The sequence below is a fragment of the Lycium ferocissimum genome, chromosome 10 (assembly GCF_029784015.1).
Source record: "Lycium ferocissimum isolate CSIRO_LF1 chromosome 10, AGI_CSIRO_Lferr_CH_V1, whole genome shotgun sequence".
Classification (NCBI taxonomy): Eukaryota; Viridiplantae; Streptophyta; class Magnoliopsida; order Solanales; family Solanaceae; genus Lycium; species Lycium ferocissimum.
The window spans coordinates 67,670,145-67,742,233 of record NC_081351.1 but is presented as its reverse complement, the minus strand read 5'-3'; the positions used below and the strand labels follow the sequence as shown (position 1 = coordinate 67,742,233).

The window sequence follows — 72,089 nt, the reverse complement described above, 5'->3', positions numbered from 1 at the left end:
GAAATTTCTAGAGAAGTGGTGAAGCATGGTCTCTCCTTGACCATCACATATATATATATATATGCAATAATGGGCACATGGCCGGCCATGTGCCCTTTTTATCTTTTTTTTTTCCTTTCTTTTTCTCCAAGTTTCTAGAATTTCCTTAAGTCATAAAGATGACCAATTTGATTTCTTACTTGCCTAGTCATCTTGTCCACATGTACACTTAATCCTTGAAATATAATAGTTTCCGAATTCCAAGTTTGCCCTTAATATTCCATGCCAATAATATTTATAAGCGACTTGCGCTTTAAATCAAAACCGGGAAATGGCCTTGTCCTTAGTTTTTCTTCCACAACCTATTACACGAACTCGGGCTCTTGTATCCTTTCAACAATACTCCGGTGTCTACAGTTAACTAGCTAACTCCTAGTGAATCTCAATGTACCGAAACTTGGGGGTGTAACAATCCCTCCCCCCTTAGGAACATTCGTCCTCGAATGTTAGTCTCTTAGGGACTTAAGAACATATTAGAGCTTTTCTTATACCTATACTACTACCATCTTGTCATAATCACCCAAAATTCGATCAAAGAATCATTCTGGAGAAACATTACATACCTGAGGGTACTGAGGCTCGGTTTGTACATCTTCTGGAGGCTGAAACAGATGTGGGTACCTAGACATCATTTCTTTCTCGGCTTCCCAAGTCATTTCTTCTCTGTTATTATTCCTCCACAAAACTTTGACTGAAGCTACGTCCTTGGTCCTTAGCTTTCGAATTTGTCTATCCAAGATGGCAACCGGTACTTCTTCATAGGACAATTTCTCCGTGACTTGTACATCATCCACAGGGACAATCCGGGAGGGATCTCCAACACACCCGCGTAGCATGGATACGTGGAATACTGGGTGGACTGATTCTAATTCTGGGGGTAAATCCAACTCATATGCTACTCGGCCCACTTTGCGCACAATCTTGTAAGGCCCAATATAACGAGGACTGAGCTTGCCTTTCTTACCAAATCTCATCACCCCTTTCATTGGTGATACTTTCAAGAACACCCAATCATTGACCTTGAATTCTAAGTTTCGCCGACGGTTGTCCGCATATGATTTTTGACGGCTCCGAGTCGTTAGTAGCCGTTCTTGAATAAGCTTGACCTTTTCTACCGCCTGGGGCCGTTGAATCGATCCGGGCCTACTAATGCCCGTGCCTCTCCTACCTCGAACCATCCAATGGGCGATCTACACTTCCTCCCGTACAAAGCTTCATATGGGGCCATTTGAATACCGGAGCGATAGCTATTGTTGTACGCAAATTCAATATTGTCATATGTCTTATCCTCGGGACCCCGTGGAGTCGCACTATCTCTTTGATGTATAACTTTGCATAGTTACTAAGTGGGCCGTATGAACACTAGCTCTATTTTTTTTTTCTTAACAACTTTTCGATAATAAGCATCATACATGTACGACGAGTAGTGATCAAGCATGATGCGCTAACATATTACACGGCACGACAAGGACAACTAGGCTATAAAACATCTATGTCTTACCGTACATATCTAGCGTTTTTTTTTCTTACGAGCCTCTAAACAAGATACGTGTATTACAAGTAGCTACGACTTTACCGTGTCTACATATATATACACAAAAGTAGTACCCAAAACAGAAGCTCCGAACAACCGGAGCGCCTCTCAATGTATACCGGAAAAGCTCCTAGAGTCGAACCCGTCAACCCGTCTACCCGCGTGGCACGAGACGCAGCCCCCGAAGAAAAGGGGTCGGTACGAGCAAAGTTGTACCGAGTATGTAAGCCATGAAAATAACATACAATGAAACATGTAACATGTGAGCAATAACAACATGTGGGACCAAGGATCATATAACGAGATAAAAGGGTAATCTGTACCTGTAAGTGCCTTTCAGGCGGATGTCATGCTTGCTTATTATATATTTTTTTTTCAAAACATTTCTTGTCATATACATGTGAAAATAGAACAAGTCATAGCGCCGAAGTACGTCGGCTCACCCACATGTGTCCCGCGTCCGGGCATCCCGCGTCCGGGATGGAATTACGCCAGCTGACCAGTGGCAATGCGTCTATAGCGCAACATGTGTCCCTTCCCCAAAATCTCCCCATTTTCATATACATATCATATACATGTCATGTACATATCATATAAAAAGCATGCATAAGAACCCAAGGAAAGTCATGTGTCTATCGGGGTGACGTAAGGTCGGTAGCCCCCGACTACCTTATGGAATAACCACAGTCGCTTCGTCCCACCTTGAAGGAACAATCATTATAAGGCGAGACCATCAATGAACAGCAACACCACGAGAAAACATAAAATAAAATTATAAAGCTTCTATGAAAGAAGTAATGGAAACCGATAAGCACGTACATCGAGACTCGAGTAACGAACATAAAAACATGGTCATTATGTCCCATTGGATCATCCACGGAGATTTCAAGGCATTTCGATTTCATTTACAAAGGTTTCGGACGTTTGAACATTACTTTACCTTAAAGCACAAGTTATGGATTCAATTCTATTGAATGAAAAAGGAATAAATTTAGGTGTCATTTCCGAGGGGTAGGACTTTTCCCGAGGGTCGGATTTCGACTTATAATAACTAGGACATGCCAAAGGAAGGAGAGGTGGACTTCACATACCTTTTCCGCTTTGCACCCGTCTCCAAACTCAAGCTCCAAGTTCGCCAAAATCTACAATTTGGTCACAATTACCAATTGTTAATCTCAACCAATACTTGTTTATAAACAAAATTTGGGCAGCATCTCCCCTATACGTATAACGTCCCCGAGATTCATACTCGGCCAAAACAACAACAACCATACCAACAACAATATAAACAACATCAACAATCGACTAAAAACGCATTCTAGCGCAAATAGTCTTATTTTCCAAATAATGCAACAACTCCAAGTCCAACTTTACACTTACAAACCAATATCAATATGTTCATATTCACATACTAATTTAAGATCATTCAAACATAAACCAAGAGCATTCCAAGCTATATATCCAATTTTCAACAATTCCATCAATTTCCATATTCAATCCAAAATTCTCAACACAATTGAATTCACATGATATTCCAACAATACCATCAACATACTACTTACTCATAACCTTCTAATTTTTTATGAAACAACAACAACATTTCTCCTTCTTTCAAATTCAATCACAACAACCAATTTTTTTTCATTCCTCCAAACCATTAAATCTTTATTCTAACATCATAGAAACTACCATAACAACAATTGCCATTCTAAATAAAAATCAATTCATCATACCCTACCACTACCTACCATTCGGCCACCCCCCCCCCCCCCCATATGCATGCTTTTCATGAATTTCCATATTTTCCATACACTACAACAACCAACACAACACAACATAACACATACAACACTACACACACACTCACGGCCACACACTCACACACTTCCATCACATGAATTTCATCCATTTTCATACTCCACAACATGCATAAACACTCATAACATACAAAAGAGGAATTAAACCTTACCTTTTTCCTCACTTCTTCACTTGACTCAAATTAACAACTTGTATGAATATGAGTCCTTCTTGCTCCACAAACCACTTTACCTTACTAAGAACCCTTAAAGGGATTGTTTGGCTAGAAGAAACAAGTTGGAAACTCTCTCTCTCTTTTTTTTTTTTTTTTTTTTTTTTCTCTTCAAGGCCGAATGGCCATGTTCTTCTTTTTCTCTCTTTCTCTCTTTCTTGTCTCTTGAAAAGTCTAGGGAAATAAGATGAATAAGTCATCTTTCCACCTATATATATATATATATAGTCTCCTTCCAATAATAATCAACCATATTGCCCCTAGCTTGGCTTGATTTAATTTGGCCAAATATTGCAAGTGGGGTCCACGGCCAAGTGGCCCTTTTTCTTGAAAATTCTAGCAAATTTCTCATATTTCATGAAAATCATTTCCCTTCATTCCAAATTTGCCCCTAGCCTTTCTCCATATTTCCATGAGTCGTTTTGCAAATTTACCTTTTTACCCCTGGCCTTTCTTAATATTCCAACTTTACAATTTTCCATACGCAACTTGTGTCACTTGCCTTGACTTACCCGAGGGTACAAAATACGGAATGTAACATCCTCCCCCCCTTTAGAACATTCGTCCTCGAATGTTGAATTGACCTTATAGGGGTTACCACATTTCGGGGAGGTTTCCTTTATGGTTGTCGTACACAATCACTTAACACGTCCGTTCAGATACTTGGTTGACTTATACTTTCTTGTTATCCCATACTTCATAGGACGCCATCTCGTTATCTTTTTCGGTCATCTTCCTTGGTTGTTCTCTATATTTGCGTCGTACTGCACCCGTCGTCAACTTGTTTCTACGCCCTTTTTGTAGTTGCTCGATGTGCCAACATATCCCAAATTCTTGTTACCCTCTCATTCGCAACATTTCCAACCACTATTTAAACTTACCCTGATTCTAGGGCTGTGCTATACTTGTTCCCTTTTCACCAGCCCAGTCCAACTCAGTCTACGCAACCTCTATTACGTCTCCAGTCATCCCATATACTCTAATATCATCTAGGCTACCCTAACTTCACATTTGTCCTCTATCTCTATACTTATGAAATTTTTGGGATACTTCCCAGGGGGTCACCCATCATGGAATTGCTCCCACTCTAGCACGCTTAACCCTGAAACGTTAACGTATTCCGGTATCTTAATGCTAATATATTTGCATCCACTCCCCCGCACGGGCTTTGTCACGTAATCCAGGGCAGATTAGGGTACTAGTCACTTTCGACACGCCTTCGAAACGTACTTTTCTCTTAATTACTATTTTAGCCCCCTCGGCCCTTAATACTCACTTCTTGTCTATGCGTATAACTATCCTTCGTCCAGGATTTCTAAATTTTCATCAGCAATACAAGGAATGACACATAACGGTATAGAGTTTAGATCGATCACATATGTACTTTATAAAAGAATACCGATAGGGTACCTGTAGCTGCGTCCTGGGAGGGCTCGGGATCCCCGCTCGTCTCGTCAGTGCAAATATGCGGTTCTGAGGACCGCCTGTACTAGGTGCTCCTCCTCTGCCTCGACCACGACCGGCTGGGGCCTGGGACGTCTGTCCAGGAGGGCGCACGGTCGACGACGAACCGATGGCGGATCCGGCGGGCTGAGTCTGGTCTCTCCCAGACCTCCGTGGACAGTCACGCATCAAGTGGTCAGTCTGACCACAGACAAAACAAGCACCTGTGTCAAGGTAGCACTGTCCAGAGTGTGGCTTGCCACACCGAGTACATCGCAATGGGGGTGGCCCTGTCCTATTTGACTCAGCTCTATACTGGGATCCTGAAGCTCGGGCACTTTGATCCGGTTCTGGATACCTGGAATGCTGCGATGCCTGTCCCCCTCTATACTCACTTCTGGCCCCAAAAGATCTGGCCCTTTTTCTGGAGCCCTTATCCAAATCACGCTCGCCCTCCGTTCGTCGGTATCGCTCCTCCGTGTTTTGGGCGTGGGCCCGAATGCGAGCGATAGTCATCCCGTCCCGGAGCGAGGCCGCGCAGTCTTTAGCTAAACGTGGCCCTAGCCCTCTCACGTACGGTGCACACGATCCCCCATATCCGCTACCATGGCTGGGGCGTACCTGGCTAACGAGTCAAAACGGAGACTGTATTCCCGAGCACTCATATTTCCCTGTCTGAGATTCAAGAACATGTCGGCCCGGGCCCGTCGAACCTCTGGTGGTAGGTAATGTCGCGTAAATGCCTCGGTGAACTCTCGCCGGACGGGGAGGCGCATTTGCCCCCTCGAGGATATCCAATTATTATACCAGTGGACTGCTATATCCCGCAACCTATACGAGGCCAACTCCACTGACTCAGTCTCCGAAGCATGTATTATCTTCAGCGTCCTCAGCATTTCATCTAAAAAGCTTTGCGGGTCCTCCTCTGGTTTCGATCCATAGAATTCTGGAGGATTTAGGGCCATAAAATCACGGGCTCTGGCGCTCGCCGCCCTGTCCCCTTGGCCTGTATCCTGCCGCTGAGCTTGTGCGGCGACTAACTGGGTCAGCAACTGAATAGCTTCCGTTACCTGCTGGCCCGCGGCGGCTGGTACTGGTGCTGGAGCTCTATCCTGCTCCGCTGACACAGGAGAAGCAGGAGAAGCCTCGTTGTGAGACTCGCCTTCTTCTACTTGCGCTGGTGGCTCCCGTTCAACTCTTTTCCCAGCCACCCTCTTGCCCTTCCGGGCCACTGTAGCTTTTCTCGTCACCGGCATTACTGAAACCATAACGCAGGATTAAGAAAGAATATAGAAATCCGGTAACATAGCTCTATCGCACGATCTGGAATACAAAGAAGGTCATATTTCCTAAATGCCCTGCAGCCTCCCGTTTATAAGTGTGGCGCGCTACACACCCATAAGCAGGACTCTACTGGACACGGCTCGTAGACAAACCCTAGGACCGACCGCTCTGATACCACTTCTGTCACGACCCAACTAGGGGCCGCGACGAGTACCCGATACTTGTACCGGGCACCCCCCTTGTCATATGTCTTATTCCTGTTACTAAGTGGGCCGTATGAACACTAGCGTTTTTTTTTTTCTTAACAACCTCGATAATAGCATACATGTAAACGAGTAGTGATCAACTGTACTAACATATTACACGGCGACAAGGACAACTAGGCTATAAAACATCTAACTGTACATATCTGTCTACGAGCCTCTAACAAGATACATGTAATTACAAGTAACTGACTTTGCTGTGTCCAAATATATATACACAAAAGTAGTACCCAAAATAGAAGCTCCGGAACAATTGGAGCGCCTCTCGATGTACAGCTGGAAAAGCTCCTAGGAGTCGAACCCGTCAACCTGTCTACCTGCGTGGCATGAGACGCAGCCCCCCGAAGAAGAGGGGTCAGTACGAGCAGTGTACCGAGTATGTAAGCCATGAAAATAATACAATGAAGCATGTAACATATGAGCAATAACAACATGTGGGACCAAGGATCATATAACGAGATAAAAGGGTAATCTGTACCTGTAAGTGCCTTTCGGGCGGATGTCATGCTTGCTTATTATATATTTTTTTCAAAACATTTCTTGTCATATACATGTGAAAATAGAACAAGTCATAGCGCCGAAGTACGTCGGCTCACCCACATGTGTCCCGCGTCCGGGCATCCCGCGTCCGGATGGAATTACGCCACCGACCTGGTGGCAATGCGTCTATAGCGCAACATGTGTCCCTTCCCCAAAATCTCCCCATTTTCATATACATATCATATACATGTCATGTACATATCATATAAGCAGCATGCATAAGAACCCAAGGAAAGTCATGTGTCTATCGGGGTGACGTAAGGTCGGTAGCCCCGACTACCTTATGGAATAACCACAGTCGCTTCGTCCCACCTTGAAGGAACAATCATTATAAGGCGAGACCATCGATGAATAGCGACACCACGAGAAAACATAAAATAAAATTATAAAGCTTCTATGAAAGAAGTAATGGAAACCGATAAGCACGTACATCGAGACTCGAGTAACGAACATAAAAACATGGTCATCATGTCCCATTGGATCATCCACGGAGATATCAAGGCATTTCGATTTCATTTACAAAGGTTTCGGACGTTTGAACATTACTTTACCTTAAAGCACAAGTTATGGATTCAATTCTATTGAATGAAAAAGGAATAAATTTAGGTGTCATTTCCGAGGGGTAGGACTTTTCCCGAGGGTCGGATTTCGACCTATAATAACTAGGACATGCCAAGAGAAGGAAAGGTGGACTTCACATACCTTTTCCGCTTTGCACCCGTCTCCAAACTCAAGCTCCAAGTTCGCCAAAATCTACAATTTGGTCACAATTACCAATTGTTAATCTCAACCAATACTTGTTTATAAACAAAATTTGGGCAGCATCTCCCCTATACGTATAACGTCCCCGAGATTCATACTCGGCCAAAACAACAACAACCATACCAACAACAATATAAACAACATCAACAATCGACTAAAAACGCATTCTAGCGCAAATAGTCTTATTTTCCAAATAATGCAACAACTCCAAATCCAACTTTACACTTACAAACCAATATCAATATGTTCATATTCACATACTAATTTAAGATCATTCAAACATAAACCAAGAGCATTCCAAGCTATATATCCAATTTTCAACGATTCCATCAATTTCCATATTCAATCCAAATTCTCAACACAATTGAATTCACATGATATTCCAACAATACCATCAACCTACTACTTACTCATAACCTTCTAATTTTTTTGAAACAACAATAACATTTCTCCTTCTTTCAAATTCAATCACAACAACCCAATTTTTCATTCCTCCAAACCATTAAATCCTCATTCTTACATCATAGAAACTACCATAACAACAATTGCCATTCTAAATAAAAATCAATTCATCATACCCTACCACTACCTACCATTCGGCCACCCCCCCCATATGCATGCTTTTCATGAATTTCCATATTTTCCATACACTACAACAACCAACACAACACAACACAACATAACACATACAACACTACACACACACTCACACACTTCCATCACATGAATTTCATCCATTTTCATACTCCACAACATGCATAAACACTCATAACATACAAAAGAGGAATTAAACCTTACCTTTTTCCTCACTTCTTCACTTGACTCAAATTAACAACTTGTATGAATATGAGTCCTTCTTGCTCCACAAACCACTTTACCTTACTAAGAACCCTTAAAGGGATTGTTTGGCTAGAAGAAACAAGTTGGAAACTCTCTCTCTCTCTTTTTTTTTTTTTTTTCTCTCTTTCTTGATTTCTTGAAAAGTTTTTTTTTTTCTATATATATATATATAGGTCTCGAATGGCCATGTTCTTCTTTCTCTCTCTTTCTTGATTTCTTGTCTCTTGAAAACTCTAGGAGAAATAGATGAATTAGTCATCTTTCCACCTATATATATATATATATATACTTGTGTCCTTCCAATAATAATCAACCATATTGCCCCTAGCTTGGCTTAATTTAATTTGGCCAAATATTGCAAATGGGGTCCACGGCCAAGTGGCCCCTTTTCTTGAAAATTCTAGCAAATTTCTCTATTCATGAAAAACATTTTCCTTAGTTCCAAATTTGCCCCTAGCCTTTCTCCGTATTTCCATGAGTCATTTTGCAAATTTACCTTTTTACCCCCTGGCCTTTCTTAATATTCCAATGAAACTTAACCGCCTTCCGGGTCGCTCCGTTTGAAGATATATTGGTGCCGCGATGGAAGAAAATCCTTCTACAAACCTTCGTAGTAACCGGCCAAACCCAAGAAACTACGACCGTAGTGATTCGGGGAGTGTCGCCTTGGCCAATTCTTCATGTACCTTCAATCTTCGTGTATCTACCCGAATACCATCGCACGGAAATGATGTGGCCCTTCAAAAGCCACCGAATTTAGCCGAATTTAATTCACATTTTGAAAATTTGGCATATAACTCACGAGCTCGAAGGATTCCAAGAACAGTACGCAAGTGGTCTGCATGTTCCGCTTCTGATCGGGAATACACCAAAATGTCATCAATGAATACGATCACGAACAAATCCAAGAAAGGCCTGAATACATTATTCATCGATTCATGAATATCGTCGGGCGTTGGTCGTGCCAAACGACATTACCCGAAACTCATAATGGCCATATCTCGTTCGAAAGCCGTCTGGGGATGTCCTCCTCTTAACCCTCACTTGATGGTACCCCGATCTTCGCATCTATCTTCGAGAACCATTTGGCACCCTGTAGTTGGTCAAACAAATCGTCGATCCTTGGAAGGGGGTACTTATTCTTTACGGTCACCTTGTTCAATTGCCTGTAATCGATACACATTCTTAAGGAGCCATCTTTCTTTCTTACGAATAACACAGGTGTGCTCCCCATGGCGACGAGCTTGGTCTAATAAAGCCTTTTTTCGAGCAAATCCTTCAACCGCGCTTTTAACTCCTTTAGTTCGCAGGGGCCATTCGATATGGGGGATTGATATGGGCTTAGTATCGTGTAGCACATCAACAAAGGAACTCAATCTCCCGCTCCGGCGTAACCCCGGAAGCTCGTCCGGGAACACCGGGGGAATTCATTCACCACAGGACGGATTGAAGGGTTGGTGGTTCGCTTCTATGTCTCGAACCCGAACCAAATGATAAATGTAACCCTTGGCAATCATCTTTCTTGCTTTGAAGTAGGAGATAAATCGAACCCTCAGAGATGCCGTATTGCCCTTCCATTCTAGTACTGGTTCCCCTGGGAACTGGAATCGGACCGCCTTTGTCCTACAATCGACGTTAGCGTAACAAGAGGCTAGCCAATCCATTCCCATAATGACATCAAAATCTAGCATCTCTAATTCATGTAAATCAGCAGTAGTACGACGATCACACAATCCCTATATACCCGCCCAACTAGTACTGGGTCTCCTACAGGTGTAGCCACCTCAAAAGGTATAACTGGTTCCGGTTTCATCCCAACACGGTTAGCAACATAGGGAGTGATATACGACAGAGTAGAACCTGGATCAATCAACGCATATACATCATAGGAGAATACTGACAGTATACCTGTGACCACGTCTGGGGAAGATTCACGATCTTGTCGTCCCGCCAGTGCGTATATATACGCCCCCGGGGACCGCCCGAACCGGGTGTTCCACCCTCTCGCTCGGCCACGGCTGTCGGAGCTCGGGATGCTTGTCCAGAGGGCGCACGGACGATGATGAACCAACCGCCGATCCGGCGGCCCGAGCTCGTCTCTTTCATACCTCACGGACAATCCCGCATCAAACGGCCAACTTGGCCACAAGTAAAACAGCACTTGACCGCACGACACCGTCCCGGTGTGTGGTGCCGCCACACCGAGTACACCGTGGTAGGGGTGGCCTCGTCCCACTAGAATCGCCCTCTATCTTGGGGCCCCGAAGCCCTTGAACCCTCGGCTCCGGTCCCGAATAGGGAGGGCGGTCGGATCTTTACCCGCAAATCGAGGAGGCGCGCCGGCTCCGATTGATCCGAGTACCCGGGATACCGCCGTGTGTCCGCCCTCCTCTATATTCACCGCTAGCTCCGGAAGATCCGGCCCTTTTTCTCGCGCCCTCTCGTCGTGTAACGTTCACCCTCCGCGGTCGCCGCCTCTCTTCCATGTTTTGGGCACGGGCCTTGAATACGAGCGATATCCATCCCATCCCTGAGTGAAGCCGTCGACAATCTTTAACTATATGTGGCCCCAACCCACTCACAAATCGAGACACACGGTCTCCCATGTCGGCTACCATAGCCGAGGCATATCCGGCCAAAGAATTAAATCGGAGGCTGTACTCCCGAGCGCTCATATTACCTTGCTTAAGATTCAAGAACTGATCAGCTCGGGCCCGTCGTACCTCCGGTGGTAAATAATGTCGCAGGAATGCTTCGGTAAACTCTTGCCAAACTGGAGGAGGTGCATTTGCTCCCCTCGAAGACATCCAAGCGTTATACCACTGGACGGCTACATCCCGCAACCTGTACGAAGCCAACTCTACTGACTCCGTATCCGACGCATGTATTATCTGCAGCGTCCTCAGCATCTCGTCTATGAAGCCCTGCGGGTCCTCATTGGGTTTCGAACCATAAAACACTGGAGGATTCAAGCTGATGAAATCGCGGGCTCTCGCACTTACTGCCCTGTCGCCTTGGCCCGGACCTTGCCGCTGAGCTTGCGCGGCAACCAACTGGGTCAGCAACTGAATAGCATCTGCCACCTGCTGGCCCTGGACTGCTGGCGGTGGAACTGGTGGTACTGGGGCTGGAGCTGGAACTCTTTCCTGCCCCCGCCGACACCGTGGAGCATGAGAGGTCCGAGGAGGGCTTCGCATGAGACGCGCCCTCTTCGCCTCCACCGGTGGCTCAACTCTTCTCCCGCCACCGTCTTGGTCTTGCCCTTTTGGGCCGCCGTAGCTTTCCTCTTCACAGGCATTGCTGAAATCATAGCAAACGATTAGGCGAAGACCAAGGAATCCTGGTAACAAAGCTCTATCGCACGATCTAAAGTGCAAAGGAGGTCAGTTATTCCTAAATGCCCTGCAGCCTCCTGTTTATAAGTGTGGCGCGCTTCACACCCATAAACAAGACTCTACCGGACACGGCTCGTAGACAACCCCTAGGACGAACTGCTCTGATACCACTTTTGTCACGACCCCACCCGAGGCCGTGACGGGTGCCCGGTAGTACCCTACCGGCACCTCTTATCCTGTATTCTATTCGTGCTACTGAGTGGGCCATATGAACGATACAATCATATCTTACTCCACATAATCATTAATAACATACTCGTAAACGAGTGTCAGTAGGCTTTACCAAAAGATTATACAACCATAAGGCGAGCAGGACTACAAAACATTTGACTGTACACGTCTGTTCTACGAGCCTCTAAATAAGATACATATGTTCACAAGTCGGGGCCGGATTCCACCGTGCCCAAATCTATACACACAAAAGTAGTACCAAGAGATCGAAGCTCCGAACAACCGGAGCGCTTCCAATATGCCGCCGGGGCCTCTAGGGATCAGATGCGTCTACCTGTCTACCTGCGGGCATGAACGCAGCGTCCACAAGAAGGGACGTCAGTACGAGCAATGTACTGAGTATGTAAGGCATGAGTAACAGCATAGGGAAGGATACATAGCATGAACTGTAACAAACGAAAACATAGGACACATCATATCATGGGATAAGGAGCAACCTGTGCATCTGAGTGCCTTTTAGGCGGGTATCATGCATGCTTAGTGCTGCGGAACGTGCAGCCCGATCCATATATATAATATAATATTGTATTGCTGCGGAACGTGCAGCCCGATCCATATATAATATATAGTGTATAGTTGCGGAACGTGCGGCCCGATCCATATATAATATAATAGGCCGAGGAACGTACGGCCCGATCCATATCCACATATCCCGCGTCCGGCATCCCGCGTCCGGACGGTATCATGTCATATCATACCAACTGATCAGGTGGTTACGCGTATATAACGCTCTCGCCCTTTTCCATATTCCCATATACATTTACATATACATATATCGTATTCACAAGTCATATTCATATATCATAGTCATGTATCATATTCATATATCATAGTGTATATTCATATATCATAGTATCATCAAAAGTTGTCGGAAGTAAAGGGGAGTCGCGGGACCCAGGAACGGGCGTCGACCCGAGCCGTGCCCGCCTATGGAAAACATAGTCATCATACATCATGGAATCATTTTTGATCATATCGAGGCGATCCGGTTCTGTCTGTGAAAGTTACGGACTTTCGTAGTTTCGGGGTTGTTTAAAAATAAACTCCTTTGAAAACAAGGTCTTTATACAATTTTTTTAAAACTTGGTTATGCAAATGACATAAGGACTAGGATTTGACCACCTTAACAAGTACAAATATCAAGAAGCCAATGAGAATCATAAACATGCTTGGATCCCGGAATCGAGTTGCCTCGAAGTTCGTGCCATACTTATTCTCAACTAAGACATGCCAAAGAAAGAAAGGGTAAGCCTTAACATACCTGTTCGACCTCCTACTGGCTACGCCTATCCACCCGAGCTCACAAATCTACATTCGAGAGAATTCACACTAATGTTAGTCTCCGTATTACACACTTACTTCAAGTTTCATATTAAACTATTCTATATTCGTCGAAAATCGGGCAAAGCATCTCCCCGTTTAGTGTGTGCCTAGCCCGAATTCTCAATTCATCAACCAACAACAACAACAAGAATACCAATATCAATAATATCATTTCCATATCAAAATATTTCATAAACAGCCCACACGCTGTTTTCCAATTTCCATAACTAGTCAATTCATTATTCAACAATTCAATCGTTTTGCCGAATTCGCAAACTACACCAACAATCCGCATGCTAACGATTATCATTATTATGAACACAAAGGCCTATATTAACATCGTATTACTTTCCAAAACAGCCCACAACAATTGCAACATCAACATAAGTCATCAAACATCCATTTTCATCATAGAATCTACAACAAGCAACAACCAAAATTCTACATAAGATTAGCTCATCATGTTTCTTCCGAGATCAGCCCCTACACGGCCACACACAACACCCCACGGTTCAACATCAACATTTGAGGTTTCATGATTTCCACCCACTTCAACATACTACAACAATTAACATGCTAATTGGAATTAATTCACTACCTTAACAACACACACATATACACGGCCAACATACATACACACGGTTTCACTTCAACATCTCTATGTTCATGGGCTTTATTCATTTTCATACTTCACAACGTACACAAACCATACATAACATATAAAAAGGGAGATTGAACCTTACCTTCTCCGCTTGATTCTTCAACCTAACTAGAATTTGTTCTTGAACCAATTCTTGTTCCAACTATTCCAACGACCACTCTATGTTGTTCTCCACCCCCTAATGAGTTGAATTGCTAGAGGAATTATTTCTTTTGATCCCTTCCTCCTCTTTCTCTCTCGGTTTTTCTCTTTTTTTTTTCTCAAGCTTGGCCGAATGGCCTTGTTGCTTTCTCTTGTTTTCTTGAAATTTCTAGAGAAGTGATGAAGCATGGTCTCTCCTTGACCATCACATATATATATATATATATATATGGGCACATGGCCGGCCATGTGCCCTTTTTATCTTTTTTTTTTCCTTTCTTTTTCTCCAAGTTTCTAGAATTTCCTTAAGTCATAAAGATGACCAATTTCATTTCTTGCTTGCCTAGTCATCTTGTCCACATGTACACTTAATCCTTGAAATATAATAGTTTTCGAATTCCAAGTTTGCCCTTCATATTCCATGCCATTAATATTTATAAGCGACTTGCGCTTTAAATCAAAACCGGAAAATGGCCTTGTCCTTAGTTTTTCTTCCACAACCTATTACACGAACTCGGGCTCTTGTATCCCTTCAACAATACTCCGGTGTCTACAGTTAACTAGCTAACTCCTAGTGAATCTCAATGTACCGAAACTTGGGGGTGTAATAGCTTTTCATGAAATAAAGAGAAGAGATGCATGGTGAATATGACAATGATGATGATGAGTCTAAGTCTAGAGATTCCAAAGCTTATGATAGGATATTTTTATGGAGCTAATGTTCCTTATGTGATTCCTTGATATTATTTATTGTTGCTAGACTCACCTTATAATGCTAGCTCCTTCAAGGTGAGACATGATGATCATGACTACTCCATAAAGGAATCGGGGGTTCTTGACCTTACGTCACCCCGATAGAGTTGTAGCTTTTAATTGATTTCTAATGCATGCTTTATGATAAGTATAAAATGACGAGGTTACACCGTGCCTAGATGGCCGAACATGACGCCGCTAAGGCGAGCGGCTTATGATTACACCGTGCCCATTTGGCCGAATATGACACCACTAAGGCGGGCTGCTTATGATTACACCGTGCCTAGAGGGTCTGACATAACACCACTAGTGGGCGGTGGGCGGCGTGCGATGATTACCCGGACGCGGGTTAACGATGATGGTATATTTGATATGTATAACATGTGTCTTCCTTTAAAAGTTAAGCAGGCATAGTATTCGCCCTAGGAGGCAATTGACGTACAGGTCATATCTTCGCCTCATGTTTCGTTATTTCTTTATTATGCTAGTATTATTCATGCCTTACATACTCAATACATTTTCGTACTGACATCCTTCTTCTTTGGACGCTGTGTTCATGCCCATGTGAACGTGGGGAGACGGACCGGATTCCTGGGAGCCCTGTTCAGCATATATATACAGGAGCACTCCATTACTTCGGGGTTGCAGATTTTTGGTATATCCTTTTGTGTACATGTATTGGGTATGGCGGGGCCCTGTCCCGCCCTTATGTCTCAATATTCTCATAGAGGCTCGTAGATACTTATGTGTCGGAAGTAGTTGTCTCATGATTTCTACAGTGTATATTTGTATATCATTTTTGATAGCCTTATAGGCTTATGTGCACAAAGGTAGATGTATTTTGGAAATGATAACGATTATATTATGACAAGTTCCGTGCTGAGAGAAATGTATATTCAGGAAGAGTCTGATGACAAGTATGATGGGTGATGCTCGGTAGGGTAACTCTGGGTACCCGTCATGGCCCTTAGTTGGGTTGTGACATTTCCCAACTCTAGACCCTTCCACAACATACATGAATGTTCCTACAAGTCTATATGACAATTTTGTGTCATTTTTATCTCATTTTTAACATAACCCCAAGTCCTAGAAAGCCCTAGAAAACTCTCCAAACATATTCCAACATATTTCCAAGCCTAAACCAAGGATAAAAGTGAAGATTAAAGTGGTTAAGGTTTCCAAGTGAGGTCTACACTTGTCTCCTCTTTTTGAAGATGTTTGGGTGAGCATTTTTAAGATGAAGTAACCATGGAATTGAAGTGTTTTTGAATTTTGAGGTAAGATTCCATCTTAATTTCATGTTTATGAGTTTGTTTGGTAATTATGTTAAGATTTGAGGGGAAGAAATTGGAGGAAAAGTTCAACTATGCATATGATGATATTTTGAGTTGTGAATTAACTTGAGTTATAATTATTAGCATGTTTTGAGCATAATCTTGTTATGAGGGATAATAATGATATTAAGGAAGTGTTGTATACAAGTGTAGTTGTATGAAGTTGTTGTTATGGATTGATTATGAAAAGAAGTTTTGGGATTGAATTGAGTATAGTTTAAATGTAATCTTTTGATTATGGAATTGTTGATGTTTTATTGTGCTTTGGGAGTTGTTTTGAAGATTGGAGGAGGTAGAAGATATAAGGGGAAATGCTGTCTGATTTCCTTTAGCTTACCAATTAATCTAATTTGACCTTGTAAGCATTTCAATGACTTACCCTTAGTGCGAATCATCTTAAATGTAGATTGACAAGATTGGAAGGATAAGCATTGAGTAGTTAAGGAGACCCAAAAGGTATGTTAAGGCTGTCCCTTTCTTTCTAAGGCATGATTCTTTCTTACAAACCTATACGTATTTTCCATAACATGCTTATTCCCAAAAAGCTAGAAATTCATGATTCTCAAAGTTCTTATGATGACAAAGATAGATGTTTCTATGATGATAATGATGATGATCCCATTCTAGAGATTCCAAAGCTTATGGATTTGATGCTATTATGAGATTATTGAGTTTATTTCATGATTTTCTTGATTTTAGTCATTGTTGTTGATCTCACCTTATGTTACTTGTTCCTTCAAGATGAGATATAGCGATAATGATTATTTCATAATATAAATTGGAGGTTACCGACCTTACGTCCTCCGATAAAGTAGTAGCTTTTATTTGGGCTCTAATGCATAAATTATGTTTTATATATATATATATATATATATATATATATATATATATATATATATATATATATATATATATATATATATATATATATATATATATATATATATATATATATATATATATATATATATATATATATATATATATATATATATATATATATATATATATATATACATATATATATATATATATATATATATATATATATATATGTATATATATATATATATATATAGGTAAATATATATATATATACATATATATATACCCGTATATATATATATATATCGATTGTATATATATATGATATCGTCCGGTATATATATATATACGCGTATATATATATATATATATATATATATATATATATATATATATATATATATATATATATGGTCATATATATAATGGATCGGCCGTATATATATATATATATTGGGCATATATATATATATATATACATGTATATATATATATATATATGATATGTATATATAGATCGGGCATATATATGCATATATATATATATATCCGCGTATATATATATATTATGTATATATATATATATATATATATAAAATATATATTTTATATAAATATATAAGCATATATATATATATAAGCATGCATGATATATATATACATATATATATATATATATAGAGGCATATATATATATATAATCGGATGTACATGTATATCCATATATATATATATATATATATATATATATATATATATATATATATATATATATATATATATATCATGTATATATATATATATATATATATATATATATATATATATATATATATATTCATATATATATATATATATATATATATCTCATATATATATATATATATATATATCGTATATATATATATATATATATCGTATATACATTGCTGTATACTCTGCGCGTATGCGTCCTTTCTTGTGGATCGCCCCGACGCTAGGATGCGCTCATGCCGCCAGTGGCGGCAACATGGAGATGGATCAGATCCATAGGTGCTTTATCAACGGATTCTCAGGAGCACTCCACTTACTTCGAAGCTGCAATCTATTGGTATTGGTCTTTATGATCACTTGTATTCTATGTAGAGGCTCGTAGACATGTGTGTACAGTTAGATATTTCATAACCCTACCGGTTCATACTGTTGTATAATATTTTAGTAACCTTGTCGGCTGGTGATGATGGGCATAATTGTTGAGGATTATATAGAAATGTGCCGTTATGTTGTAATACATGTCCTTATAGATTATGATATCCATGAGCTATCTTTATGGTCCACCCAGAAATGATTATGAGATGTATGCTTAGAGGTGCTCGATATGTTAGCTGCAGGTGCCCATCATGGCCCTCTGGTTAGGTCGTGACGGTTTATGTATTTACTCACTTATTACCTTTATATGATAGAGACTTATTAGCATTTATATTATTCTTCCGCGTTGATAGATTGTATGTTAGGTAAGGGAAGGGTTCGCCACCGGGGGGAGTGTGTGGGTGCCGTACGACTAGTGATTTAGGCCGTTACGGTCTTCATAATTCTTCTACAAATCCTTGTTGCCGCAGGATTTTTTTTTGGAACATGTTCACGAACTTGTTTCATTCTTCCGTTTGTCCATATATGATATCTCGTATCCGTATGAGCCGGAACATGTTCATATACCTATTCCACCAATCTCTTTCATTCGCATCCGCCTTTGAAATGCTTCAGAGATATTGGAGCATGTCGTTCGACCGTTTCATATATCTATATAGTTACGTATGCAATCGGTCATTCATCCACTGCACCTGATGACTTGTGATCATTCCTTCTCGGCATCTGATGACTCCTTGATATAAAACATGTCTGCATACTTGTTCTATTTCTTCATTGAAATGTTTCTGTTACACCTCAGAAAATTTCATGTCATCATGTGGTAGATAGACTAATGCAGGGTAAGAAGTATATGATGTTTCTACAAGTAAGAAGTAGTACTTAGTGGTTCTAATTAAGATTCCAAAGAATAAGTAGTACTTAGTGGTTCTAATTAAGATTCCAAAGACATTTGAGGCAAGAGAAGAAAGTTCGTTGAAGAATATTAATTATAAGTCGTTTTGAAAAGGGTTTGCAAAGTACCGAGCTAATTTTGATTTAGTAATGTCTTGAGGAAAGGTTATAACACTTCTTAGATTGTTAATGAAGTGTTAAACAAGTGCTAAGAAGGTTCCATGGATTGGAGATCAAACAAGACGACAGATTAACTTCAGAAAAATGGTGTTACACGACCACTTATACGGTCCGTATAACTTTATACGATCCGTATAAGGGTCCGTATAATTGCTTAAAAGGATTTCCTCGATGGTGAAATACGGCCACTTATACGGACCGTATAAGGGTCCATATAAGTCCCGTCGGGCTGAATATTTTCCAAGTATAAATACATGTTCCCACTTCTAATTTTTCATTCTTCCAACTTCTCCACTTCTCTCAAGACCTCTAGAAGGTTTCACATATTTCACTAACATAAATCCAAGGCAAATCAAAGATCAACATCATTAATCCAAGGAAATCAAGTGCAAAGAAGCTCTCTGGGTTGCTAGAAGTCAAGAATCTCTTTGAAGTTGAAGCTAAGAGTTTTCTCCAAGTGAAGCATTTCTATCCAAAACCCATTCCTACACAATCAAAGGTGAGTTTATGATCATTTCATATTATTTAGAATATTGAAGGGTTAAAGACTTGGATTATGGAAGAAAGTAAAATATGGAGCTCAATGTGGAAATAATGGTGTTCTTGAATAATAGTTTGACATGAACCATAATTCTTGAGATGTTATGAGTATAATCTTGTTATAAATAATATTAAGAATGTTGGAGAAGAATTATATGTGGATGAATACGACGTCAGGTGATAACCATGGTTATGGATGGCTTTGAGAGGAAATTGTAAGAATTGACCAATGACTAACCTAACAGAGTTTATTGATTATGATATTGTAGGTGTGTTGTTGATATTTAGGAGTTGTTATATTATATGGAGAAGGTTTTAGAAACAAAGGAAGTGCTGCCCAATTTCTATTAGCCTTTAGACGCTTTAGCTTAAGCTTAAGTATGTTATCGATTATCTAATCTTAGCACGAATTTCCTTGAATGTAGAATTACGAACTTGGAAGGAAGCGTTTAGTCGGCAAGTTAGAAAGGCGAGAAGGTATGTAAGGCTAGTCCCTTCTTTTTCTAAGGCATGATCCCAATATGACTTCCTTATCTTTCCATGACTCTCTTATGTTCCGGAAATTACGAGTCTATGATTATTAAGAGCTTTTCATGAAATAAAGATAAGAGATGCGTTGTGAATATGACAATAATGATGATAAGTCTAAGTCTAGAAATTTCAAAGCTTATGATGTGATGTTCTTATGAGCTAATGATTCCTTGACGTTATTCATTGTTGCTATACTCACCTTATAATGCTAGTCCCTTCAAGGTGAGGAATGATGATCATGACTACTCCATAATAGAATCGGGGGTTCTCGATCTTACATCACCTTGATAGAGTTATAGCTTGTCTTTGAGTTTTTATGCATGCTTGATGATAAGTATATGATAATGAGATTACACCGTGCCTATATGGCCGGGCAGACACCGCTAAGGCTGGCGGCATATACACCATGCGGATGGCATGCGCAGACACCACTAATGGCCGGCATGAGATGGTTACCCCGGACGCGGGGAGGCCTTGACGCGGTCTAATGATGATAAAACCGATTCCTATATGGTCGGGGCTTATATATGCATACTTGATATGATGTTGTTATGATGTAAGTTAGCATGCATTGTCTTAAGTGGCATTCAGTTACAAGTTGTTTCCTTATCTCTTTGATATGTTATTATTGTTCATGCCTTACATACTCAGTACATTGTTCGTACTGACGTCCTTTCTTTTTGGACCCTGTGTTCGTACCCTTGGTAGACAGAGGAGGGTGGCCTAGATCCCTAGGAGCTACTCGGCTGATTACGAGCACCCACTATTCCGGAGGTTCCATTTTGATACATTATTTTGTGTATATATATTTAGGCACGACGGGGTCTGTCCGAGTCCTTATGTCTCGGTACTCTAGTAGAGGCTCGTAAATACGGATGCGTGGGTATTAGTTGTCTCGTACATGATACATCGGTGTATATTCTTGTATATCATTTTTGTACGGTGGGCTTATGTATATTTATGTAATGCCTTGGAGAGTATATGTGTTCAGGTTGGGTATGATGATTAGCATTATGAGTGGTGCTTGGTAGTCAGCTCCAGGTACCCATCATGGCCCCCTAGTCGGGTCGTGACAGTTTCTTTCACTGAGTCATCTTATCTTTCTTTCTTGTTACTTTGTTCGTTTGTTCTATTCATTTTCATTCATGCTATAATCGAACAACTCTATGGCTGTCATCTTATTCTCTCTCCTTTTAGGATCGTGCTTGTCCGTTTGTCGTCATCCGATGGAACATGTTTGTAAACCCGATTCATGTGTATTTCTTGTCTCTTTGCAATAGATCAGGTTGTTGGACTAGTTCAATGTGCATTGCATTCTTGCTCATTCTGACATTACTTTTTGTTTAGAACTTCTGCTTTATTAAACCAGATGTCTAGATTTGGTCAGCCATTGTTGTGTATTCTAACATGTATCTAGACCTGGTTTGTCTTCATGGTATCAATCACTGTTTTATATTTTGTTTATCATGAACCTTTGTCAATCATCAAAACTCACATACGCATTATTCTAGCTAATGCCAACAAATTCTCCTTTTGATGATGACAAATTCTGCGTGCTTTCTATGCGCATTGTACCTTATATCAGCTTTTTGTTTCTTTAAACGGGTTCCAAACATAAGCTTAGACTTGAATCTTAAATTTAATTATGTTAGCATATAAGTCCATAAAAGTGGTTAGCACGATTCAATCTTCTCCCTTTTTGGCATCATTAAAAGTTAATTGTCACATACTTTAGATAGGGCATGATGGTGCAGACCCACTCCTTACTCTAGGGCCGGCGAACCCGGCGACTTTCGTAATACTCATAATCATACTGGGCCCGCAAAACGTGTCAAAATGCAGAAGGAAAATTTTCAAGGAACATCATACTTTTCGTCTTTTTCAAATCAAATAAAATCTGCAGTCGAAACGAATCTGTAACATAATGCGTACTGATATATCGACTTACATAGCCGATTACAAAACGAATCTGCAGCATATGCATAATAATAGATCGTCTTACATAGCCGCTCATAAAACTGACATATCACACACACGACACTGTCTGCAAAGTCTCTACCAACATCTCAGATACCATACAAAAGCACTCAGACTCGGCAGCACTCGAGAAATGGAGCTCGCCAATCCACCGGAACGTCTTCGTTAACATCATCTACTCATACGCACGGGTACCGCGGCATGAAACGCAGCCCCCGAAGAAAAGGGTCGGTACGGAATATGTACCGAGTATGCAAAGCAAAAGAAATACGAAACGAGATCATAACCGAAGTAAGTAGTACCGAAAAATAGTGCAATACGCGAACCCACAAGACTTACTTTTAAAACCTAATTGTGGCATATCCATATCATATCCAAATCATCAGGGGACTTAGAAACATGAGTAAATAATCATCATACCATCATGTTATCGCATATCATATCAGACTTCGTGTCACATCGTATTTCGGAATACATATCATACTTCAGAATACACCTCATACTTCGAATACACATAGGACGAATATACACATATAACATATAACGTGTCCGTACTCATAGGGACTCGGAATCATCATATGTCACCATGTATACATATCCGTGTCCCGGCCCTCGGTGAACGATTATTTAGAATCATCATATCACCATCATATATACATATAGCGTGTCCCGGCCCTCTAGTGAGGGACTCGGTGTTTAGAATCATCATATCACCATCATTTATGTACATATAGCGTGTCCCGGCCCTCTAGTGAGGGACTCGGTGTATAGCGTGTCCCGGCCCTCTAGTGAGGGACTCGGTGTATAGAATCATGTCATCATCACATTATCACATATCACATACCACATATACACATATACCGCGGTCAAATATCCAGCGGTCAATATCACCCATACCGCGGTCAATATATACCGCGTACGCGGCCGGGAACAATATACACACATACCACATATACACATACCGCGGCGAGGAACCCAACGGTAATATCACATACACACATACCACATATACACATACCGCGGCCAGGAACCCAGCGGTAATATCACATACACACATACCGCGGCCAGAAACCCCGCCGGTAATATCACATATACACATACCGCGGCCAGGAACCCGGCGGCAAATGTAACTACCTAACGCACGAACAGAATCGTGAGTAACCAAATACGATTTAAAACATTTTCAAAGACTTAATAGGTTAATCAAAACGAATTATCGTTTGTAAGCCAAAACGATAGTCAAATCGGATTTTCTTCCGAATACCACTCGGGAACATATCAAACCGAACTTCAAAAATCATAGTCACATATCGGAATCATAAGTATACGAATCAACATTTCAGACTCAACAAACAAATATATAATCATACTCAGGGGTCGAAAAGGTAGTCATATTGAGTTTTTTTCAAAAGGTCGTTAGTGCTACACAAAGGAAAGTCGCGGGACCCACGGGCGAGCGTCACCCAATCCGGGCCCGCCTACGAAAATCATAGTCATCATACATCATGGAAGCATTTTTGAGCATATCAAGGCCATCCGGTTCTGTTTGTGAAAGTTACGGACGTTCGTAGTTTTCGGAATCGTTTAGGAACAAAACTCTCTTTTTCTTTTTTTTTTTTTTTAAAAAAAAACCAACTTTTATGCAACTTTTGAAATTTAGTCATACAAAAGACATAAGATCCTTTCGGAACAAACCGTGTACATAGCATTTCAAATCCAATCATATCAAGGACATACGGATCAACTTAGACCATATTAAGGATGCCTACATCACAAAGCGAATATGAATCATAAACATGTTCGGATTTTTCGAATAGAATTACCCCAAGGTTCATAGCATATCATACCTTACTCATATCTAAGACATGCCAAAAGAGGGAAAGGTAAGCTTTACATACCTTGATTGCTTCCTAAGCTAATCCAGACTCAAGTCTCGGCTTCTCAAAATCTACAACACGTCATTAGACACCAAACATTAGTCATAAGCACGTAGAAATTCAATTCCAAGCCATCACTTTGTCTACAGAAATTTGGGCAGCATTTCCCCTATAAATTCAACACCCCGAGAATTCAACTCGGCCAATATCATCAACAACAATACCAACAACCATTCCAACAACATCAATAAGTAATCCAAAACACATTCTAACATTAGCAACCTTCATCCACATAATTCGACGACATTTCATTTACTTTCCATTTGACTACATACATTCAAATCAATATCGACGCTCACATATTCAAATACTAATCCGAGATCATTCAAACAAAATTCAAGAATGCTTCAAACAATCCACCAAAATATTCAAACAATCCAAACAATACACCATGGAACCCGAAACCTTCCCAACTCAACACGAACAACAATAACATATTTCTTTCTTCCAAAACTCATAAACTACTCCAACAATCCACACTTTAACAACATCATCTTCATAAATACAAGAAATTACAATAAGATCACATTAAGCTTCAAATCAGCCCACACGGTTTTCAACTTCAACTTGGATTATTAACCTTCATTTTTCATCATCGAATTCATAACGACGACAACCAAAATACTAGATAACATTAATTCATTTCTTGCCTACCAAACACCCCCCCTAATCACGGCCCAACACCAACACATATAATCTCATTAGTTTCATTCAATTTCTACACATTATAACAACACACAAACATGCTAAATTCAATTAATTAACCACTCCTTCTACACAACACATATCACACGGCCACACACATACACACACGGCCTCACTTTAGCATCCATATTTCCATGAATTCCATTCATTTCTACATGCCACAACATACGCAAACCACCCATAACATATGAAAAGTAAGATCAAACCTTACCTTTTTCCACTTATCTTCTTACTTGGCTAGGAATGAGAACTTCAAGAACAAACACTTTGCTTGCTTCAACAACAACTCCATGTTGTAGAGGACCTTCCATTTAGTGGAAAACTAGAGAAAATAATTTTTTTCATGATCAACTCCATAGCCAATTTCGGCCGTTTTTCTTCTTTTTTTTTCTTTCTCTTGATGTTTCTTGAATTTTCTAGGTGATGAATGTGATGAAGATGATTAATAAGTCATCTTATCCCACTTATATAACTCATCCACATGGCCCTATGGCCCACACCACACACATGGCCACATATAGCCATTTTCATGAAATAATAAGTTTCCAAATTTTCACTTTTGGCCCCAAATTTTCATGAAATGTCTAGCTTTCCATAATTCATCTTTTGGTCCCAAATTTTACTTATTCCTAATTTACCCTTAACATTCCATACCAATAAAAAGATGAATATGCAACTTATGTATTTTTAACAAAATCGGAAAAATTGCAACCTTATCCTTAACTTGTCACAACCGACTTGGAATATTCCAACGTACAAAGTACGGGGTATAACATTAATCCTTAGAGTATTGTTAGTAATATTTATTCAATATTCAACTCATGGCCACTAGGGCTATCACATATACACAGATAAGAACATTTACTTGTTTAAGTCAAGAAAACAGTCATGTCATACAAATTAGGCACAAATTATTAAGATATGTAATAGTTTTTTTTTTTTATTGATGTCAGCAAGTACAATTCTAGTCCCATGGTTAAAACTATATACAACAGATCAGTGGAACTGGACTTATAATATTTGTACAAGGATAGGTTTTAGGGAGAGACTAATCACTACAAAGTGAATGTGACCAATATGGAGGTCCTAATCCTATGGAGTTTCTACAGAAGCCTATTTTGGAGGTGCGGGGGGCTACTGATGCTATAAGGGAAGTATATATCTTTCTTTGTTTCTTCCCTTAATCACCATCTGAATCAAGTCCTTTTTCATGTTGATTGGCCCAATTAGTTATATAAATTATAAAGTGATATGCAAGGTCCACCTTGTCTCCCTAAGAAGACCCACCATCTTTTCCCACCGATTTTGCAAATGAGGACCAAGATCCTGATCGCTAATTTTTTCTTGATGGTGAAGGGTTCTTTCTCTGATTCAACCTTCCATACTTCTCCATGAACCCTTATCTCTCTATAGCTCCCGTTTCGTAATATGTCAGATGAATCCTTTTTAAGTGAGGTTAGGGTATCAACCAACTTATTTTCTTGAAAAGTTGTTGTACCATTGGTTTCCTTCATTCTATCCCCTATTTTATGATTTTTCACATATTCCCCCTATTTATGAGCTCCCCCTAATTTTCTTCCCCCCTTCACCTTTTAGTCGATAAAATCATTTGGTTATTAGGGAATGGTGTGTTTGTGAGGGTGAGGTGAAGTGTATTCTCTGATTTTTAGGGATTAAGGGAGTATGAGGAGGTGGGAGACTGATCAGAGTTTGTGATGAATCAGGCATTTTTTTCCATATGACCCGATGTGTGAGAGAGAGGTGAGATGAAATTAGTAAGATGAGGATGAGTCTATATCGGTTTATGTAGTGGGTAGCCGAATAGTCCTTTTGGGAAGAGCATGATTTGATTGTGGGTGTTTTTCAAGGCTATCATCATGACTCACTTTTTCTCCTCTCAATGCACTCTTTAAGATGGCTAGACATGACTAGGGTGGGTAAGACAAGTTGTCTAACATGTTCCAGGATCTGAGTATATAATTGAATATAGGGAAAAAGAAAACAATTTATAATCTTTGATTTGAGGCCTGCTTCTGTGACAGTCATCATGTTTAGACTTTACAAGATCATGAACCTACCTTGTATAGGATGTACAACTTAATGTACAAGACTGAGTGAAATATTTTAATTACTTCATGTACCACACCATCTGAGACAAGTTTCCTAGCCAATTTTGAGGAGTATATGTGCAGTTTTACTCATTCCCAATGCCAGCACAATTTTTTCCAGAAATCTGTCTTCCGATTTTGCTTGCTTTAAGATCTTGAATTTTAGTTCTTAATCTCCAGAGTATACACCACCTGTTCCTATTGACCATCTTCTTTTATTGCTAGGAACTGGTTCCCAAACCTATTTCATGGCTGCATGAGTATCCACAATCTTGAGAATCGTTTTTTGTGCTTTTGTGGATGACTACTTTCTTCCCTTTTTTAACCCTTCTCTTTTTCTATCACTTGTTCATTGGCTTAACCCTCCTTCGGTGAACCGGGTTCATCCAGATGTTCCCCATGTCTGATTGCCTTATCTTTTGATAGCTTTTTTTTTTGCAGTATTTTCTTCCTTCAATCTTGAGAGTGAGCAGAATTAACAGTATTTTCTCTCTTCATATCTTGAGCAAACACTATTCATGTATCATTTTAGCTTGCTCTTCTGCTCCTCTTACCTGCAACACAATCAGGGGTTAGTTTTGGGCACCCATGCAAGCTTGAATTCCTTTCCTTCAATCATGGGATGGTTCAATTTCTTCTTTGTCCAATCAGGCAAGGCCCATGTAACTGTAACATTATGCAAATCCGGGTTAAGTGTGAAAGCGTCTTGGTGAATCTGGACTCCACTGTTTTTGTTAATGAAAAATGCGGCCAAAGAATACGGCCCGTATTTTGAAATATGGTCCATATTTATGGGCATATTTCACCCGCCTCCCTATGGGGTCCACTGTTTTATTAACGTAAAGTACGGCCAAAGAATACGGCCTGTATTGAAATACGGTCCATATTTCTGGGCGTATTTTACCCGCCTCCAACAGTTTTTATATAAAGTGGGGTTCAATTAATTTTATCACTTATTCACATTCTCATAAACCCTAAGGACGAAAATCTTTCCTCCAAGTCTTCAAACATTAAGGAGAGAACATCTTTAACATTATTAATCAATCCTAGCATTAAACCCGTGATTCTTAACATGATTCTTGAATGAAAAACCTAGGGTTGCAAGGTAATCTCTCTCAAGTAACTCAAGCTAGGGTTTTGGGGTGTTCTTCGTTATCAAAGTGAATTGTTGAATTACGTAAGGCTTAATTAAGGTATGTCTCTTTTGAAAACCTTATTTTAGATGTGTGTCTCCTTTTCAAAAGTTCTTTATTGATTAAAAAGGTGAAATTTTCATACTTTAAAACCCTAATTCATCCTTTGATTGTGGTTGGTGTGCGTGAGGGGACAAGCCCACATTAAACCTTGATTATATTTTACTCTATGCATGTATACGTGATTCTAATCGTTTTCCTCTATAAGAGATGATAATCAATAATGACTAAGGGATTGGTAATGGTGTTTTATGATGAACTTAAATGCTAATTGATGATGTGACTACCTTGAGATGAATTGTGAATCGGCTTCTATGCTATGAACTTTGTTGTTGTGCTTGGCCTAGCTACTCGGGAGGAAGGGTAGTCACTATGGATCCTAGTGTGGTAATTCCTAGCCATTCGGGTGGAAGAGAGGCCACTGCGGGTTTGCTACCCAGGTGCGGTTTATGCCTAGTTATTCGGGAGGAAGGATAGACACCGAGAGTCTAATATTCTGGTGTGGTGCGCAGTTATGTTTAGGGAATCTTAAAGGTCATCCCTTCGATGTGATTCATTCTTGGGCCTGTGTTAGGATGTGTGATATCTTTACTTCGTTATGACAATATTACTGATGATAATTTGGCAAATTGAAAGAACATAACTGAAAATTGTAAACTTGATAAAAAAGGGTTCTCATTCGTTTTGACAAGCATATTGAACCAAGTTGGGTAACTGTTTAACAATGATTTCACATGGTTTCTAGAACTGATTTCTTTACTTATTATTATATCTGATTTTTATATGTCATATTGTCCCCGAGGCGAGTAGTATGTGGGAGAGGACGGCCAACTATATTAGGGAAGCAGCTAGAGATGTACTGGGGGTCTTGAGAGGTCATCGTGGTAGGCACCGAGGGGACTGGTGGTGTAATGGAGAAGTCCAAGGGAAGGTGGAAGCAAAGAAAGTGGCGTATGCCAAGTTGGTAGATAGCAAAGACGAGGAGGAAAAGCGGACGAATAGGGAAAGGTATAAGATTGCGAGAAAGGAAGCGAAGTTGGCAGTTTCGGCGGCAAAAACGACAGCTTTTGAACGCCTATATGCAGAACTAAAGGACAAAGGTGGGGATAAGAAGTTGTTTAGGCTAGCCAAGGTAAGGGAGAGGAAGGCACGGGATCTGGATCAAGTAAAGTGCGTCAAGAACGAAGATGGCAAAGTATTGGTGGAGGATGCTCTCATTAGACGGAGATGGCAGTCATACTTCCATAAACTCTTGAACGAAGAAGGTGACAAAGACATAGTGTTGGGAGATTTGGAATACTCTGAAGGGCAGAGCGATTTTGGGTATTGTAGGAGTATAAAAGTAGATAAGGTTAAGGGAGCTGTCCGTAGGATGTGTAGAGGAAGAGCGATCGGGCCTGACGAGATTCCTGTGGAGTTTTGGAAGAGTGCAGGCAGGGCAGGTTTGGAGTGGCTGACTGGGTTGTTTAATGTCATTTTTAAGACGACGAAGATGCCCGAGGAATGGAAGTGGAGTACGACGGTTCCTTTGTATAAGAACAAGGGCGACATTCAAAATTGCAACAACTATCGAGGTATCAAGCTGCTAAGTCACACTATGAAAGTGTGGGAAAGGGTGGTGGAGATGAGGGTGAGGAAAGACGTGTCCATTTCAGAGAACCAGTTCGGATTCATACTGGGGCGCTCGACTACAGAAGTCATTCATCTTGTGAGGAGACTGGTGGAGCAGTATAGGGAGAGGAAGAGACTTACACATGATTTTCATGGACCTAGAAAAGGCTTACGATAAAGTGTCAAGAGAGGTTTTATGGAGATGTTTGGAGGTTAGAGGTGTACCTGTGGTGTACGTTAGGGCGATCAAGGACATGTATGAGGGAGCCAAGATCAGGGTTAGAACAATGGGAGGAGGCTTGGAACACTTTCCAGTGGAGATGCGGTTGCATCAGGGATCAGCTCTTAGCCCTTTTTTATTTGTATTGGTGATGGATGGTTCGATACAGCAAATTCATGGTGAGGTGCCACGGTGCATGCTATTCGCGGATGACATAGTCCTGATTGACGAGACCCACAACGGAGTGAATGCTAAACTAGAGATTTGGAGACAAACTCTGGAGTCTAAAGGGTTCAAGTTGAGTAGGACCAAGATAAAGTACATGGAGTGCAAGTTTAGTGACGAGACACATGAGGCTGGCGTGGAAGTGAGGTGAGGTATCCGAGGTGCTATCCAAAAGAAAGGAAGCTTTAAGTATCTTGGGTCTATTGTACAAGGAGATGGGGATATTGACGATGATGTCACGCATCGTATTGGTGCGAGGTGGATGAAATGGAGGCTCGCTTCAGGAGTGCTGTGTGATAAGAAGGTGTCACCAAAGCTTAAAGGCAAGTTCTACAAGGTGGTAGTAAGACCGACTTTGTTGTACGGGGCGGAGTGCTGGGCAGTCAAGAACTCGCACGTCCAGAAGATGAAAGTTGCAGAAATAAGAATGTTGCGATGGATGTGTGGGCACACCAGGCGAGATAGGATTAGGAATGAAGATATCCAAGATAAGGTGGGAATGGCATCAGTGGAGGACAAGATGCGGGAAGCGCGACTGAGATGGTTTGGGCATGTGAGGAGGAAAGACACAGATGCCCCAGTGCGGAGGTGTGAAAGGTTGGTGGACAATTTCGGAAGAGGTGAGGTAGGCGAAGAAGTATTGAGGGGAGAGGTGCTTAGATAGGACATGGCGCAGTCCCAGCTTACAGAGGACATGACCTTAGATAGGAGGCTATGGAGGACTCATATTAGGGTAGAAGGCTAGTATCCCGTCGTACTAGTAGTCGTAGTTTTGATCTTCATTTTCTTGTCCTTTGATTCGTGCAACTATATGTTAGTCCGTGTACCACGATTATCGTATTTATCTGTGGTAGCTACTGTTTTTGTTTTCTCATACTGCTTTATCATGGATTTTTCGCTTTCGTTAGTTTCATTTTCGTATTGCTTTGAACTGTGTTTCATTTTCGTATTGCTTTGAACTGTTCTTGCTTATCTAACCTTTTCTCATCATGTTTTCTCTTGAGCCGAGGGTCTTCCGGAAACAGCCTCTCTATCTTCCGAGATGGAGGTAAGGTCTGCGCACATTTTACCCTCCCCAGACCCTAAACTGTGGGATTTCACTGGGTTTGTTGTTGTTGTTGTTGTCCCCGAGGCACTCACTGAGTACGAAGTAATCAGGCATACCATTGTTGTTTTTGATGATTTGTTAGGTAACGAAGAAGAGCTGCTTCGTGGAGACTAAAGCGCTAGGAGAACTTGTTGTTGATTTGGTGAGCCCACATGCTCATTCGTAGGTCATCCTCTATTTATGCGTTCCATTTATTTATATTAGTTTTTCGGATGCGTCCCGATGATTAGATGGTCCTTCTTTACTCTTAGAAGCTCCATAGTTTACATTCATTCTGTGGGTAGTTGAAGAGTTGTTGCGTAACTCTTTGGGCACTTGTTATGTTTTGATTAAGTTATATAACATTAAAGACTTCCGCTGATTTTAATTTTGATATCTTGATTAGAATGCATTTATCTATAAACTGCTGGTAATTGAGTAGTGAACCTTGCGGGTTCTAGTGTTGGATATTGAATGTTTAGGTTCTTCCGATGTTGTTCATGAAGTCAATTGCCGGTCACGTCTAGGGTGGGTTTTGGGGCATGACAGTAACACTATTGCTAACATGTATTACACTCTTCTTAATGGTCTGATTTTTCTTCGGAATCTTTAGGTTGTACAACTTATGGCTCATGTTCACTGGGCATTTAGTTCTGTAATGCCCCATCTTTCCACACAAAGTTCATAATACCTCTTCTGACATTTTATGTTCAGTCGTCCTGTCAAAACTCAATCCAGTAGTATTCTTGTGTTTGACTCGTGAGATTTGCCAGTAGTTGAGAGGCCTGAGTCCATCGATTTGCTCTTTCAAGTTCATACTCTGTTTTAAATAGTTTTGAGCTAATTTCTTTGGATGTTTATTGTTACAGTTACCTTTTTACTCTTTTTCTCTCTGACTCGACCCCTGGTTGCTCTTAATTCAATTCAGGCTTTCTTGATCTAAACGCCAGCTTCAGAACTTCAGATTTAAGCCCCAAGATAGATGAACCAAGTTGAGCAACCTGTTCAACAACCTATTCTCCTTCTCAGCTTTGTCTTTACTAACCTCACTTTTCAATAATTGATCCTTTAAACTTGTAAGTTCAACCAGTGACTCATCTCTCCTTGTGCTTATCTTGATGTGTTCCTCTATGTCTAACTCTAAAAGGTCATCATCCATGAGTGCAATGAGGTCAACCTTATCTTCGGAGTCATCATCAGAGCCCTAGGCTGCTACCATATCCTTTGTTGTCTCCTTTCTTTTGCTTGCGTCTTTTTCTCCTTTTCTGCCCTTCTCTTATTCTACTCTGTTTCCCATTGTGGGCAGTCTTTGATCACATGATCAGTTTTATCACACTTGAAACATCCACATGTCTGTCCCTATCGATGCTCCTGCTTCATTCATAATTTATGTCCTTCTGATTTTTCCTTCTAAGGAATTTTTTGAAATTTCTTGTAATCAGGGATATGTCCTCTACTTCTGTGTCAGTGGTTTTAAGAGCAAAATACCTTCTTGAGCTTGCTTCTTCAGTTCTTGTATTCTTCATGTCCATCTTGTATGTCTTTAGGTTTCCCACTAGTACTTCTAGAGACATCTCTTTTATGTCTTTTGCTTCCTGATAGCTATAACCTTCATCTTGAATTCTATTGGAAGGGTTCGTAAGATCTTGTCTACTGAATCCTCAGTGGAGATGACTTTTCCAAGTGAGGTTAGTTCATTCATAATAGAGGTGTATCGAGTGAACATCTCTGCGATTCTCCCTCCTGGCTTCATCTTGAAGTTTTCGTAGGCGTAGAGCATAGCTTTCCTAAACTTCCTTACTTGGTTGGTTCATTCATGAGTAGTCTTCAATACGTCCCAGATCTGCTTCGTTGTTGTACATCCACAGATTCTGTTATATTCATCAGGACCAAGACCACAGATTAAAGCTGTTACACCACGTAGTTTTGGACGTTGAGGTCCGTTAAGTGTTAACTATTTTAATTGCGGACACTGGAGTTACCTTCTAGGATATATCAGATTATATACGCCTATCTTATAGTTATGAGGGTTTAAGTTCATATAATAAGCTAGGGAAGGATTGGAGGGCAAGTGGATTAAGAAATTGAGTTTGACGGAACTTTGGAGAAAAGATGGGGGACAATTTTGATCCAAACTGGAGAAAGAATATCTTTTAGCATATGAGGAGTTTTGAGGTAAAGTAAAAGCCTAAAATGAAGTTCATGCAGTCTAGTTTTCAACACAACAAACAATGCATCTATCGGACATCGAAATCAAACATTATGAGCATTTTAAGATAGGATGTTAGAGCAGGGAATTAACCCTGCGCGAACGCGCCATAAGGTGGCGAACGTGCAAAGGAGAACCCAGCAACTCAGTACGAACGCACGATAAGGCAGTGCGATCGCGCTGAGCAAATTTTGAGTCGGTCCAGGTAGACCCTAGAACGTTATAAAAGGGGGAGTTACCCATTTTTTTTCTTCATCCAAACACCCCAAAACTTCCCCAAACCCTCTGAAATCTCTCTCCACCTTCCACCCATAAAATTGTAGCGCGAATTACGTGGAATCTCCGGATTTAAGTTCGGATAGTGTATAGTTGTGATTATAGTATCATTTTGCAAAGGATTTTGGCTCAGATTCAAAGTAGATATTGAGGATATTATGGATCTAGTAAGAACAATGTATGGACCTCTCTTTATTGACATTGATTTAGATTTATTTACGAAGGTCGAGCTATTGAATGATCGTATAACGAAATTGTTGGTTGAGAAATTGGATAAACATCGTGTGGGATGTTTTATGGAATATTTTGGTGTGGATGATGATGTTGTTGACGTTAGAGTTGTCGTTGTTATGTTGGTTCTTGGTATTGTGAATTTAGGCTAGGGATATAAATAGGGGAGATACTGCCCGAACGTTAGTAGATTCTAAAGGAGTTTAATGTAAAGACTTGAGATGGGAATGTGACGATAAGTCTAACAGTAGTATGATTTTTCTTGAATATAGATTTACGAGCTTGGGGAGGACAAGCGTTAAGTAGTTAAAGTTAAGGGGGCCGAAAAGGTATGTTAAGGCTATTCTTTCTTTCTTTTTGGCATGATACTATGATATGAACGAACAAACGAGTAAATGAGCTTCCATATTGCTCTACTCTTAGAAGCACTAGGAGTACTTCAGTCTTTGATGATCCTGTACCCTTGTTATTATGTTCCTTCTGTTCATATGTTTTGAGATTTCATGTATTAGTAATGTTAGCTCAGCAGTTTTCTACCAGAGTTAGTGTGACATCATATTATTCTGAGGGTTTTATTATTTCATTTTACATATGTACTTCATTCATTTACATATGCATATTGACCCATGACCAGAAGGCATTATATGCGCGTATATTATATGTATAGGGGGTATGGGGAAAAGTGTCATGACCCAACCCCGTAGGCCGTGACTAGTGCCCGAGCTGGACACCCATACGCACTCATTAACCGAAATCAGCATACAAACAATTTATACAGACATAAAGATCATGCGTGGTTCCAAACTCGTCGCATACAAACATATAAACCGCACGTAAGCCGTCCGTCGTACTATACATAACATATCGAAGCGCGTACATACACGCTCGACAAGGTCGCCACGGCGGATGGTCCGCCCAAACACAATTCAAACGAACACAACCGGACGGTAACTAACCACAACCCACATATATGTCTACAAACCTCTAAAAGTCATAACAGAACCATATGACGGGACAGGGTCCCGCCGTACCCATGAACAAACACATAAATACAAATGACGGAAATGTCTGTACCAAAATGTAGGCCCCGAACGAGGGAGCACTCCAAAGCAGCCAGAAAGTAGGTATCCTAAATCAGTGGATCTCAAATCGGGCGTCCGTACCTGCGGGCATGAAACGCGGCCGACAGAGTGAGAGTCGATACGTAAATATGTACCGAGTATGCAAAGTAAGGTACAAGAACGAAACCGAGTCATAATCGAAATGTAAGTACGTAAAGTAGGCATAATAACCGAAATACCAAAGCGCTTGCATCCGACATACAAATCATACATATGAGGTACGGTAAAGCAAATATAATGATCATCATATACATACCGTAACACATCATAACATCATAACCGATCATATGAGACGCCATTAACCGATGGGATTGGCCTAAACCAATGCTGATCGTCTAAACCAGTGTGGAATTTAGCCTCACCACTGGGTTTGCCCCACCATTGGGTTTGCCCCACCACCGGCTCTGATTCCAACTGATCATATTCCAGTATCCATACATATAACATATAACGTAGCATATATACACAGTACCCGACCGAAAGGGGCTCGGCGTACCGGACACATCATACTCCGGAATACACATCATACTTCAGAATACAGCATAGTGCGCGCGATAACATAACCGGCCCGGGACTTGGCGAAAAAGGTAACAACAGAATGCACGAGCAGAATCGTGAGTAACCAAATACAGTTTAAAACAATTTCAAAGACTTAATAGGTTAATCAAAACGAACCATCATTTATAAGCCAAAACAGTAGTCAAATCAGATTTTCTTCCGAATATCACTCGGGAACATATCAAACCGAACTTCGTAAACCATAGTTACGTATCGGAATCATAAGCATACGAATCATCATTTGTGACTCGAAAAATAAATATATAACCATACTCGGGGTCGAAAAGGTAGTCACATTGAATTCTTTCAAAAGCCATCCGACTATACAAGAAAGTCGCGGGACCCACGGACGAGCGTCAACCCAACCGGGCCCGCCCATGAAAATTAAAGTCATTATACGTCATGAAATCATTTGCGAAGATATCAAAGAGATCCGAGCCCTTTCTTGAAAGTTACGGTCGTTCGTAGTTTCGAATCGTTTAGAACAAAACTCTTTTGAAAACAAAACTCTTCTGAAAACAAAACTCTTATGCAACCTTAGAAATTTAGTCATACAAAAGACATAAGGATCATAATTCGGCTACATTAAGAATACGAATATCAAGAAACAAATAAGAATCGTTTGCGAGCTTATCAAAGCAATCCGGTTCTGCCTATGAAAGTTACGGACATTTTTAGACATACAATCCTTTCGGAACAAACCGGTTACATAGCATTTCAAATCCAATCGTATCAAAGACATATGGTCCATAGCTTAACCACATTGAGGATGCCAACATCAAGATGCAAATATGAATCATAAATATGGTCGGGTTTTAAGAATAGAATTACCCCCAAGGCTCATAACATATCACAACTTACTTGCGTATGCCTAGGACATGCCAAAAGGAAAGAAGGATAAGCTTCACATACCTCGCTCGCTCTCAAAGCTAATCCAAATCAAACTTATGTCTCGGACTCCCCAAGATCTACATAACATCAATGAATACCAACATTAACTATAGGCATTTAGGAGTTCATTTCCAAACTAGCACATAATTCTACGGAAATTTGGGAAGCACCTCCCCTGTAAATGCACAACCCCGAGATTTCAACTCGGCCAAATTCAACAACAACAACACCAACAATCATTCCAACAATATCCACAATCAATTCGAAACGCATTCGAACATTAATAATTCTCCTCCACACATTCCGACAACATTCCAATTATGTTCACTACAACTACATACATGTAAACCAACATATAATCAAACTAACACTAATGCTCACATATTCAATTACCAATCCGAAACCATTCAAACAATATTCAAGAACTCTTTAAACAATTCACACAATGTTTCCAACAATCCAACAAATGCTCAATTCACCCGAAATTGTTCCCAAACCCGAGAACCACTTCCATAACACATTTCTAACTTCCGAATCATGATTTGCACCAATAATCCACATTCTAACAATGTCATTCTCACAAATATAGAAATTACATTAAATACACATAATCCTCCAAATCAGCCCGCAACATTTACAACATCAACTTGAGTCATTACAATCTCATTATCAACATAGAATTCACAACGACAACAATCGACATACTAATTAGGATTAATCCATTCTTGTCATATAATATGACCTATATTCGGCCAACACTACACATATACATATGTTGATGATTCTCATTCTTTTCTTCACACTACACAACTAAGCATGCTACATAGAATTAATTCATCACTTCACCACAACACACACATCCACACGGCTATATGCCATGCACACGGCTACACTTCCACATGCCATATTTCATGATTTTCATCCATTTTGACATACTACAACATGCACACATCCTTCATAACACATAAAACAAGATTAAATCTTACCTTTTCCCTTCAACTTTACAACTTGGCTAGGGTTTGCGATTGATGAAACGAGTGATCTATTGGACCAAACAACAACTCCACGTTAATGAGGACCCTTCAATTAGTGGGTTTGCTAGAAGGAATTATTTTTGTGATGGCAAATTCTTGGTCTTGAATTTTTCTCTCTTGGCCGAATGGCCTAGGCTTTGTTCATCCAAGTTCTTGTTTTTTTTTCTAAGTATGGAATGAGGAGAAGATGACTACTTAGTCATCTTTTATGCTCACATAAAAGTTATACAAGTGTCCATGGCCCACACATGGGTTGGACCAATTAAATTTGGCCACAAAATGTGTGGGACCATTTCCAACACCTCACGGCCAAGGGCCAATTTTTTCAATAATTTCCAACTTTCAATTATTCCACTTTTGGTCCCAAATTTTCCTAAATGTTCCATGCCAACCAATTCATGAACAAATTATGTCTCAAAATAAAATCGAAGGTCAAAAGTCCCGACTTCGTATCCCGGAATGGTCTTGTCCCTAACTTATCATAGTTAACCCGGATTGTCCCAATGTACGAAATACGGGATATAACAAAAAGAATAGGCGTTATATACACATTACCACCTGATCAGCTGGTGCACCATGATGATGATATAATGGATCGGGTTGCACGTTCCGCAGCAATGTATATGATGATTATGATGATGGCCGCAGAGAGGCCGATGGGATATGAAATAATGGATCGGGCTGAACGTTCCTCAGCACTATGACCTATATATATACATGAGCATGATTATCATTGAGAGCATGCATATTATGCGCCCACAGTGGCATTGTCAGCACACTGATTTATGCAAATACTCTCAGATACTCAGTCACACAGATACATATTGTCAGTCAGTTGGTTTCTGAGATCAGATTCAGTTCATGGTTCTTATATTTATGTTACTTCTATGCCTTACATACTCAGTACATTATCCGCACTGACTCCCTATTGCTTGGGGGGCTGCGCTCATGCTTGCAGGTTCAGGAAAACAGAGAGACGATCCAGTTTAGTCGGACTTCCCCTTAGCTGTAGTCGGTGCGCTCTACTTAATCCGGAGCTACGGTTTATTTTGGTATGTTATTTTGGGATGTGTATGCATATATGGATATGAAGGGAGCCCTGTCCCGTCCTTTCTGCAGTTGTACATAGTAGGGATGTTATGCAGCCTTAACGACTCTTCTTTTCATTGTATAGCATATGTAGCGTCCTAGTCGGCTTGCACTATTACCTTCAGCTCGTATGTGTATATATGCGTTGGTTGTGATTCCCTGACGCAGAGTTTATTATGTTATTTTTTTTTACAGAAGTGTTCAGTTCAGTTACAAATCATATATGGGCCATCATGTTGTTTATTAAGGTTTAGATGCACGTTTAGGAGTGCTTGATTAGTAGAGGTCGGGCACTCGCCACGACTCATCGGCTTGGGTCATGACAGAAGTGGTATCAGAGCAGTCCTGTCCTAGAGTTGTCTGCAGACCGTGTCTAGTAGAGTCTTGTTTATGGTTGTGTTGTGCACCACACTTATAAACAGGAGGCTACAGGACATCTAGGATGTCGCTATTCTTTCTATCCTAGATCATGCGATAGAGCTATGGGATAAGAATTTCCTTTATAATAATTTGTCTCGATTTCGGTGATGCCTCGTAAAGAAGGCTACGGCCGCCCCCGTGGCGGCAAGCGGAGTGGTGGTGAGGTCACTAGCTGTATTCAGAGGGCTACTAGAGCTCAGGGCGAGTCTCATAGTGAGAGCCCATCTCGGACTTCACATACCCCACCTCCGGCTCGCCCCAAAGTACCCTAATTCCCCGGCCCCTAGACGCACCGGCCGTGATGTGCGGGATGTCAGATAGGCATTGACTGTGTTGGTAGCTACTCGGTGCTCGGCGGCAGAGTCGGCGTTGACCAGGGCAGACCGAGCCGGGTAGTGCGAGGGTTGAGACTTTCCTCGGGTTAGATCCCCAGAGTTCTCAGTGTTAAAGCAAAATATGGACCTCAGTACTTTATTGGTAGTATGCAGAGGACCTTGAGGGTTATACAAGCTGATGAGGTCGAGTCTATGGAGTTGACTTCTTACCGGTTCCGTGATATTGCAGTGCAGTGGTATCGAAAATGAGAGCTGTCTAGGGGAGAGAATGCCCCTCCAGCCGTTTGGCGAGAGTTTTCAGATGCCTTTATTCGCCAATATTTACCAACAGAAGTCCGACGGGCCCGAGCAGATAGGTTCATGCGCATTGAGCAGGGCAGAATAAGTGTTCAGGAGTATTGTGTATATTTTGATTCCTTAGCTAGCTATGCCCCAGCCATGGTGGCTGAGATGGAGGATAGAGTTCATCATTTCGTGGCTGGTTTAGGGCCACATTTGATAGATGAGTGTACGATCACCGCATTGGTAGCCGGCATGGATATTTCGCACAGCATATGCACGTAATCTTAAAAATCGTAAGCACCAGCGGAGAACAGAGCGTTAACGCGACCGGGGCCATGGTAAAAGGGCTAGGTCTTTAGATATGGTTGGTGAGTTCAGGGGAGGACCGAGACAACAATATTCTCAGTACCCATTCCATTCAGCAGGGAGTGCACCTCCCTGATTTTCAGGATCGAGATTTGATTGGCCTTCTTAATCCGGAGCAGATCAGAGTTTTAGAACTTTCGATTCTTAACATCGACAGGAGTCGGGACAGATGAGGCCACCTTTTCCACGGTGTGCCCAGTATGGTAGGCAACATGCCGGACAGCGTTGATTGGGATCACATGCCTGTTATTCTTGTTGCCGACTAGGTCATATGATGAGAAACTGTCCATTAGGAGGTGGTGTAGGTACTATTCAGCGTACGGGGTCTATAGCTGGTTCTTCTTCATCTGTACGCCCTCCAGGGCAAGGTTTGCAGACCCTAGCAGGACGAGGTAGAGGGAGGAGCGGAGCATCTAGCTCGAGTCGGCCAGCACCGTGTCTATGCACTAGCCGATAGACAGGATCGAGAGTTTTCTGCTGATGTTGTCACAGGTATACTAAGTCTCTTCCTATGATGTATACGCACTGATTGACCCCGGATCTATTTTGTCATATATTACTCCGTTTGTTGCTGGTAAATTTGGAGTAGAGCCTGAGTCAATTAAACCTTTTGAGGTGTCTATGCCAGTTGGCGACCCAGTCATAGCTAGGCGGGTGTATCGAGATTGTGTAGTTATAGTGTGTAATCGTCATACCATAGCAGATTTGATTGAGCTAGATATGATCAATTTTGATGTCGTTATGGGTATGGATTGGTTAGCTTTCTGTTATGCTAATGTCGATTGTAGAACGAAGGTTATCCGGTTCCAGTTTCCAGGCGAGCCAGTTTTAGAGTGGAAAGGTAATGCTGCCTCGCCAAGGGATAGATTTATTTCCTACGTTAAAGCAAGAAAGATGATTAGGAAAAGGTATATCTATCACCTGGTTCGGGTACAGGATGTACAAGTAGAGTCACCGACCCTTTAGTCTATTCCTGTGGTTAATGAATTCCCGGAGGTGTTTCCAGATGAGCTTCTAGGCATTCCGCCGGAGCGGGAGATTGATTTTACTATTGATTTATTACCAGATACTCAACCAATATCCATTTCTCCTTATAGAATGACACCTCGTGAGTTGAAGGAATTGAAGGAGGAACTGAGGAATTTACTTGAGAAAGGCTTTATTAGGCCCAGTACATTGCCGTGGGGAGCACCAGTATTATTTGTAAGAAATAAGGATGGCTCCTTGCGAATGTGCATTGATTATAGGCAATTGAATAACATGACTATAAAGAATAAGTATCCACTTCGAGGGATTGATGACTTATTTGACCACCATAGGTGCCAAGTATTTCTCAAGATAGACTTGAGATCGTGTATCGAGGTTACAGTGAAAGAGGAAGACATTTCGAAGACGGCGTTTGGGTCTAGATATGGGCACTATGAGTTCCGTGTCATGTCATTCGGATTAACTAATTCCCTAGCTGTATTCATGGACTTGATAAACCATGTATTCTGACCCTTCCTAGATCTGTTCGTGATCGTGTTCATATATGATATTCTATTATATTCATCGTCAAAGACGGAACATGCAGATCATCTACGTGCGGTGCTTAGAGTTCTTCGAGATAGGGAGTTGTATGTGAATTTTTCCAAATGTGAGTTCTGGTTGAACTCTGTTGCTTTTCTTGGTCACTTTATTTCAGATGAAGGCATTAGAGTGGATACTCAAAAGATTGAGGCTGTAAGGAATTGGCCAAGACCCACGACCCCATCAGAAATACGTAGTTTCTTGGGTCTGGAAGGATATTATAAGAGGTTCGTAGAGGGATTTTCTTCTCTTTTAGCCCCACTAACCAAGCCTACACAAAAATCAGCTATGTTTCAAATGACGGATGCGTGAGCGAAGTTTTCGCATATTAAAGGATAAGTCAATTCCTAACACCTCTTGACTCTTCCAGAGAGAACAAATGGCTATGTGATATATTGTGATGCTTCAAGTGTTAGATTGGGTTGTGTATTAATGCAACATGGTAAGGTTGTTGCTTATGCCTCCAGATAGCTGAAGAAACATGAGAAGAACTATCCAACTCATGACCTTGAGTTAGCTGCGGTGATCCATGCCTTGAAAATGTGGAGGCACTACTTATACGGTGTTCATGTTGATATGTATACTGATCACAAGAGCCTCCAATATATCTTTAAGCAGAAGGACTTGAACTTACGCCAAAGGCGATGGCTGGAGTTGCTAAAAGATTATGATGTTGATATTCTGTACCATCTTGGAAAGGCTAATGTAGTAGTTGATGCTCTTAGTCGTAAATCCATGGGTAGCCTATCATATGTGCAGCCAGAGAAAAGAGAGATAGTCCACGAAGTTCATCGATTAGCTAGCCTTGGGGTTCAACTGTTAGATGCGGTTGATGCAGGAGTTACAGTTCAAGACACAGCGGTGTCATCTTTGGTAGCTGAGATAAATGAACACCAATACGAGGATCCTATTTTAGTTCGTTATCGGGATAGAGCTCCTCAGAAAGAAAAGACACCTTTCGTGATTACAGGAGATGGAGTACTCGGGTATCGAGGTAGATTATGCATTCCTAATGTTTGAGCCCGTGACCAAGTTATGGGAAGCCCACTATTCTCGCTATTCTATTCACCCGGGCACAACAAAAATGTACCATGATCTCAAGGAAGTTTATTGGTGGGATGGTATGAAAAGAGATATGGCGGAATTTGTCGCTCAGTGTCCGAATTGTTAACAAGTTTAGATAGAGCACCAGAAGCCTAGAGGTTTGTTACAGGCTATAGAGATTTCGACATGGAAATAGGAGGAAATTAATATGGATTTTATTACAGGTTTTCCCCGTACTCAACGGAAGTATGATTCAATATGGGTCATAGTTGATAGGCTTACAAAGTCAGCCCACTTCCTACCTGTCAAAACTACTTATTCAACTAAGGACTATGCAAGGCTCTATCTTAGAGAGATTGTACGACTTCATGGTGTTCCTGCAGCCATTATTTCAGATAGAGGAGCGCAATTTACAGCTAACTTCTGGAAATCTTTCCAGAATGGATTAGGGACTCAGGTGAGTCTTAGTACCGCATTTCATTCGTAGAAAGATGGGCAAGCGGAGCGTACTATACAGGCACTGGAGGACATACTGAGAGCTTGGGTGATCGACTTTCGAGGTAGCTAGAATGATCATTTCCCTCTTATTGAGTTTGCATATAATAACAGTTACCATTCCAGTATCCAGATGGATCCTTATGAGGCTTTATACGGGCGGAGATGTAGATCACCTATAGGATGGTATGAGGTTGGAAAGAATCGATTAGCAGGCCTAGACTTAGTACAGGAAGCGGTTGACAAGGTGAAAGTGATCCAAGATATACTATTAGTGGCGCAGAGTCGATAGAAATCCTATACAGATAATCGGCGGCGCAATTTAGAGTTTGAGGTAGGTGATTGCATTTTCTTAAAGATCTCTCCTATGAAGGAAGTAATGAGATTTGGCAAGAAGGGTAAGTTGAGCCCTCGATACATTGGGCCATATAGAATTATTCGTACAATGGATAAGGTAGCATATGAGCTAGAGCTACCTTCGTCTGGAGTACGATACACATCCGGTGTTCCATGTGTCCATGCTTCGTAAGTGCATAGGAGATCCTCGAAGTCGTACCGATTAGATGATATCCAAGTGACTGAGCAATTATCATATGAGGAAATCCCTGTGGCTATATTAGATAGGCAAATTCGCAACTACGAACCAAGGGTGTGGTTTCTTTTAAATTACTCTGGAGAAATAATAATGTCGAGGAGATGACTTGAGAGGCAGAAGAAGAGATAAAGACCAAGTACCCGCACTTGTTTCCATTGTCCCAGGAGGCCCAGTTTGAGACAGTATCATCCCCAAGTATTGAATTTATTTATAGCTATTGTGATTAGTCGTGTGAGGCCATACTGCTGTATATTTTAGTTTGTGGCCCTGTGCGGCATTATTTTGGGTTGCTATGCAGGATGGTAGTGGTATAGTTATAGGAGAAACTCTGGCAAAATTTTTGTAGAATTCTTAAGAGTTTTAACATTCGAGGACGAATGATTCTGGAGGGGGGGGGGGGATGGGGGAATGTTACATGTCGTAGTTTTGGACGTTGAGGTTCGTTAGGTGTTAACTGTTTTAACTGCGGACACAGGAGTTACCTTCTAGGATATATCAGATTATATGCACCTATCTTATGGTTATAAGGGTTTAAGTTCATATAATAAGCTAGGGAAGGTTTGGAGGGCAAGTGGAATAAGGAAATTGAGTTTGATGGAACTTTGGAGAAAAGATGAGGACAATTTTGGTCCAACTTGGAGAAACAATATCTTTTAGCATATGAGGAGTTTTGAGGTAAAGTAAAAGCCTAAAATGAAGTTCATGAAGTCTAGTGTCCAACGTAACAAATCGTGCATCGATCAGACATCAGAATCAAACGTTATGAGAATTTTAGATAGGCTATCAGAGCAGGGAATTAACCTTGCGCGAACGCGCCATAAGGTGGTGCGAACGCGCAAAGGAGAACCCAGCAACTCAGCGCGAATGCGCTGAGCAAATTTTGAGTCGGTCCAAGCAGACCTTAGAACGTTATAAAAGGGGGGTTACCCCCTTTTTCTTCATCCAAACATCCTAAAACTTCCCCAAACCCTCTGAAATCTCTCTCTAACTTCCACCCATAAAATTCTAGCGCGAATTACGTGGAATCTCCTGATTTAAGTTCGGACAGCATATAGTTGTGATTATAGTATCGTTTTGCAGAGGATTTTGGCTTGGATTCAAAGTAGATATTGAGGATATTGTGGATCTAGTAAGAACAAGGTATGCACATCTCTTTATTGACATTGATTTAGATTTATTTACGAAGGTAGAGCTATTAAATAATCGTATAACGAAATTGTTAGTTGAGAAATTGGATAGACATCGTGTGGGATATTTTATGGAATATTTTAGTATGAATGATGATGTTGTTGATGTTAGAGTTGTCGTTGTTATGTTGGTTGTTGGTATTGTGAATTCAGGCTAGGGATATAAGGCGGGGAGACGCTCGCCCTAATTTTGCGCATTCTAAAGGAGTTTAATTTAAAGACTTGAGATGGGCATGTGACGATAAGTCTAACAGTAGTATGATTTTTCTTCAATATAGATTTGCGAGTTTGGGGAGGACAAGCGTTAAGTAGTTAAAGTTAAGGCGGCCGAAAAGGTATGTTAAGCTGCTTATCCTTTTCTTTTCTTTGGCATGATCCCATGATATGAGCGAACAAGCGAGTAAATGAGCTTCCATATTGCTCTACTTCTTGAAGCACTAGGAGTACTTCGACCTTTGATGATCCGTACTCTATTATTACGTTTCATACGTTTCACGGGTTTTGCGATTTCATGTATTAGTAATGTTAGCTCAGCAGTTGTCCACCAGAGTTAGTGTGACATCATATTATTCTGAGGGTTTTATTATTTCATTTTACATATGTACTTCATTCATACAAATATACATATTGACCCATGGACTGCATACGTTATATACGCGTATATTATACGTATACGGGTATGAAAGCGGATGTGCGTTATATACATTATCGGCCCGATTAGCTGGTGCGCGATGATGATGATATAATGGACGGGGGCCGCACGTTCCGTTGAAGAATGTATATGATGATTATGATGATTGCCGAGAGAGGCTATCAGATATGAAATAATGGATCTGGCCGAACGTTCTCAAAGACTATACGTTGATCACCACGTATACACATTAGCATGATTATCATTGGAGGAGTATGTGTATATTATTCACCTACGCTAAATACGCATACGTATTTATGCAAATATTTTCAGACACTAAATACATACGTATGCATATAGATGTAATGGCTATTTCTAAGATTAGATTCAATTCATGGTTCTTATGTTTATGCCATTTATGCCTTACATACTCGCACATTATTCGTACCGACTTCGATCGCTCAGGGGTCGCGCGTTCATGCTTGGTGTTCAGAAGACAGAGAGATGATCCAGTTTAGTAGACTTCCCCCACCTATGCTTTTGGTGCTCTCTACTCTCGATTCGTGAGTCGTTGCTTATTTTGGTATGTTATTTTGGGATGTATATGCATATATGGATACGACGGGAGCCCTATCCCATCCTTTCTATAGCTTTTACTCCACTAGAGGTCTGTAGATAGTTGTACATAGTAGGGATGTTATGCAGCCTTGACGACTCTTATTTTTGTTGTACAACATATGTAGCGTTTTCAGTCGGTTTCCGCACCGGTTACCTCTGTACCGTACGTGTATATATGCGTTGGTTGTGAGTCCTTGCCAGAAGCTGATTATTTTTTTTTTTATAGAAGTGTTCGCCCAGTTGGGTGTCATATATGGGCCATCATGTTGTCCAAGAAGTGTTCGTATACGAGTCAGGAGTTCTTGACGCAGAGGGTCGGCATCATTACCACTCATTAGCTTGCCCAGGCAAATGTGTTCTGGACTTTTCATTCTTTCAAGAATCTTGTAGTCGCTGCTCAAATGTATTCAGCCTTTTTCTTTTCTTACTTCGGGGCCCCATCTTCAAACTTTCTTTCTTGGGATATTTAGGTCCTTCGATCTTGGCCCCCATAACTCATAATCTTCTTCACTATAGTATCATCTTCCATCTGCTGCCTTCTCCACCATTGTATTAACCATTGAATAATGATACTTCCTAGTGGACCCACTCCTTCCGAGTGTCCCGTAGGAGGTGCAACATTTATCATGAGTGGTCTTTCTAAGTGCGTTAAATTACAGAACTCGTTTCCGATACCGCTTGTTAGCTTTGGGCGTTACATCTCGTATTTTACAATGGCCGCAATTATTTGTTATTAGACATAAGTCCAAGGACAAGATTATTTTTGATGTAGACAAGGACCTTAATCCCGATTTTAATAATTGCACGGTTTGCTAATTAATTACAATTAGCGGGAATATTATACGAAATTGGGGATTAATTTACCATGATTAGAATATTAAGGATAAGAGACTAATTATCATTAATCAAGTCATTAGTGGGATTAAGTGGACCCCACCATAGCATGGCCAAATCTGATTGGCCTATGCTATGAGTGGGACACATGTCAACCTTAGGAGCAACATATATATATATATATATATATATATATATATATATATATATATATATATATATATATAACTTGATTTACTAATTGAATGTACCCATCTATTTCATTTATTCATCTTTCCAATTGTGAACTTAGAGAGTCCAAGCCATGGCGCCTACGGCCATGGTCAGCGCATTTGAGCTCATGGATTTTGATGCCAAAAAATTAATTCTCTAAGGTATTTTAACCAATTTATGTGTGGTTAACAATGTGGGATTGATCATTGGAGGGCAAAGTATGGCTGGTGATTAAGTTCATCAATTCAAGCAAATTAAGGAGTCAAGTTATTAAGGTAAGATTTAATCCTTTCTATATGTTTTGAGAGGTGGTCGTGACGTGTTGTACTTGGTGCAACGTGGAATTGATATATGAATGGCGTATGTCGATGCTTCGAGATGTCGATAGGCTCTGCATGTAGGCTATTTTGATTAACATGGTGAATTAATTTTAATTAGTGTTACGGTTGTTGTTGACATGGATTATGTGATGAGAACGAAGGAATTAAATTGTTGTGTCAAGTCGCACTGCTGGCCGTTGTGTTGACTTATCGCGATATTAATGTAGTTTTCGTATTTTTATGATCTTGTTCTGACAATGTTGTTGTGTGTTGTCGTGTATAATTCACGAATTTGAATGAAAAGAGCATGAGATAATGTAGGTGAAGTGTATGCGGTTTGCTTGGTGTATTTGTAGACGTTCGTGAGATTATTCTGCATCATTACGTCGTTAGTTAGTGGGTCAGTTTTTGATATGTTGTTGTTGTTCGTCGAGTCAGAAGATTAAGTATGATTAAGATTATACGTTATGTTGTTATATTGGTTAGGTCAAGTATAGGGTTGTTTCGATGAAAATGTTGTGACTATGGATTAATAAGAATAGCTTGAATATGTCGTAGGTCGTGATGTGGATTATTATTGAACGTTGTAATATGCGGGCCGATTGGAATGTCGTTGCTGGTCGGCTCCTAGACATTTTGTACCTGTTCCGATTAGTCTCAATATAGTACTTGAACGTGTGGTTGTTGATGTTGACTTGGTTATTATGTAGTTGGTTGAATATAAGGGAAATGCTGCCTAATCTTCTAAGCGAGCTACTAACGTTGGAATACGTTTTGAATCTTTCCATAACTTAACCATAGTTCTTAACATCTTAATATAGGTTGAGACACCATGCAAGGCCAGATACGTATCGTGTTATGGATAAACGCGCGTTGTATGTGTGTTATCCCTTCTTTCTTTTGGCATGTCTTAGATATAAGTGACGTATGATATGAGCTTTGGGGTAATTCTATTCATAAGTTCCGAGTGTGATTCATGATTCTTATTCACTTTCGATGTTAGAACTCTTGAAGGTAATCGAGCTATCGCCTTTCTAGTCTTCTATATGTTGGATAGTAGTTGGTATATAAAAGTTCCTATTCTTAAAGACTCTACAATGACTAATGTCCTTGACTTCCATAAGCTATTTCACATTATCTTAATACATGTCTATGATCCCTATGCCTATCCGATATAGTCCATATGACATTCAAAGAGTATTTAAAATGACCATCGCCTTTGATATTCAAGTGCAAGTTTATTCATCATTCCGTCGAGTCTCGTATGATGATTTAATTTGCACATGGTTAAACACCACTTCCGCTAGCATACCGTTATTACATCTTCCACCGTGTCCCGCCGGGTATGTATTCGTGGGCACGCTCCACCGCATTGTTCACCGAGTCCCCACGTAGGGCCGGCACGGTATATGATGATATGATTATGGCACCGAGTCCTATGATGGGCCGGGTATGGTATATGTGTACACGACTTTATTCACCGAGTCCCATAATTGGCCGCGTATGGTATATGATAATGATATGCATGATTTCATCTCATATGCATGTATATTGTGATTCTTTGATTATCATACGGTTCCCCGGAACTTCACTCGCTATGATCTTCTCATTGTATTTCATGCTTTATATACTCGCATATCTCGCATCGACCCCTTTTCTTCGGGGGGCCGCGTCATGCCTGGCAGGCGTATACTCACTTGGTGATCCTCTGCCTTAGGACTTCTGGCCCACCGTCATGGAGGCTCCATTATTTCGGAGCCTAGACTCTTCGATACGTATCTTTACGTATATGTATATGTTTATCCAGGTACGGCGGTATTCCTATTCCGTCATATTTCACTATTGGATACTCTTAGAGTGTCCCAGACATATGTGTGGGTTGTGTATAGACGTTGTCTTATGGCTGGAGGTTCATAATGCATCCAGATTGGGATCGCCCAGATGCTAATAAGTACTTGTCGGCTTCGCGTATATGTCGTGGGATGTTCCGTATGTTCGTATTGTACTTGTCGGCTCGTGTATTATGATATCTTTGATTGGTTGTAACTCCCAGGAGACAAAGTTACCATGATATATGTATGATGTTTGAGACGACGTACGTTCATAAAGTCATATTATGATTAGCTTCTGCTTGATTATGTTCAATGTGACATGTATACGAGTGTCCACGCACTAGCCACTACGATTGTCAATAGCTCGTGATGTTTTTGTATGACCTAGGTTTCTGTCCCAATATATACCTAATTCTTGCCTATGGACAGAACACGTTACCTAACTTGTTCTACGAATGTGGGTACGGAATAAAACAAATTATGGTTGCAAAGTGATACAAAGATACACATGTGGAAACCACCCTACCACAAGAGCGATAAAAACCAAGACCTACAGACCTGCAGGATTTACCCCAAACTCTACTACATCTGTGAGCCAACTGTAAATTATGTTTTAATATCTGTAACCTAATTCCTAACCTCATCTTTGCTACCAAACTCTGACTAGCAAGCTATATTCAACTAGTAAACTCCTACTTTAAGTTACAATGGTTTGTATCTACGTTTATGCTTCTTAATAAGCGGATAAAGATACAACTTGATAACCACAACCTAATACAAGATATCTAGACTTAGAATCGGAGAACATTATACAAAGAAACAATTCCTTCAATCCTTCTTCGCACTGGGACACAACCTTGGATTTCGAATTGCTCTTGATAAATCTTCTTCGCTCAATATTCAATTCTCTTTATGGGTGCGCAAAATTCTTTTTGATAAGACTGATATTTATACACTAAAAGCTTCGCAGTGTCGGTGACAAAACCTTCTCCTTGTCGGGACCACACCTAACAAGGTTTTGTGTTGTACTTAGATTTTTGCCTTGTTGAGTCGGCTTCTTTTCTTTGTAGAAGGCTTACTAATCTGGGCAACTATGGCAAGGAATCTTTCATACTTGTTTGGCAAGTCTTTACCATAATTCTTCTACAAACTCTGTCGTCATAGGATTTGTTCGGAACATGTTCACGAACCCTGCTTGAGTCCACCCTCGGTTTCCATCTCCGATATCCGCATCCTGTGTACGGGTCGGAACATGTTCATATATCCGTTCCACCAATCTCTTCATTCTACATCCCGCCTTTAAACTCGCTTTCCCCAGGATATTGGCCGGAGGCATGTTGTCCGAATTCGTTTCATATATCTATATATAGTTCTATAACCGCACCGGGTCATTCATCCGCTGCACCTAATGACCTGTGATAATTTCTTCTCTGCATCTGATGACGACTTGATATAGAACATGTCTGCACACTTGTTCTATTTCTTCATTGAACTGCTTCTTTCACTAAGTCATCTTATCTTTCTTTGCTTCTTCTTTGTTCAGTTGTTATATTCATATTCATTAATGCTATAGACTGAACAACTCTATGGCCAGGTCACCTCATTCTCTCTCCTTTTGGACTGTGCTTGTCTGTATTTGATGGAACATGTTTGTAAACCTGATTCATGTGCATTGCTTGCAACAATCTCTTTGCAATAGATCAGGCCGTTGGACTAGTTCCATGTGCATTGCATTCTTTCTTATTCTGACATTACTGTTTGTTTGGAACTTCTGCTTCATTAAACTAGATGCCTGGTGTTCAATCATTCTTGTGTATTCTCACATGTATCTAGACCTGGTTTGTCTTTATAGTATCAATCATTGTTTCATATTTTGTTTATCATGAACCTTTGTCAATCATCAAATACCTTTGTCAATCATCAAATATATATGTTATGATGCGCAACCCGATCGCAATGTATATCTGTTGCAGCATGCAACCCGATCCCAATGTATATCTGTTGTGGCGTGAAACCCTATCCCAATATGTGTATGTCACGACCCAACCAGAGGGCCATGACGGGCACCCGGAACTACCCTACCGAGCACCTCTGAACATACATTTCATAATCAACTCTAGGTGGACCGCAAAGATAGCTCATGGGTATTATGATCTGTAAGGGCATATGTTGCAAGACAACGACACATTTCTATATAATCATCAACAATTATGCCCATCATCACAAGCCGACAAGGCTGCTAAAATATTATACAACAATATGAACTAATAAGGTTAGGGACATCTAGCTACATACATCCGTCTCGAGCCTCTATATAGAATATAAGAATACATAAAGACAGGGGCAGACTCGCCATGCCCAAGTATATACACAAAGAGTAATACCCACAGATCGCGGCTCGAAGCAAATGGAGCGCTCCGAAACTCCGCCACGGAAGCTCCTATGATCGATCCATCTCCTCGCTTCGCGGCATGAACGCGCCGTCCCATAAAAAGGACATCGAGCCGAGTAATGTCCGAGTGTAAGGCATGAATAGTAACATGATAAAAGTAGGAAGAATAGCGTAAGATAAAAAAACCGTTTATACCTCATGATACCTTTTAAGACATTCGTCATACTTACTTAACCTTTTTCTAGAAGGAACGTTTCATATATCCACATACGTATCCATACAATACCGTACCCGACCATATAGACTCGGTATTACCAGTACCCGACTATAGTAGGACTCGGTAATATCGGGTACCCAGCCATAGTAGGACTCGGTAACGTCCGTGCCCAACTGCATTGGTGCGCGCGCAATATATCTCATACCCGGCCACATAGGCTCGGTGTCACACATGACTATATATACATATATAAGAGTACATAAATAAAAGCACATCATCATCGTCATTATCATTATCACTGTATCTTTCCTTAGAGGATCAACTATCGTAAGATGAGATCAATAGTGTCATGAGAGTATCAAGAACGATGAACTTGGATAGCGTTAGAAATGGAATTACCATCGTTACTATATCTCACCTTGAAGGAACAACTATCATAAGGTGAGATCAATAATAATGAATAAAATTAAGAAAATCATGAAATAAGCTCAATAATCTTATAATAGCATCAAATCCATAAGCTTTGAAATCTCTAGAATGGGATCATCACCATCATCATTGTCATCATAGAACACATCTATCTTTGGCATCATAGGAATTTTGAGAATCATGAACTTCTAGCTTTTTGGGAATAAGGATGTTGTGGAAGCATGTGTGGATTCATAAGAAAAGAATCATGCCTTTAGAAAGAAAGGGTTTAGCCTTAACATACCTTGTCATTTCCTTAACTACTTAATGTTTATCCTTTCGAACTTGCAAATCTATATTCAAGATAATTCAGACCAAGGTCAAGCCATTGAAACTCTCATAAGATCAAACTAGACTAATAAATGAGCCAATGAAAATCAGACAGCATTTCCCCTATATTATCTACTTCCTCCAAATTACAAAACAACTCCCAAATATCATTAACAACATCAGCCATAACGTAATCAAGATACTACATGACAAACATATACAAATCCATCCGAAACTTCCTTCGAAAATCAGTCCATAAGCCAACAACATCAACATATCTATCTACGACCTTTATGCCATGTTTTCCTTTACTCGAAACCATTACAATCCTCAAAAGAAACGACTTAATATCAAACTCAAGATGAAAAACATACCTTATAACTTGAAAGAACTTCACCTCACACAATTCACCCTAAAACTTATCCACCACAACTGCAATTAGAGGTACGAACAAGCTCTTTCCATAAACTAATTAAGAATTTTATATGGCTTGATCTTCTCTTGATTTGATTTGGAATGGTTTGGAGTGCTGGAGAGAGCTCATAGGGTCTAGAAGGTTCGGTTTTGGTGAAAATATGAGCCCTAAAGTCGTGGCCCTTCTTTGATTCGTCGAGAGTCGTTGTTAATCTTACAACCCGAGCTTAGTTTAATGTAGAAACTCCTGAATTTGCTATGTTTTGGTGTAAGGATACTGGATGAATGTTGTGGGAGGTTCTAGAGAGGTGTGGATATGAGAAATAGTGAAAAATTAAGTGATTTAGGTGACTTAAGGGGGTATATATAGTAGTCCAAATCGGGTTGGGCAGATGGGCTGAAATTGGTGAGCCTTTTAAGTAGTGTCACGACCCAACCGGAGGGCCATGACAGGCACCCGATGCTAACCCACCCGGGTACCTCTTATCGTACATTTTCATTCACATCTAAGTGAGCCATATGGCTTGCTCATAATTTACATATACATCAACAGTGTTAATCTCATTAGTCAACAACGCATTTATATCATCATCAATAACAATGCCCATATCCATATACACAAGCCGACAAGGCTATCAAAATGATATACAAAATATGAGCCGACAAGGCTACCAGACATCTAACCATACACCACCGTTGCACGAGCCTCTAAGAAGAGTAGTTAACATCATACGTCGTGGGACAGACCTCGCCGTGCCCATATGTATGTACACACAAAAGAATAATACCAAAAGCTATAGCCCGATGAAAACGGAGCTCTACATGTAGTCCCCGAATAAGAAAGCTAAGGATCAAGCCAGTCTTTCTGGCCACTTGCGGGCATGACGCAGTGTCTATAAACAAAAGGACGTCAGTACGAATAATGTACTGAGTATGCAAAGCATTATCAACTTCATAGTAGAAGCATAATAGACAGCATGAGAAATAACATAAGATGGGAGAATCAGGAGGTAATAGTCATTTGTACCTCTAGTGGCCTTCATCATATCTACTTACTTGTCTTTCGTAGGGACCTTCCATTTCTAATACTTACTCATGTACATACATACATACATATACATATATATATATATACATACACATACATATACATATATAGATATATATACATACATACATATATATATATATATATATATATATATATATATATATATATATATATATATATATATATATATATATATATATATATATATATATATATATATATATATATATATATATATATATATATATATGTATGTATATATATATATATATATATATATATATATATATATATATATATACATATATATATATATATATATTCATATTCATACTTGTATCCATATTCATATTCGTAGCATACCCGACCTTGAAGGTTCGGTGTTTCATATATCCGGCTATGCCAAGGCTCGGTGATTATACATACCTGGCCCTACCAAGGCTCAGTGTTATCCGTACCCAACTGCAGTGGTGTGCACGCAATAGATACCATACCCGGCCATATAAGCTCGGTGTTACATAATAGTCATACGTACATAAACACACACACACATACACACACACACACACACACACACACATATATAGGAACCCATAAGCATCATCAACATCATTACCATCATCATTTTCGTTACGTCTATCCTTGGAGGATCAACTATCATATAAGGATGCAATAGAACCATGAAAGTATCGAGGATCATAAGCTTTTGAAATCTTAGAGGTAGAGTCGTTTGGAGACATTATGGAGCTCATGAAAGGATGCATATAACAAGGGAACCATGCCTTAATGAAAGAAGGCCTAGCCTTACATACCTCTTTGTCTTCTTAACTATTTACGATCGTCGAGCTTGAATAATCTACATTTAGAAGGATTCATACTATGGTTAAGCCTTAATGATACTTTTAAACCCAAACAAGAATAACATATGATCTAGCAAAAATTGGGCAGCATTTCCCCTTATTTCGTCAACTGCCACCATTTCACAAAACAACTCCCCAAACATCCATAGTACACTCACAATATCATAATCAAGTAATCACATTACATTAAGCCTTCAATATTCATCCTTATGTTCAACTTATGCCAATAACTTTACACCCATTTTAGTACATTTTCATATAATGCTTCTTCGTCACCATTATTACCTTCCATAACATGATTATATCCGTATCATACTAAGAATCATGACTCAATATAGTTTACTACTCATAAACATCATAAAAGCTACATTTAGACTTCATTTCCCACTTTCTTCTTATACCCAAGTTTTGCTACAACCAAACATTCTCATTAATCATGAAATAAGCATGGAAACTAACCTTTTTATCCTATAGAAATAAGCTTTGGAGCAGCTATCAACTTTTGCAAAAACCCTAGCCACAATGTCTAAGTTTTCTTGAAACCTATCAACCCTAGGAAGCCTTCTAAAACATGAACACTTTGATTCTTGCTATTTGATCTTTATAATCTCTTGGGTTTGAGTGAAATATGTTGAGAGAAGGGTTTTGGAGCTTTGGAGAGTTTGGATGAAATGTGGGAAATGAAAAATGAGTAAGGGTCGTTTCCCTTTTATAAAATAAAATCTGACTCGACCCGATTATACGACTTTATTATACGGGTCGTACAATTTATACGGTCCGTATAATTGGACCGTATAATTATACCAGGGATCACCCTTCTCTGGACAAAACCTACAGACCATTATACGGGCCGTATAATTTATACGGTTCGTACAAATGGTCGTACAACTGGAAAATCTAAGTTTCATTCTCGTCAACTCGTTTGACTTCCAATCCTCATGGAACCTTCTTGCCACTTATGTAACACTTCATTAACCGTACAATAGCGCCTATAGCAGCCCCTCAAGATATTCCTAAATAAACATTAACTCAATTGTAGCAGAAACCTTCCAAACACGATTTACATTTCACTTCCTTCAACGAACTTAGGCTCATATATTCATATTACTCCAAACTCTTATAGTATACAATTTAAGCTATCTAATGCTTCCCTTAATACCATAAGGATTTCATAATTACCTTATGCTCACCTTAGCCTATCCACAAGGCAACACATACGGAATTTCTGAGGTGTAACAAGTAGTTTCTAGAATTTCCGTATAGGTTCGCAGGCTTCTGATAGTCCATTTTAAAATACACATAAATCCCTACTCCGATGTCACATTGACAAATGATTTGTTGCGTTGGAAACTACACTCGACAAACTTAATTTTAGGCTCTTGAAACACCTCAAAACTCCTGATATCCCGGGAGATATACCTCTCTGAAGTTGACCCAAAATTTCTGTCCAAAATTCTGCTAAATTTTTCCCAAATTTTTGACAAACATATTTTCTTCGATTTGCTCAATTTCTGAACCTTTAGACACTTGCTTAACCCTTGTTAAAAGTACTCCTTAACCTTATAAAGGTTCCATGACCTCTCTGAGCTTACGTTAGTTTACTCGCGACGCAAATGATGCAAAAATGTTTGAGGTGTAACAATGTATTTGAATGAATTCATGCGTGCAACAATATCAAGTTTGATTAATACATATGAGAAGATGGATTTTCATAAGTATATTATGGATAACTCAATTAATTCCACTCAAGCACTAACATGGATCATTCTTTCACAAATCGTACAAAAACATGGAGTGATGAGGTGTAACATCCCGTAAATCCGAGTCAGGTGTGAATGTGTAAAAATCTAGTTTTAACATTATAATATATCTATATGAATCCATTCTTGATGAATTCGGGTGGAAGATGGTCGTTTTGAAGTCAAACCAACAATTGGAGTTCCTAAGGGCTCTTAACTTCGCCTAAGTTTTGGTAGGCCTATCGTCTGGGAGATTTTCATGAAAATATGTTGCGAATTTGGAAAAACTTCCTTGATTAAAGTTGTATATATTTGAAATATATTTCCAACGGCAGGTCGCCCAGCCCGAGCAAAACTATGTACAAAAAGTTATGTCCGATTTACTGAAGGGTACAAAAGCTGGAGAATTCGCCCAAAGTACTCCCAGAAAGTACGGGCCGTACTTTAGAGTACGGGACATCCTTTTGGATGTAATTCTTCCGTTCTCCACTGGTCTTGGAAGCCTAAATACGGGTTACAAGTACGGGACGTACTTTGTAGGCCGTATTTTCTCCGTTTCTGGTAGAAAATTGGGTTTAAAATGGGTATGGTCTTATTTTGTTCCCATTTTTTTTCATCCTTCCAAACCCTAAGCACGAAAATAATCTCTCCAAGTCTTTAAATAAAAGGTAAGAACACCCTTAATATTACTAATCTATTCTAACATCAAACCCATGATTCTTACCATGATTCTTGTGATCAAAACCTAGGGTTTGCAGCATAATTCTTCCTAAAGTGATTCAAGCTAGGGTTTGGGTGTTCTTTATTAGGAAAGTGAATTTTTAAACTTTGTTTAACATATTAAGGTATGTCTCTTTTTAAAAAAATCATTTTTTGGCTATAAGGATGATTTGTATGTCTCTCTTTTTGGAAACTTATTTGGAATGAAAATCACCTTTGAACCTATTGTTGGAAGTATAAATTTTATTCAAGATTCTTTGATGAATGAAAGGAAAAGTGATCTTTTCATGTTTCTTGAATTCTAATTCACGTCTAAGTAGTGGTTAATGTGTGTGTGAGGGGACAAACCCACATTAAACCTAGATTGTACAAACCTTATATATGTATAAGATATTATGAATGTTTTCCTCTATGAGAGATGCTTAATAATGATGGTTAAGAGTTGGTAATGACATTCTTATTGATTAATTGAGCCATGGAAATCTTTTTTAAAGGAGCTATACGTTTTCAAAACATTGACTGAAATGACTTAATCCTTCGATATGGCATAATGAACTTTAATATTATTGATGGTGTGACTACTTTGAGATAAATTGCGGATCGGCTTCTATGCCGTGGACCTTGTTGTTGTGTTTGCTTTGCTATTCGGGAGGAAGAGTAGCCATTATGGATCCTAGTGTATTAATATTCTTGCCATTCGGGAGGAAGAGTGGCCACTTCCGGGTTCGCTACCTGGGGTGTATTAATGGCCTAGTTATTCAGGAGAAAAAGTAGCCACCGTGAATCCATATTCTGGTGTATTGCGCAGTGTTTAGGGAACCTCTATGGTCATCCCTTCGATGTGATTGATTCTTGGGCCTGTATTGGCATGTGTGATATTCTTATTCTCCCATGGAATTGTTGTTGACAATCATGATCAATTTGAAAGGCATAATTGAAAGGAATTGGGCCTATGTGGGCGATTTTGATATCCATCTTTATTATGGAACTGGTTTTTATGACTATTTGATTTAAAGCATAATTGAAACTGGGATTTTGAAATGACTTGTGAACTGTTTAACAAATGATATTAAGAATCACAAAGTGGAATAACTGTTTTTATACTATCTTTTTTGGACTAAATTCTTTATGTATTATTACAATTTATTTTCATATTACTTGTTGTCCTCGAGACACTCACTGAGTACAAAGTACTCAGGCATACCATTGTTGTTTTTGATGGTATGTTAGGTAACAGAGAAGAGCAGGTTCTTGATACTTCAGACGCTTACGAAGGACTTGCTATTGCGGCTAATTTGGTGAGCCGACACGTTTATTCGTGGGACACCCTATTTATTCGTTCATTTATTATTAATTTTTGGGCTGCGTCCCGTTGAGTCAAACTATTATCTCTTTATCCTAGAAGCTCCATAGTATACATTCTTGTGGGTAGTTTTTGAGTTATTAACTCTTAGGCATGTTGTTATGTTGACAAATATTGACTACTAAAGACTTCCGCTGAATTAATTCATATATGCATGATTTGTTTACCTTTATTTCATAAACTGTTGGAGGCGAAGGTTGAACCTGGCGGGTTCAAGTATTATTATTGTGTTGTTTAGGTTCTTCCGATGTTGTTCATGACGTCGGATGCCGGTCATGTCTGGGGTGAGTTTTGGGGCGTGACAAGCTTGGTATCAGAGCCTAGGTTTAAATACGTCCTTGGATTATCGTCGGTGTCTGTGGATCTGTGTCTAGTGGAGTTTTCCTTGTGCAGCCTGATCACCTGCATGATTGAGAAACTCCCAGGACATTCATAAGTGTTTCCTATTCTTGTTGATTCTAGATTGTGTTGTAGAGCTTGAAACCCTTTTAGGATCGTTCTAATGCGTTCGTTAATTCGTGCCTATTACAGAAATGGCTCTGACGCGATCCAAGAATGGTAACCGAGCATAACCCGCGAGAGCTAACCGAAATCTTAGGGGCGCGAATGCTTGTAATGGAAATGATGCTAGAAATCAAGAACCACTTCCAGCACCGCCTGCTCCTGCTATTCCTATTGCGGGTGTACCTGAGATTGGTATTTTGCAAACGACTATTCAAATGTTGGTGACCGATTGGACCGTTGCTAATGCCAGCGTGGAGGTGTGGGACCTCACGGTGGAGGCAGACTTAAGCAATTCCTCGACTTGAAGTCACCGGATTTCTTCGGGTCACGAGAGGTGGATGACCCCCAGCACTTTTTAGATGAGACCTTCAAGGCATTGAGGGCAATGGATGCCCGGGATTCCGAAGCTGCAAGGCTTGCTTCTTATCAGTTGAAGGACATTGCTCACGTATGGTTTGAGATGTGGGAATCTGAGAGGGGTGACACTGCTTTAGCTCTGACATGGGCTGAATTTGAAGAGGCATTCATGGAAAGGTTCTCGTCTGATGAGGAAAGATTTGCTATGGCTACGAAGTTCAAAAAGCTGGAACAGGGTAACAAGTCAGTTCGCGAGTATAGTTTGGAATTCACGTATTTGTCAAAGTATGCTTTATACATGATTCTGATCGAAAAACATAAGTTGACTCGTTTTGTGAAAGGCTTGGTACCACGTATCAAGTCGTACGTGTCTTTCGTTGCTATGTCTCCTACTTGCACTTTTTCGTCTTTGGTTGGGTTTTTCGAACAACAGGAGAGTTGGAAAAGTGAAGAGAGGATGGATCGAGATCAGAATACGAAGGCCAGAACGACGGGTGGTTTCAGTGGTAATAATTATGATGGATGGCAACAGAAAGGAAATTCTGCACCTTAACAGTTTATTTCTTAGCCTAATATGGGTGTTCCATCTAGTGGACAAGGTCAGAGGAACAATGATCAGAACGGATATTCGCAAGGTAGTAACCGACAAGCATTTAGGTGGGAGGATCGTATTTGTCACCATTGTAGGATTAGGGGTTATATCAAGAAAGAATGTAGGAAGTGGCTTAGTGAAATGGCTAACCTTTCTGGCCAAAGGAATAATCCGTCTGATGGTAATGCTAACAACACCCCTAATGATCGTGGCACTGGGGCTGGTAAAACGGTTGCTAACACTGCTAATGGGGGACAAGCTCAACTTTATGGTTTGACTCGTAGGGAGGTGGCAGAAAACCCTGATGCCGTGGTCACAGGTATTCTAACTATATGTGCTTTTGAAGCGTATTCGCTGATCGATTCGAGTTTGACTCTTTCTTATATAACTTAGTATCTTGCCCTTGATTTTGGTGTAGAATTAAAGTGATTGCTAGAACCCTACACTATGAATACCCCTACTAGTATTCTCGTTATTGCTTCTAGGATCTATAAGACTGTGTGGCGTAGTTAAGGGTCGTGAGACTACTGCTGGTTCGATTGAATTTGAAATAGCAAACTTTGATGTAATTTTGAAGGTAGACTAGCTTTCCAGGTGTTATGCAATTCTAGATAGTCAATAAGAAATAGTTGGGCTTGTAGTTCTAGATGAAACAGTTAATGATTGGAAGAGTAATATCGTTAAATCTCGAGGTAGACCACAGGTGTAAATCCCTTATTAAATGCTTAGGCTTGTCTGGTGTAGATGTGGGAGTCTCTATGAAGACCATATGGTTATTGTTAGAGTATTATATGAGTTTTGTTTGAGATAGATTGCAATACAAAGGAACACTAGCGAGAATTTTGAAGACATGAGGTTTAGTGAAAATCTTGGGCCATAACTTTCATTCGAGGACGAATGATCTTAAGGGGGGGGGGGGGGGATAATGTAACATCCCGTAAATTTGAGTCAGGTGTGAATGTGTAAAAATCTAGTGTTAACATGATATTATATCTATATGAATCCATTCATGATGAATTTGGGTGGAAGATGGTCGTTTTGAAGTCACACCAACAATTGGAGTTCTTAAGGGCTCTTAACTTTGCCTAAGTTTTGGTAGGTCTGTCTTCTGGGCGATTTTCATGAAAATGTGTTGCGAATTTGGAAAAACTTCCTCAATTAAATTTTAGAACTTTGAAATAGATTTCCAATGGTAGGTCTCCTAGCCCGAGCAAAACTATGTACAAAAAGTTATGTCCGTTTTACTGAAGGGCACAAAAGCTGGAGAATTCGCCTAAAGTACGCCCAGAAAGTACGGGCCGTACTTTAGAGTACGGGACGTCCTTTTGGATGTACTTCTTCCGTTCTCCACTGGTCTTGGCAGCCTACAAGTACGGGATGTACTTTATAGGCCGTATTTCTCCGTTTTTGGCAGAAAATTGGATTTAAAATGGGTATGGTCTTATTTTGTTCCCATTTTTTTCATCCTTCCAAACCCTAAGCACGAAAATCATCTCTCCAAGTCTTCAAATCAAAGGTAAGAACACCCTTAATATTACTAATCTATTCTAACATCAAACCCATGATTCTTACCATGATTCTTGTGATCAAAACCTAGGGTTTGCAGCATAATTCTTCCTAAAGTGATTCAAGCTAGGGTTTGGGTGTTCTTCATTAGGAAAGTGAATTGTTAAACTTTGTTTAACATATTAAGCTTTGTATCTTTAAAAAAAAATCATTTTTTTGGCTATAAGGATGATTTGTATGTCTCTCTTTTTGGAAACTTATTTGGAATGAAAATCACTTTTGAACCTATTGTTGGAAATATAAATTTTATTCAAGATTCTTTGATGAATGAAAGGAAAAGTGATCTTTTCATGTTTCTTGAACTCTAATTCACGTCTAAATAGTGGTTAATGTGTGTGACGGGACAAACCTGTCACGACCCAGCCCCGTGGGCCGTGACTGGCGCCCTATTTGGACACCCAAACGGATATTCATATCAAATCATCATAATTTATCATAGCTCAGACGTCATAATCATTAATGAGAGCAGGCGTAAAAATAAATACCAATTTAAGCGGTCGCGGATATAAGATACCATATCAAAATCAGAAAAGCGGCGGAATATACATCGCCGAACACATATATACACATATGCAGGCATATGGGCCGCTATGGCCCCCAGACCAAACGGGACCGCATAAAGATACAAATCACAACAAAACAAACATACATAGGACCCTCGACCCACATAGATGACTACGGAGCCTCTACGGACTCCGAACGAAACATATGACGGGACGGCCCCGTCGTACCCGGAATAGTCCAAATGTACGAAGCATATACATAACGAAGCATATATACCAACAAACGAGGCTCCCGATCAAAGGAGCAATCCAAGACAAAGCAGAGTGTGTAGCCTACACCGGCGGGTCTCCGGACGTATATCGGTACTGCGGGCATGAAACGCGACCCCCAAAGAAAGGGTCGGTGCACGAAGGAAGTGCACCGAGTATATAAAGCACGAGTACGAAATTCAAAACCGTTATGTGAAATATGAGTGCAAAGAGAAAATACCAAATCAAGTATCAAACACTCGTGCCAAAACATATGCAAATAGTACAAATCAAAATCGTGCATACGCTCAGGAACGTGGCTACCGCCCGACACTGGTGCCACAACACAACATACTCCAGAAGGTTTCAAATCTCCGTACAAACCCCAAACATATCATATCACACATATCATATCGCGACATATCACGTCAGCGGAACAAATCATATCATCAGCCATATCACAGCATAACTCCATATACGGTAACCGGTCCTATGGCGAGGTCTCGGAAACCGAAACACAACATACTGCCGAATTTATCATAAGGCGCACGATTACAAGCCAACCCGGGTACCGGCGAACGAAATCATAATCATTGGCACGAGCGGAGTAGTGCAGAAACCGTAATGAATGTTAAATGTGAAATTCAGGATTCGGCACATAATTTCATATACATATTCATTAACATTAGCAGACTCAAAATAAGTATCGAGTCAATCGGAATTTATATACAAAGTCGCGGATTCTTAAGTTATCAATTTTTCGAAACATACATCGTAGGTCGTTCTCGAAAAATTCAGTATCATACATAGCGAAGAACGGTCAAATAACATTATAGGGCATTTCAAAAGGACCTTAAAATCATAGGCAAACGTTTCCTTTTCATATCATACGGAAATAAGACAAATAAACCAAATAAGGAAATTTTTAGGACCTGCGGGCCCGCCTCGGGTTAAGTTGAGGCGGCGGACATAAATTACTAACATTAGGCTCCCTAAGGTCATTCATAAGAGTTTCGGAGCGAATCAAATACATTTGCGAAGGTTACAAGGGTTGGCGCATTCCTTTAACCAAATATAAGGATTGTAGTTCAATTGCGCTGAATGAATAGTACTCAAAATCAAACTCGGATTTCCAAGAGCAGAATTATTCCCGAGGTTCCGATCTTAACCTAGTATGACTAGGACATGCCAAAAGAAGGGAAGGTAGGCTTTACATACCTTACGCGCGTCTTACGCTCGCTTAAACTCGATTCCCGTTCGCCCGTAATCTACAAATGGTCAAGATTACCAAAGGTAAGTTATAGATTCTAAGTATTCAACTTAAGGTCATGTTGGTCTACCGAAATTTCGGCAAAGCACTTCCCCTATATATATGACATCCCCGAGAATCATCTCGGCTCAAAATATCAACAACAACAACCCAACAACATTAACAATCATCATAAACTACATTATGGCACAAATAGTCTCCTTTCTACATAGTTCAATAATTTCCATCCAAACTTCACATTATCAAACTAATATCAACATTTTCCATATTCATTAACTAATTCAATATTATTCGAATGTATTCCAATAACGTTCCAAACAATATTCATAAATTCAAGCATTCGCCAATTTCCATATTCTATCCAAAGCTTCACAAATGCAACAACGCTTCCAAATCACATTGTTTTCCTTCCAATCTCATCAACAACAATCATAATTCATATTTAAGACTTTAATTTCATACTTATATAAAAATCATATAAATTCACATAATTTCTCATAATTACATACAAGCAATTCCAATGCCAATTCAAGTCATTAAACCTTTATTTGCATCACTAAGGTCACAACAACACAACTAACAAACTAATTGAACTTGAATTCACTTCTCCTCCATACCACCATGGCTCACGGCCAACTACACTTTTCACACACACACACGCCATGCACACACACACCACACTTTCATAATTCTCATCTAATTCTAATCATTATAACATATAAACTTACTCCATAGCTTCAAACATAAAATTCATACCTTTTCTTCAAATTTCAACTTTCCACAAACGTCGCTCTTTTGCTAAACTAATTATACCACGTTGAAGAGCGTCTTGAGCTTGTCAAGAATTCAGGAAGAACAAGATTTTTGGATTGAAGTTGAAGGCTTGGAAATTTCTTTTCTCTTTTTCTTTGTGTTCGGCCGAATGGCCTATTTTGTGCTTGCTCTCAATTTTTGATTTTTCTTGAAGCTTCTAAGGATGAGCATGTATATATATACATGCATGCTCTCTTAATTAATTGTCACATGCTTGGCATGTGACTTGGGCTTGGGCCACTATTGTTGGCCGGCCACCCCCTATGGTTTGGGCCTCAATTTTCATATTTTGTTTTTGAGCCCAATTCATTAAAATCTCATTTTGTAATTTCCGAAACTAATTTCCGAAATTCCAGTTTTGCCCTTGGCCTTCCTCCATATTTCCACACCAATATTTTTCATAAGCAACCTAGACATAGTAACTAGAATCAAAATATTGACTTATGTCATACAAGTCACAATCATTTCAAAATTTTCGAATAAGCGAAAACACGGGATATAACAAAACCCACATTAAACCTAGATTGTACAAACCCTATAGATGTATAAGATATTATGAATGTTTTCCTCTATGAGAGATGCTTAATAATGATGGTTAAGAATTGGTAATGACATTCTTATTGATGAATTGAGACATGGAAATCTTTTGTAAAGGAGCTATACGTTTTCAAAACATTGACTGGAATGACTTAATCCTTCAATATGGCATAATGAACTTTAATATTATTGATGGTGTGACTACTTTGAGATAAATTGTGAATCGGCTTCTATGCCATGGACCTTGTTGTTGTGTTTGCCTTGCTATTCGGGAGGAAGAGTAACCACTATGGATCCTAGTGTATTAATTGTCTTGCCATTCGGGAGGAAGAGTGGCCACTTCCGGGTTCGCTACCTGGGGTGTATTAATGGCCTAGCTATTCGGGAGAAAAAGTAGCCACCGTGAATCCATAATCCGGTGTATTGCGCAGTGTTTAGGGAACCTCTACGGTCATCCCTTTGATGTGATTGATTCTTGGGCCTGTATTGACATGTGTGATATTCTTATTCTCTCATGGAACTGTTGTTGACAATCATGATCAATTTGAAAGGCATAATTGAAGGAATTGGGCCTATGTGGGCGATTTTGATATCCATCTTTATTATGGAACTGGTATTTATGACTGATTGATTTAAAGCATAATTGAAACTGGGATTTTGAAATGGCTTGTGAACTGTTTAACAAATGATATTAAGAATCACAAAGTGGAATAACTATTTTTATACTATCTTTTTTGGACTGATTTCTTTATGTATTATTATAATTTATTTTCATATTACCTGTTATCCCCGAGACACTCACTGAGTATGAAGTACTCAGGCATACCATTGTTGTTTTTGATAGTATGTTAGGTAACGGAGAAGAGCAGGTTCTTGATACTTCAGGCGCTTAGGAAGGACTTGCTGTTGCGGCTGATTTGGTGATCCCACACGTTCATTCGTGGGACACCCTATTTATTCGTTCATTTATTATTAGTTTTGGGCTGCGTCCGACGAGTCAAACTATTATCTCTTTATCCTAGAAGCTCCATAGTATACATTCTTGTGGGTAGTTGTTGAGTTATTGATTAACTCTTAGGCACGTTGTTATGTAGACAAATATTGACTACTAAAGACTTCCGCTGAATTAATTCATATATGCATGATTTGTTTACTTTTATTTTATAAACTGTTCGTGGCGAAGGTTGAACCTGGCGGGTTCAAGTATTATTATTGTGTTGTTTAGGTTCTTCCGATGTTGTTCATGACGTCGGATGCCGGTCACGTCTAGGGTGGGTTTTGGGGCGTGACATGAGGTAAACAACATCAAATGATTTCAAGTATTTATCAATCATGGCCCACATTAACAACAATCATACCAAACCAGTGGATTTAGCACCACAACAATGCTTGAAAGCCCTAATATGCAATCCTCATCTCAAACATTAAGGACAATAACAATCCAGACAAATACCCTGCTACCCACCCAAGTGCTCATCACAGTCACTAAGGTGGGACCTCCATCACGCCCAATACCCCTTCAATATTAATAAATGATATACGTTCTCCAATCGTAGTCTAAATATAAACCGTAACCTACCTCAAAGCCCAGTCGATGCCGTGAATCCTCACACCAAAGCTTTACCCTTCTGAAGTGCTTCCGAATGATCGAAGTCTAACAAACATAAATTCTATGTCAAAATATGGATCTAAGGATACTCAATAATTAGTAAAATGATTGGGGTCCAAAACATCACCCCAACAGCCTAGATCCAACCCCGGAGGTCAAAACGGTAATTTATCGAGAAATTGAACTTAACATGATCAAATTAGTAACCTATACGGTCATACGAACCCAATAATACCCATATCGCTATACTCAATTCGAAACCCAAAATAACTAACCCCAAGCCCCAATGGAAAAACATGAAATTAAAAGTAAAATTTGTGGTTCGATTCTTATGAAATATAGAAAACCCTTGTTTTACTAAGTGGGTTCATGGATTAGAAAGGAAATTTGTGGATAAAATGTCACACCAAATCCCAAGAGGGGGGGGGGGGGGGTTTGGCGGCCAGCACCCGGTGCCTTACCCCACCCGAGCATACCATTTGTAACTTATGAACTCTGGACATACATGTAAGCTATCTAGCCGACCAGACCAAATGTAAGCGAATCACAACTTCTTAGGTCGATAAGGTCAAGCGCCATAAATCTATAAATGGATAACATTCCTCCAAAATGGGATCATCTGAAAGTATAAATATACATATCTCTGCACGGGCCGACAAAGCCAACATATTTATCTGTAAACAGCAAAACCTAACACAAGATATAAACAAGGGACGACAAGGCCACCATACTGATACACTGAATTTACAGGACACGTCTACAAGCCTCAAAGAAGAACAGACTATACTGTGTTCGGGACAGGGCTCCGGCCTACCCATCATGTCTATATACACTCATAATGACTCCCAAACTCTGAACATGGTAACTCCGGATGGAACGGAGCTTACCAATCAAGCTGGTACTCGACACACCTACTGGGGAGGCCTGTCTATCTCTCTGTGAAGACCTGTAGGCATGAAATGCAATGTCCCCGGAAAAAGGGACTTCAATATGAAATAATGTGCAAAGTATTTAAGGCAACTGAAACATAACAATAAGACAATATCAATGAGAGGGATAATAATCAACCTGAAACCTTTGAATTGCCACTGAGGGCCATGATATGTATAATGAATATACTTATATATGATTCCACTCTACGGGGCTATGTTATTTTATATCGACTCGATCTTCAGGGCTAATATCAATAGCATAAACTTTAACTGCCCAACTGATCAGTTCTAACATTCCGACCGATCGTTGCTTGGTATTTAATGCATAACTGCCCGATCGGCCGTAGCTCGGTGGTAAATACATAACTGCCTGACCAAATGTAGCTCAGTGGTAAATACATAACTGCCCTATCGGCCGTAGCTCGGCAATAAAGGAGGAATACTATAGCCATGCCCTTATAGATATTATATATGCATATATAATGTCATTACTCATTTACATAAATACATACAATGCATGCTGATATGAATTGATTTGGGGGAAAACACCAAATCGATACCTAAACGCGGAATTAAGGATAAACAAGAAATTGGGGATGAGAATTGAAGAAAAGGGATGAGAAATAGAGGATAAAAGCAAGGCTCAAATAATGAACTATGAGCAAACCTAAGTATATGAAACCTAGACCCTCTCAATTTGATTCAATTCAAAGAACCTATACTATTTGAAATCAAGGCAAGGGAAATTCAGTTAAATCCACAAATGAACAACCCTTCATGAAATCAATGGAAAAACGGTTCAAGACCAACAATGGAATCCACCATTAACTAAGCTAACCCTAAACAAACTATCACTCCTTAGAGTATTCAATACATAATTCATCCAATCTAAGTAAATGAAATGTCTAAGTCTAGTATTTATACTACTAGATAAAGAAGACTAAGTTATTACAAAAATGCCATTAATGAGGCAAGGGCCTTGTTTGGCTAGTCTTCTTAGTGTAGTCTTCGATTTAAGGATTGGCCTTCGATGGCCAAACACGCCCCTCCTTGCATAGATGGCCCCCTAATCAAACTTGCATGCATGGCCTTCTTGCAAGCATATCCCTTCTTGTGCAAATTAGCCACTTGCACAAATAGCCCTTTGCATAAATAGCCCTCCAAGCTATCTTCCAAGTTTTACGGGCAAGGAACTTGAGCTCTAAATCTCCCAAACCTTGTAGGCTTCCATCTCTATGAAGCTCGTAGAGACTTGGATCTCATCATTGATCCTCATCAAGTCTGTAGTGTGGAAATACACAATTGAGGCCCTTTGAAATGCTCTGAATGTGGTGAATAAGCTCCAATGAAGATCATAGATTCTAAGTTGAGCTCCACCACGAATCATAGGCTCCAAAAATACACTCGAGCCCATGAGAATCATATCACATGTAGAGCCTTTTAAGATCATTAGAACATCTGTCAGCATGACCTGTAGTCTTTCACCCTCCGATTACGTTATGAACATTAACATCTTTATTGTTACACCCCGTACTCTTATGTTGGAATGCGTCTTAAGTGAATCAATATGATCCAGAGAGTTTAAGGACATTTACAAAGATAATGATGGGTTAAAACAGGTGTTAAGGAGGTATCGTGAGGGTTGGAGGCTAAACGAATCAAAGATGTTATAAACCGTACTTTCAGGGTAAAACTAGGAGTGCTTAATATGCTAAGGAGCCATGTTTTGAGGTACTTGATTCATATAATATTTATATGTTAAGTTTTGATGTCAAACAAGTTTTAAAACAAAAGTCCGCAAACGTTATTGCAAGTTACGTTCATAATTTTACTGAAATTTTGGTCTAATGTAACTAATTAGACTAAGCTTTTCTCCCAATATACTTGGTGCTACTGGGTGAACTACCCACCAAATTGAAAGTCTACGAGTCTAGTTCCAATGCATTAAACTTTTTATCAATGCAACATTGGAGAAGAGAGATATTCGCGTTTTTGTGAGACTGCGCAGGTATCCCCTTTGGGACCCACTTAGACGGTGGAAAAATCGCAAGTTGTATAGAGTGGTAGAACGACTTGGAGACCTCATATCAGTTCCTATACACCCTAAAAATCTCTCTAAATATTCTCACATAGTTCAAGAGCTAATCCTAAGGTGCTCAAAGTGAATCAAACACTGGAAACCTTGTGGTGTGCATGGATTTGTTGTTCTTCTTCCAGTGGCTGTTTTGGGAGATTTCTTCATGGTGAAGTAAGATTGAGTTGGAGCTGTTCTTTCTTATTGAAGGTTATATTATGAATCTTCTACTTGTTCTTGAGCTTATCTAAGTCATAGCTATCTTGTTGTTAAAGAACTTGTAAGATAAAAGGAGTAAAAACCATGTTTGATGTGTTTTAGTCGTTGGACTGTTTTGGGATGTTTTTGAGCTATATTGTGGCTGGAAAATTATAGAGAATAACTTGGTTTATTGTTGTTGACATTGTTATTATGCTTATGGAGAAATGAAGCTGCTGGTTGTGGCTATGAGATGAGCTCGTCGCTCAATACGTTTTATTCTAGTTTTCCTTTACATTGACGAAAGCCCTATTGTCAATTATTATTGTTGTTCTTTGTGCCACTGATTGGATGATTATGAGCTTATTTCTAAGTTGAATTCATGGCTGGTTTACATAGGAAGGGGGCTTGTTATGTGTTATTGGTTATGTTGCTCGATTTGAAGGAAAAGAGAAGTTAGAACGTGTCGTTTAGTAATCTGAAACCGAGCTTATTGCTCATTACTTTGTTGTTGAGTTCCTGGCTGGTTATATTCATTATTATGCCTATTGTAGGCTTGGGGAAAGTACTAAAATCAGGGGAGATGCTGCCCATTTTAATATAGAACAAGCTTATCATTCATTGTACCATAGTTGTATCTTTCGTAGCTTAATGATAGCATCATTATCGTTGTTGTAGATTAAGGTGCAACGAGTTGAGTTAAATATGGTTATTGGAGAGATTTCTATAAGGTATGTAATGGTTGTCCCTTTTCATTCATTGGCATGAATCCGTAGTAAGTGAGAGTTAGGTGAATCTTACACGAGAAACACATATTGTAGAGCTCATGTCTCAATATGTGTTACATTTTCCGTATACTTTCTTTGTATCTTATTGAGAGGGGTTCTCATCAGCTTTATGTCATTCCATGATGTTGAATAGAGGTAGAGAGTTACATAAGCACCTTCATACATTATACTATATACATGATATACAACATTATATACATATATATTTTTCGTTGCCTGGCTACTTGGTCAGTGAGATATACTATTGCCTGGCCTTATGGTCAGTGAGAGTTTTTACGTTGCCTGGCTACTTGGTCAGTGAGATATACTATTGCCTGGCCTTAAGGTCAGTGAGAGTTTTCTATTGCCTGGCCACTTGGTCAGTGAGATATACCATTGCCTAGCCTTAAGGTCAGTGAGAGTTTTCTGTTGCCTGGCCACTTGGTCAGTGAGATATACTATTGCCTAGCCTTATGGTCAGTGAGAGATACACTGAGCCTTATATGTGGCCGGCTAGCTATGGTATTACTATATTGCATTATATTGAGTCAGAATAGGTGAGTATACCTTAGAGCATTCCTTAGCTTCCAAATTACTATGCATTTCAGTTCAGTTTCAGCTTTCAGTTATTCTATTGCCTTACATACTCGGTACATTATTTCGTACTGCCATCCTTTTTGCCGGGGGCACTATATTTCATGCTTGCAGGTTCTGATAAACAGCCGGATAGACCTTCCCAGTTGA

General features: G+C 39.9%; 1 pseudogene; it reads left to right on the top strand.

The window, feature by feature from the left end:
* Positions 1–29,398: 29,398 nt before the first annotated feature.
* LOC132035090 (uncharacterized) lies at positions 29,399–60,788 on the top strand (annotated as a pseudogene).
* The last annotated feature ends 11,301 nt before the right edge of the window (positions 60,789–72,089 follow it).